The sequence below is a fragment of the Spea bombifrons genome, chromosome 5 (genome assembly GCF_027358695.1).
Source record: "Spea bombifrons isolate aSpeBom1 chromosome 5, aSpeBom1.2.pri, whole genome shotgun sequence".
NCBI lineage: Eukaryota > Metazoa > Chordata > Amphibia > Anura > Pelobatidae > Spea > Spea bombifrons.
This window is the reverse complement of record NC_071091.1, coordinates 89,972,297-90,044,385: the sequence shown is the minus strand read 5'-3', so window position 1 is coordinate 90,044,385 and position 72,089 is coordinate 89,972,297. Positions and strand designations below refer to the sequence as shown.

The following is a 72,089-nucleotide window of genomic DNA, read 5'->3' as shown; positions in this document are numbered from 1 at the left end:
CGTGCCGTAACTGACACTATCTTGCTATAATTTGTATGTGTTTAGCCTTTAAAGAGACAGGTGTATGCAATTTTGATGGCTGCTGCACAATCACCCAAAAGTACCCAGTAGAAAGGTTTAATAGGTTTCCTGTCTTGTTCTTAATTTGCTGAAATTACAAAATCAATACTTTCAAATGTAGCTTCAGTTACCCATTTTACAGCTCGAAGATAAAGTCTACCAGAGACTAACCTTCGCTTTTAATTTGTGCTGGAGATGTAAAGGTATAGTTGGCCACTACCTAACTGGTTATGTTTTCCAATCCATGTCATCAGGAATCTGACTCACTGACCTTTATATAAGTTTAAGGATGTTATTGAATTAATGCATAATGCTTTAATGACCATGGTGAGGTTTCTGAAATATCAATTTACAAAAATACTCACAATCACAGTATGTTGCTTCCGGGTCACTCCAGCTCTCCAGTGCCTATATCAGCATGAAGCCCTTGTGGTATTGGCACTTCACTTAGGTGTATTGCCCTTGGGAAGTGAACTACACTATCTTTTGCTATTGGTACATTTTTTGGCTTTTGTGCTGCCAACAAGTTTGTTGGTCCGTGCAAATGCCGTCAACTTTCAAATATTCCAAATGCAATCAAGTTAATTTAGAAAGTTTGATTGACTGTAATTTACAAAATCCCTCCACATGCCTTTTACATTGAAAATAATAAAATGGGGTCTTCAGGATACCAAATTAACCAAGAGATAGGTTAGTGTGTTGTCTTATAGTTTGCTGTCTGTGGTCACAGGTTCTGCTCACAGCTTCCCTCATCAATCTTTTTATAGTGGATACCTATGAAATGTTTTTTTTTTGTTTTTTAGCTAATTCCTTGTTTTAACCCCTTAATGACCAGGCTGTTTTTTATTTTTTTTGTACCCTTTGTGACCACGGCTATTTTAACACTTTTGCTAGGCTCATGTTAAGATGTAATTTTCTCATCTACCATTTAGTGTGCCCAAATAAATTATATATAAAAGAATTAATAAAATATAATGAAAAATTGCAAAAAGCACTTTGAAAAATATTTTACTCATCTACAAACACTGATGAAAAAACCTACTAAACAGATTCTACTATTTGTCTTTAGTTTAGAACTACTCAATGTTTTTATGTTTTTGCATTTCTTTTATAGGGTAATAAGTAGTGTTTTGTTATTTCTAAACCATTTTTTCCAAATCTGCCCCATGTGCTATTTGGGACACCTTTGAAGCCTACCAATGCAATTTACCCCCACAAACCATGTATTTTTGAAAAAAAACCTAGACATCCCAAGGCATTTCAAATCCAGGTATTTTAACCCTTTCCATGCACTAATTCTACTACCACCCTTTGTCAAACTTTGTGGTAGTAATTTATTTTTTGTGTATTTTTATGAATTCATAGCTCCGGGTAACACTGCCAAACAACACTCCAATTTGTGTTCATCATCATCTCCTGAGTACAGTGATACCCCCTATGGGTTTTTGGGGTTTGTGGGCTAAAGGACCACATTTGGGAAGTGTTTTTCATTTTGGTTTTAAAGTAGACACCCCTTGGGCATTTAAAATGCTAGTATTTTAACTCTTTCTATGTCAGGATTTTTGGAACGACACAGCGCTAATTTTATCGCTTGCTCATATTTTGTTGAAATACTATATGAATCACATTGTTATTAGAAAGCTGGGCTCCATTGACTTGCATGGTTGAATGCAGTACCTGTATTCAACCTGCAGGGAAAGTCTAGCTTTCTCAGGAGGGTCTAGAGAGACACTCTTGGAAATGTGTTTATTTTTTTTAAAGAACACCACCATCTTGCGAGAGGCAAAATCTCTCACAGTGGCGCTTGTGACAGCTCTCTGGAGGGGCCAGACGGGCCTAGTGCTAGTGTTCTTCTGGAGAGGTGGTGTTAGCTGTTCATGGGGCAGGGATAATTGGCCAAGGGATGGGGCAGGGATAAATCGGCTAGCAATGCAATGGGAGAGTATTAAGTAGGTGGTAAAGTGGACAGGGAGTGTGTCTGGCTCAATGTCGCTCCCCCTGTCCAGAGAAACGGGAAAGTGACATGGAGAAAGCAGTGTTTCACCTAGAGACTCCATGTCAAGCCCAGGTGCACTTATGGCTGACAGCAAAATAGATGTTCAACTCTATGTTAAAGATGTAAATTAGTGGTTGCATTGAAAGGCTTCAAGATTGTGGACTTACCTTGACACATAAGGACTAAGATAATTTGCATCCTACTAGAGGAGACATTATATGAAAAGTACAGTTTTAATGCAACAGCAATCATGTAAGAGCAAGAAGAGAAAATCAATTCACTGAAAACATTAACACCTGTGTTGCCATGCTTTTTTTGTTTTTTTATTGTTTTTTATAACAACATATAAACACAGTGGGAAAACGGGGAAGGAAAAAACAAATGGACAGCCAATGGATAAAAAGGTACATTGCAAAACCCTGACGCAGCAGGGTAGTCCACAATATAGCAGTGACAAGCATGAAAACAGCCCCCCCCCCTCAAGGAAAAGGTCTAGCACCAATAATCAGCCCATCAATACCAATTAGACCGGTAGAGTAGGAAGATCTGACAGGAATCGGGACCAATAGAACCAGGTCCGTCGGTGCCGTTCACCAAGATGATCAGAGCTGGCCACCAACTCCTCTATAGCTCGCACACCCTCTACTCACATTACCCATTATGCTATTTATATTAAAGGTAGTGTAGCTTCATAATTGGCAGTGCACATGTGTTAGAAGCTTCAATAAATATGCTTATATCTTTCAAGTAGGGCCATCCCAATGCATGATTTTTACATTATACTAATTCCTCACACCCACTGTAGACAGTAATGTAGGGCTTCCACAAGAATGGGTGAAATGCGTTGTGTGAGGAGTTTAGAGGCAGCTTTTTTGGGACATTTGTTTTCCGGTCCACTTGACAGCCTCGACTAGTTTGTTATTAAACACTTATATTTTATTGATCCGCTGCATCTCTACTTCTTGCTTGTTCCATGAGGATACCATTGGCTGTTTGGAGAAGCTACATCCATGTGACAAGACCCTGCTTGACCACAGGTGTTTGAAGCACGTGCATCTAAAGAGCACTCTATTGGTCTATTGTGTATATACATTAATTTTGACTGACTATACTATATATAGATATATATATATATATATATATATATATATGGTTTATTTTTTGTTTTGTTTCTTGCTTTTTTATGTTTTTTATGTTCCTGGATCAAACTGATACAACACGAAAGTATCTTCCACTCTGATTATATATCTATATAATCATATATATGTTTTTAATCATGACCTTTATTGTTTACTGTTAAAATAACAGTATTTTGTTTGTTGTAGATTTTTATTGTTATTACTGTGTTATATTATTTGTGATTATATTACTGTATTATTAGAAATTAGCAGATGTAAGTATGAATAATCTGAAATAATAGCAAGAAGTAGAAGTAGAACTCGATTATACCTTTTAAATATTTATGTCTTATCCAATAATGTTAGCTACATCTGCTTTAATTGCGTGAGTATATTCTATTGACCCCAAAGAAGGAGCATCCCTGCTTTTGCCAAAATAATTTCTTCCTATATCCCAAATGAAGTATTTTCTTAAATTACTTTCTGAAAATAATTATATTATAAAGGTATGCAAATATCATATGTAAAGATAGAAACCTAGGTAAAATCGGTATCTACAGTTAGTATAGAAGCCATACCTGCATAGACAGATAAATGAATAGATAGATAGATAGATAGATAGATAGATAGATAGATAGATAGATAGATAGATAGATCGATAGATAGTTCTACTTTTATTTCCAAAATTCTCCATTTTATTCCTTTGTGTTAAATACCAAAATCTATCTGCACTCAAGGCAGGCCTTAGGTTATTGAATCCTCTCTACTAAAATCTGGAAACATGTTACCAAGCCATCTCACATTCCTGCATTCAGATTGCAGGCACAAAAAGCTTTCTGGTAGAGCTACAGAACACTGGTCACATGACAAGAAATAAATTTACATTTCACATAAAAAATAATAGACACCATTTCGCTGCATTCCCAAAGCTGCAACAAAATGGAGGTGCGATAAAATACTTGCAATTCTAAAAAGCCCCTTTTACCAGTATTTTATTATCTAATAGTTTTTTTTCTGCTCAGGGCAAATGACAGGAACATTTTTTTTTTCCAATGGGGAGATGTTTAGGAGCTCAGGATTTTCTCAGTCTGGGTGACCAGAACCAGTAGTTTCTCTAAATGAATATTTTTTAAACAGGTGACATGTAGTATTTTTTTGTCTTTGCATGCAATTTTGGTAATATTTATGCTTTATCACATACAGGAAATAACCAGAAATTGTCGAGTTGCAGAACTAACAGTTCTTTTTAATTTTATAACATTTTGTTCAATCCAATTATTTGATAAAATGGAAAAGAATAACAGTGAATTAATGGTACTATGTCACTCTCTAAAATATTTTCATTTAAAAAAAATTTAATTAACGGAGCTATAGCTTTAAAAGTAAATTAATCTGAAAAAATACATTTTTGTTGTGTTTTATTTTTCAGTCAATGACACAACATTATTTGAAGTTCCCTAAAATGATTATTCTAATAAAAAAAAAGAAAAATGTTAAATGTGATTTTTTTAAATAGGGGTTATGACATCATATTAGTCACCTATAATTTAAGTTATTGTATTTATTGGCAGTGATGGACATATTAATGTCTGTGTAATTTATTATGTGCATAGATAATGCATTCATTTGCTTAAAAGAAGGGTGGAAGTGGTTTTGTAATAATGTCATGACAATAAAGCATGTGGCCTTGGTGTACCAGATGGGACTTCAATGTTGGTGGGGACTGGACAGTCTTTAGATCAAAGACAATGGGTCACACTCATTATCCTTTAAATGAATACATTTTCATGCAGTTTTTTCCATGTTTTATAAATATTATTTCTTTTTCTTTTTATCATTATATATTATGTTATTTTTCTAAAATGTATTATGACAAAATATTTGAATGTATATTTTTCATTTAGACAAATTTACACATAATAAATTCCCACAGACACCAATGACCTTTAAGAATGTTGAAATGTTCAGATTCTGTTTATATTTGTTTTGTCTGTTCATATTTGTCCAGCGTACTTCAAATGGTGATCTAATTGTTCATTGAATCACGTTACACACCCAGCGACACTTGAGGTGTTTTTAAAAAACAAGGATGAATGAAAAAAATGAATATTAAAATAATTACTTATTATCATCACAACAATAGTCTGTTCTGTACCATTTTAAAAGTCAGACTTTTTATATAGAGACTGGAAATGATTGTGCATTTTTAAATATATATATATATAGATCTATATATATATATATATATATATATATATATATATATAGATCTATATATATATAGATATATATATATATATATATATATATATCTATATATATATAGATCTATATATATATATATATATATATATATAGATATTATTTTGCATTTTATGAAATATATGAGACTCAAAATATTTTCCTTCCACACTTCATTCTGTGCTTAATCATTTTTATACTATAACATTTATTTTATTGAAAACTCCAATATTATTCACAACTAGTGTGGTTACTTTAAAAATAGGTTCATTATATTGTATGTGTTCAAAATAAAAGCAATGCAGGCACACCATGAATTATTACTTTATTAAATAAACAGAAATCAGTTCATGAATGTTGAAGAATGCGTAAGCTGAACTTTGTTAGGAAAAAGTTATAAAATCTACACAAGGTGCATTAATATACGTTAGTTAATGCAAGTTAAATTCAAAATGAATGTGATCCGCGATTTGAGCGTGTTTACACAGTCACACATTTTGGACAGTGTTGTTAGGTTATACTGCCACCTATTGTTCTATCGTGTTAAGGGCAATAGTTTTACTACTATCATTTTTATTGTCTTTGAGGCACTAAGGTGGTCATTGCCAGAAGCAAGGGCCACGATCTATATGTTTGTACATAAAAATAAATGTATGAATTGCGAGAGAGAGAAATAGTATATGATATGCAATATTTGATATTTTCTACATATCTATAAATTAGTATATTTGTCAATATTTATCATTTGTGTATATATATATAGATATATAGATATATATAAATAGATATATAGATAGATAGATAGATAGACTGAGATTGTTGATTTTAAAATATTAATACCCATGAGTATTGTATTTTGACATTTTAATGTTTGTGAGGGTCACAATATAAATAATGCAAACTGCACTGTGAGATATATGAGGCAATGTATTACCAAATCAAAACATATATCTTGTTGACATCTTTCAGTAGCACCAGAGACATCGACTTAACATGAATGATAAACAAATGAACATCTTTGTTTTCTAATATATTAAGCCAAACATTTAAAGCTTTAGAAGATTTTTGGGTCAATTACAATTATTATTACGTACGTGCAGAAATATAAAATACCTTAAATGCAAAAAATAATAATTGCATATCAAGTTGTAGTAATATATGTATGTGGTTGCATCAGTGTGTGTTGTGTATTCATAAAACAAAAATACAAAATGATAAACGATTAAGCTCAGTTGAATTCATCCTACAAAATAGTTGGTGTATCTTAGAATTGTGTTTTTTAAATCTACAATCGGTTAGTATTATAATATATTTCCTTCTCATTTGTCATACTAATTGTCGTTATTATAGATGTAACCAAATTATTTATTTTGTAGTTTTCCATATTTAAATAACCAATTTAGGCCATATAGCAAACACTACATATTAGAATCTTATTTTAAAAAAACATGAGTATCTAAAACAACAGTTTCTTTCTCATTTTTGTGTCTGTCTCTTTTTCTCTAGCATTATGCATTTGTATACACAAGCATATCTTGCTGAACATAATCAGAAATGTTACAGGGATCTAAAAGTAGTGTTGTTTAGCTGCTAATTAACCTCTTATAGTTAGATGGTTAATGATGTAATTGAAATCTTTATTGGGGGTTATAAACTTTGGGCCCTAAAAACCAAAGTCACTTATACCACACAAGATCTATTGAGATTATATTTATAAAATACATTTTTACAATAAATTGTACATTTATTACCAAAACTATATTTAATGGGTTTTCATAGCACTACAATAAAAAAAAACATTTTTCTAAATCATAATAATTCTGCGTTTACACAGATTACTTTACTAACAAAAAAGCAGCATTTAGTTAAAATAAGACCTATGCTTAAAATATATTTTTACAATTATTAATCAAATTGTCGTGTTCCATCTAAGAACCCTGAGCTATGTATCTATAAATGTAGATTTTTGTTTCGCATAAACAGTAACCTTTCTGAACAATACCGAAACCGATTTCTTACATGCCATTGAAGAAAGATTCTTAAATGTTGATAGCAGTCATTGTCAAATTGTTTCTCAAGCAATTTGTAAAGTATTGTCCTAGCTGCACATACAGAATTAAATTAGCTGCCAAAATAAATTTGGAGAAAGCAGATTCAAAACAACAGAAAGTCACGAGTTATTTATGTCAAATTTTCAATAAAAAAAATCCACATTCAGTAAATGTTAGCTTTAAATATTGATCTTAATTGATATTAATCTAAAACATGACACAAAAAATAATAATTATAACAGGGTGTATCGATATGGCTTATTTTGCCTTATAAATTCAATGTTTTTTGTCTATGCATCCTAAAATATTTCATTATTTTATTACAAACATGCTAAGACAATCCTAAAAAGCTAAGATCCAATATATAGTAGTTTTGTATCCTGTAGATCATTGTTTTAAATGAGCATCACAAAATCAATGAAGCTTTATCCCCTGCATTTCATCTCTACACAGTCATTTTTAATTTCCTTATATTTTGTCTGTGCCATCATCCTAATGTAAATCTTTCTTTTTCCGTAAAATTCGATGATTAATTCTACATTTTTGCATGATTAAGGATGATGGATAAGCTTGGCTGGATAAGCAGCTACTAACAGAATATCTGCACCTTGCATGTCACAGCCCGTCTTGCTTGCATGAACTAATGACAAGAAACAATTAGCATGTGTATGAACTGACATGATGAAAAACAATCGACTTTAATGATTCGGTAATTGTGACAAAAAAAAAAAAAATCACATACATGTTGCTTTGTTCCTTTAACACGTACGGAAACACAAATATGTTTTAAAAATAATGTACTTTCTTTGTTAATAGAAGTATGCCATAAAAAAAGTGCTAATAAAATCACTATACAGTGCATCAAAACAGAATGGATTCAAGTCAAAATTGCCATATAAAAAATAAGAAATGTTTTTTTATATTTACCATTGTGTTTCTTTTCTTTCAACAGAGCCCTATGTAATATGCCTTCATCCTTTTTTGACTGTGAAGTAAACTAGAAGGGGAATATTGCGATACAGCACATACATACTGTAATCGCCTCTAGACATATGACCCAAAATGATAGTAAGGAGTCTGGCTCTGACCTCCTGCTAACCAGCCTCTTGTGATTAATTCAGCATGTCCTTGAAAGTATCTGCTTGAGAGCATTGCTTTTTTTAATTTAGGAGTTCCTGCAGCCCACCTATAGTTTCACCCATGGATTTTTTTATCATACAAAAACCATTAATCTGCGAACAGAGGTCTATGATAAGTGCAAGACACCACCTGCCTAAAAACAACTCGGCAAACACCATTCATGTTCTAACATTTCCTAGCCCAATTTTAGACACGTGTATGATTATTGTTATCTTTTGTTTGTTTTTAATACAATTACACATCTTTAATTTGTTTCACCGATACAAAAAAAAAAATCATCTGGATACAAAATGTTAATTTCTAGCCAAACACCATGACAGCAGTCACAGCCATCACATGGATGGAATAAAGAGAGCAATCTAACATCCAGGGATATGAATTTCTGATCAGTGGCTGGCAGACTGCCGTGAAGGCTTACAGTAATCCCATTGGACAGCTAGGGTTGATGAAGCCTGGGAACAGGCAACCACAATGTAGGTAGTTCACAATTGCAAGCATTTGTCCATAATTTAGAGCTATATGAGAAGTGGAGAGTATTCATCTGAGCAATGAGCTGTAATTGTACTACAGTAACATTTACACAATTGTTAACCCATCACATTCCTGTGTTCCAATGCAGTCTCTGCTGGTTGCAATGGTTAAAGACTTGCTGCACTGTAAGCATAACTATGAGACGCAGTGGAGTACCGTTGCAATTAAACATTAAACCTGCCTTTTCTTAAAATATTTCCCTTGCATATGTATTTTGTAAATTAAGACCATTTAGTCAATTGACAAGTGTGTTTTTTTTTAAACTTCTTTTGTGCTTTGTTGCACTTTTCACATGATTACCTCACATGGCCTCTAAATGCTAGAACAAAATTGTAATACATTTAGCACATCAGTTCCCTTGCTTCTGAGGATTATTTGTTTTAGATACAAATCTAAAATATGGGTTGAAAATCAAAGGCTTGTTTATACTATGCTTTATTTAGATATGTTTGTATCAATGTATGTTCGCAAGGTTTTTCTGCTTACGGACGCGTGTGTTGTGCGTGTCTCTTTGCACGCAAAACAAATCCTAAAACACTTGAGAGGCTTTGTGCGTAAAATAGTGCCTTTAAATTTAACTTCTAAATGTGACAATAATATATAGAATAGCATTATATAAATTTAGTACATTTAGATGAGCAGTGAACTGAAATGCTAAGAGTTTTGTGATTTTCAGAGCCATTTTATTTGCCATAAAAACCACGTTCACCAAATGTTTCTTAACGGCATGCATTAATGTATCCCTGCCTAGGGGCAGCAGATACCGCAGACTAAAACATGATTTTGTCTCCACATCAAAGAAACAATGTCCCCAAAAGGGTACTGAGGCCTAAGCCTGAGGGGAACTGAGAAGATTCTCCTGCAAAAGGGATCAGTAGCTTCGAAGAAAAATGGGATTCAGATAGTTAGTCACATCATTAAAAACTGCGAGCCAATGTGTTGTTATTGCAAGATATTTGCATACTCTAAATGTGACTGAAAGGCAAGATTCATATTGCACTCTTTTCGTATTTAACTCTTTGAGTGCCCCCAAAGCAAAGCCATGTATTACAGACTCCTTAGGGTTAAATGATCTATAAAAAAAAACTAATGGTTTTATAAACATGAAATACCTAGAATGAGCCAAAAAAAATAAAACTCTAAAGGGTTAAACACTACTCAGACTTTAACAGTTGACAATATAATTATAAAAAGCATATCACTGCTAAAATCTCTGTATATTCAAGCTTTATAATAAAGAACAATACTCTGCTGGTTTCTTTATTTCTGCAATGCTGCGACTGACATCTTCATGCCTGTAAATATTAGGTAAATGTTAGCATTGTCCTGGGAGACAGATATGGAAGAGGCCGGAAACCTATGAATTATTTCAGTTTTGTGTCATATGATTCAACCATACAAATAATTGTTCAAGTCAGGCTGTGTAAAGATTTTTTCAGATGCAAGGGGTTCTTCCGGTATTTTAAATATGGGTATTGGCATGAGAAGGCATTTTATGGGGGGGGGGGGCTTGTCAGTAGTGATGATTACCAATCTGAATCTTAAGCTTATACGGTACAATAGGATCCCAGAAACACAATTCACCTTGCAATGAAGGAACCATATTCATTACAAAAAATCCCTGAGCATGCGTACCACGTGGTATTCCATGGCATGAAATCAGGTATGTATATTCTACATCCCGTTTGGCTTTAGCCACTATTACATACAATGCACTTTTTAGCCGTCCAGAAAAGTATATGTCAATCATGAGAGGAATGATGGAAAGAACCTTTGCTGGTTTGTCTCTCTTAGCTTCAGTACCACCTGCCACTGAAAACTGCCTGTTCACACACTGAACATCTCAGCATGGGTTCCTATTACTGCAATGATCAAAGGATATGTTCAACTTTGGTGGAATATTGCTTTAGTATCTGAAATATCAAACATCACAGAAGTGTTCTTCCAGCCAAGGCAGGGACGTAGCCAAACCATCATTTAACAAATAAAGGTTAGCATTAATCTGTTCTGGATAAATAGAGATCAGGGGTCACAGTGACCAAGCTAAGTGGATAATTAAACACACACACACACAGAAAGAAAGAAAAACAGAGAGGGAAAATGTGGTAGAATGACACTTATGTATAAGTATCAGTTTTATAGAAAACACGACTACCTTGAACTTTATGTGAATAATATCCCTGTTGTCTTAATTCCAATTGGTTTTGTCTTGATTAGATTAAAAAATTAAACAGATTACATCCACAGATTACATCCAGAAGGTGTATATGTGCGTTACATATAGCAGTTTTTTGTGCTGTTAAAATTATTTAAAATAGCTTTAGTCTGTTTAATAACAATATTTATCTTTTCACATTTTCTAATGTTTTGTTTTTCTGTAATCTCCTCAGTATACCACATGAGCTCTGTCAGTTGTGTCCTCTCAGCCTGTGTGTGTCAGATATAGCAGTGTGTGTACTGAATTGCATAGATTACCTTCAAAAGTTCCTAACGCCGGTGCTCCAATGTAAACTAAGAAAAGGCTCTGTCTCGAGGAAAGATATGCAATTTCCTTAAATCATTACAAGTATAACTAGGTAGCTCATGGCCCTTGCCACTAGCCCTATGCTTAGTTGGCTTCAAATTGGGAGGCACCCATAAGCATACCTCAAGCCCTTAGGATACCTGATAGACTTGTGCATTTGTAATCAGGAGAACATGAAAACGAACACGAATGCTACGTTTTTGTTGTCCAAACAGAATACCGAATAAACTAATATGGCGGTGGGTAAACGGACACGAAGAAGCACAACACGAAGAATCTCAGTTTCGTTTTGTTCATCTTCATAAATATCTCCTAGCTAATCTCCCTGGTCTCTTCCCCCCATACAAGTCACAGCCTCTAGCCTACCTTAAGTCTTCGTAGCATAGCAAGGGTTAATGTGAACAGGAATTCGTAGAATTGCGACAGGAGTTAAAAGGTCCATAAGAGCGACTCTGTTGGTTGCTGGCAGGGGCCTCCTCTGGCATCAACCATTGAAGAGCAGCTGTCCTTTATTGGTTGATGCCAGAATAAGGCCCCTGCGGGTGACCAATAGAGTCGCTCTTATGGCCCTTGAACTCCTGACCCCAAGCCAATGGTCTCCCCAGGCCAAGTTGCTCAGAAGTGTACCTTGCTCTGAGTTGCACTCACTGTAGTCTCTTAAATATATGTTATTGAACATAACATTTCTCTTAAAGCTGAAAGATTGTATTGAGTTTTAGAAATTAGTGACTAATAACAAAAAATATGGCTTGATTTACGTACATCCAAAAACAAGTTCACACATACATGGGCCTAATGATTTGTACTGGGAATGTACTTTAATGTAACAAAAAACCTTTAATGGAGATGCATTTACTAATGGCACAAATGTAGATAATATGTATACTTTGGTGTATGGCTTTGTGGGGAGAAGAGAGAGAGAGAGGAGGCGTGATAGAAACACTTAAATACATAAAAGGATTCAACAAAGCACACGATGGAAGTATATTTCAGAGAAGAAAAGTTCATAGTCTAAAACTATGGATCAGAAGCTAGATATAACGTAAGGAAGTCTTACTTAACTGAGAGGATGGTTAATAAGTAGGACAGCCTTTTGACAGAAGTGGTGAAGACTTATAGAGGGAGGAAATTAGAAACATCCATGGGATAGACATTGTGGGTTTACCTTTTATTTATCAGCTAAACATAAAAAAATGTTTTATATCGGTGGTGGATCCCAAGAAAACACACAAGGATCAGGGTTGGCTATATCTGCACATTGCTGGGTGTCTCTAATAGTTGTTAACATAGTGTATATCTCACTCAACATCTTTCCCTATTTGTCACACTGTAATGACAAAAAACTAAAATCATATGCTTTTGAACACAAAATAATGAATTGTTATCCTGAAGAGCTCAAGCAATGGTGACAACTCACCAAGGCATCTATTAGAACAAACACATTCTTGAGGTCCCTGATGACCTAACATGAATGATGCTTGGTTCAATAACACAGATTTCGTACCCCACAACTGTCCTTTGCCACAATCCTTATGAGAGGTCTGTCTTGTTAGTAATATATTTAACTGAATGCATTGTAGCTGTGAGCCAATAACATGCAACTAAACCTAAGGATTCTCATGCTATTGACAGGTGACGTTAGTAGAATGGACTGTACTGGACACGCAAATAGAAGGGGTGGTACGTTTAATAAATATTATTATAGAGAATCTATCATGTCAGTTTTGTAGTATGAAAAATAAATGCCTGGCTTCACCATAAAGTATACCGGTTACCTATAAGAGTTGTTACCTGTAAATTTACATCTAGAAATCCCTCATTAAAAATCAATATCAGGTTAATGAGACTCATGTTGTTTTTGCAATTCAGATCATAAGCAAGATTCTCTTTAATTTATAGATTAATTTGTCTTTGTATATTTAATTTTAGTTTGAAATGATAATATAATCTGATAATAATAATAATAATAATAATAAGAAGAAGAAGAAGAAGAAGAAGAAGAGGAAGAAGAAGAAATAACATGTTTTTTAACAATAACATATATACACAAACACCTTCTGTTTATACTGTTATTGTATAGGTATGTATTTGCATATACTTCCCTCAATCCTTACTTAAAATGGATTGATTGTGAAGGGACTAATATGATTTAAACCTTCAGAACATTTTGAACCAAAAAAGTACTGATGATTCATTTGGCTGTGTAGTAAACAAAGCATGTCATGTTATAAAAACATGGCTAAATATAAATAAAACAAAACCAAAATTACATTTTGTCAGTGTGGTATTTCGTATGAATTTTGAATTTATTGGATTTATTTTAATTCTGAAAAAATATTACTTTTTCATTCTTCTACATTATAAAAGTTAAAAGATATGTTCAAAAATAGTTTTACTTTACTTTTTGGTGTTTCATTCAAACATGTTTTCATTTTTTATGACCTTTTTGAATTACAGATCATAGCAACTTCATTGTATTTGGAGGTGGTTATATAGGTCAAATTTATTTTTCCCCAAAAAAATATATTGCAAAAACATCGAAATCCACATCCATTGTCCCTTAAAACTCTTTGATCTTTCAATATAAAAATGAACGATTTTTCACTTCCCTGTTAAAAGTGGGTAAACCTTAAAGAACAAGAAGGAAGACCATGAAGCTACACATAAATTTTACATTAGTATTTCCAGCATTGTAATGAAGTAGCAAGTACATTGGGAGTTATTTCTAGATTCACTTTCCACCAAAGATGACCCTATGCTTTGAAGCAGAGGGAAAGCAAGACTTAGAAACCACCTTCATCATTTTCATTCACTACCAAGGATAATAAATAATTTTGGGGACACGCAAACAATGACATCACTCACACATTGTGGCTGACCCTCACAGATATGTAACAAATGATAGGCCGAATTAGACAGTCATTAAATCTGAGTAGAAGCTGTGCACAGTCAGTCCATCTTACAGAAATTCCTCTTGAAGTAAAGAATAGGAGAGTTAGCACTGTTCCTATTGTGGAAATCTGCTGGGCGTCCAATTCCAAATACCAAGGGGGTGCATTATAATCATAAGGAATACTACTGGCCTGGCTAAAATTAAAAATGTAATGTTCAAGGTCTAATTTAAAGAAGAATTGGATAAACCAAACAAGCATAGTTGGTAATAGTCCTTTCCTTAAAAATGAAATATCCGTTTTCTCTTTATATTCTTTCCTCGTCTTTTACTTTTTCATCTTCTTTTTGGAGCTCTTCAGATGGATGTCTGTGCATTCCAAAAATACAAAATCATTGCATAAAATTCACACTGTGTGTCTGCTATGTAGCAAACTAATGTTTGCAGTATGCCTTGTATTAATAATCCTTATTAAGTACATTTTCAGCAATATTGTTGTACCAGTAAACAGATGCATTTATCTAATGACTTTTGCAAAGCTAGGCTCAATTTGAGGTTTGTTTTTTTAGCACACTTAGTGGCATCTCTTTATTCAAAAGTATTTTTCAAAAAGCATGTTATATTTATATAAAACATGCAAAGTGTTTATCCAATTTACATACTAGACAATGTGTAGGAGGTAAAAGAACAGGTTCAATTAATGAACAATGAGATGGGGGGTTATGTTAACTCATGCGAGTATAAAAATTGACTTGTATAATAGTTCCAAAGAGTTTCTATCAGTATAGCCACCTAGGGCAGTGCCCCAACCGCCCCCTCCACAGCCAACATCTTTGTTGTTTTAAAAGGAACACCATATCTTTTAGACACGGAGCGCCGTTATATGATATCATATACTGGTGCTTCATGTCTTAAAAGCCTCCTCTCCAAATACACATCTAACCACCCTCTACTTTCCTCTCACGACTTGCGCCTTTCTTCTACTGTCGTTACCTATTCTCACTCCCGTATTCAGGATTTCACTCGTGCCCCACCCCTCCTGTGAAATTCCCTTCCTGGTTCTGTCAGACTTTCTACCTCGTAACTTTTAAAAGCTCTTTGAAAACCCACCTTTTTCGAGAAGCGTACAACCTTTCCCAATAATCTCAGTCATCATAATCAAGCCATCCGAACTTGTAAACAGAGCAGATGGAGGAATTACCATTGGAGATGTTGAGCTTTAGATAATGGGACACCATCCATGATGCAATTCCTGAAAGACAGTTGGTGAGGCGAGTTAGAAGAGATGGTGAAAGGTCCAGAGTGGAAATATAGATTAAAGTGTCACCTGCATGCAGGTGGTACTGGAAGCAAAAAGAAGATATGAGTTATGGAAAGGAAGAAGTGTAGATGGAGAATAGTAGAAGCCTAAGGTCTAAGCCCTGAGGAACTCCAATGGATAGAGGTAGGGGAGAGGAACAAGTTTCAGTGAATAAGACACTAAGTGTACGGTTAGAGAGGTAGGATTTAAGCCATGAAAGAACTGTGTCACGGAAGCAGGAGTGGTCAACTGTGTCATAGGCTGCAGAGAGTTCCAAGAGAATAGCTAGTGCCCAGGCGCTGGGGGGTTGATGGGGAAGTGAAACAATAAGAGGACTGCTCAGATGGGAATGAGTTGATAGCCTTCGGGTGATCTGTAGAGGTTGTTGGTCATTCAAATTTAATGCAATATACATTTCTAGGTATTTATTGTGACACTGTTAGCTGAGGGTCATAGATGTCACTCTAAGTGATCTCAAGCACAGGTTATAAGGCTCAGGAACACTGATTTGTAGCAAACGTTGTGTTTTATTTACAAATGTACAAGTCAAACACAATAACACAAAATAATACAATAAAAGCCTAGTTCCCAATTGGTGCCTTGTCTGGCTTATACTTTGCTGGTCCGGGCTGGCCGGCTCAACTACTCACTGACTTCCCCACCAGACCCAGCTTAGCCATGTTCAAGAACACATCCCTTAGTGATGGTCTTCATGCTCTCTTCTTTGCCTTGGGACACTGGGGAACTTCCTCTCCCCAACAGTCTCTCTGGTTGTGAACCTTCAGAGACTTTAAATGTCCACTTCATGTAGATCCTGGGCTGGACTTTAAAATCTGATATGGACTGTTGCAGCACTGAAGCTGGGGCATTTGCTTGCCCTGCTCTCTAAATGCACCACCTCCAATGTACACATCATTCCTGTATAGAATCCACACACAACATCTCCCTGGGGCTGTACAGCGACACTATGTATATACATTCACTGGCCACTTTATTATTGTGTTTACACCTGTTCAATTTGCTTGTTAACACAAATAGCTAATCAGCCAATCACATGGCTGCAACTCAATGCATTAAGCTTGTAGATGTGGTCAAGACAACTTGCTGACGTTCAAACTGGGCATCAGAATTGGGAAGAAAGGGGATTTAAGTAAATTTTTTGAATGTGGCATGATTGTTGGCGCCAGAGGGTCTTGTCTGAGTATTTGAGAAACTGCTGATCTACTGGGATTTTCATGCACAACCATCTCTAGGGTTTATAGAGAATGATCCAAAAAAGAGAAAATGCACCATTGCACAAAGCACACATCATCTCAAACTGATTTCTTGAACATGACAATGAGTTCACTGTACGCCAATGGCCCCCACAGTCACCAGATCTCAATCCAATAGAGCATGTTTGGGATGAAGTGGAACGGGAGATTTGCATCATGGATGTGCAGCCGAGAGATCTGCAGCAACCGCGTGATGCCATCATGTCCATATTAAATCCAGCACCTTGTAGAAATTCTGCACAAAGAATGAAGGCAGTTCTGAAGGCAAAAGGGGGTCCAACCGGTACTAGCAAGGTGTACCTAATAAAGTGGCCAGTGAGTATATATATATATATATATATATATATATATTTATATATATAAATGAAATATCCAATACAGCTAAATTTTAATGAATTAATCATTTATAGAAGTGTGTTGCCCACAAAGATCTATTATGTAATAAATGCTCTATCCTATTGAAACATTTAAACATATAAAAAAACAAAAACAAAATTCCACTAAATGTGTGACCTACCAAATTTATACCAACTAGATACTAGCCTATTACCTACAGCATATGATTAACATGTGCATTGCTGTTGAAAGAACAACCATATATTACACGATTAGATCTCATATCCACCGTTCCTGTGCAAGTAGGAAGTAAATTAAGCTGTGCATAAGAGACATATTGGGTGTTTATTTAATAGAGCTTTTAGCTCCTATTGATTCCATTGTTGAGAAACACTACTATGATTGTTATTGATGCAGAACAAACCAAAACTCACTTAACAATCAATGGCACTTAGTTGATTATTGAATATTGAAGCTGTTTACTGATGGGAAAAGGCTGTATCAATTTTAATTCATTGATTTTCCAGGTAAGAATGCAAGGTTCATTCTGCACCATAACGATAATCATGGATTATTATACAAATGTGCTATTCATGGTGTATTGTCTTCATGAAACAAAGCTCATTGCTCGAGGGTGGACTGTAATGGGGACAACATAATTATTTAAAGTTTTTGAAGATGCCTTTTTTTGCAGCAGCAGCAGCCCCACATTGGAAATGTTTAATGTAGTGCATTTTTAAAGGAACAGGCTTTTCATTACTGCTTTTTTATGTTCAATCTACCATGCTCTTCTACTATTTTGGCACATTAGTCTGTGCAGAATTGGGAGAGTGTGAATGTGCACCCCCTCTGCATGTGCACACACAAACAGCATTGCACAGCTATGCACAACAAATACTTATCATGAAGCTCGCAGAAGTTGTTGGTACAAAATGAGAACCAGTAAAACATATATTATTAACATCATTTTTATATTTACTTAAAAAAATCTTCAATGATGTCTTTATTGTATGTTTTATTTTATGGATAGCATATGGGTCTGAATATCCAATAGTACCAATTACAGCATGCATTTAAATTAATTTAATTATCTGATTTAAAGAGAAATATGAGAAAAAAAGTGCTTTTCATAAAAAGTAAATCTGTAAATCAGTACAGTATCTATTACCGTATTTGCTCGATTATAAGACGACCCTGATTATAAGACGACCCCCCAAAATCTGAATATTAACTTAGGAAAAAAAGAAAAAGCCTGAATATAAGACGACCCCAAAGGAAAAAAGTTTTACCAGTAAATGTTAATTCATGTAAACTAATTTTTTTAATAAAAGCTATGATTGAGAAAAAGATTTTTTTTTGTTTTTATTTCTTGTATTTTCCAACCTGTCCCCCAGTTACGCACATCTGCCCCCAGGCTTGCCACTACAATATGGCACTGTGGCCCATGATATGCCTTTTAACCCTCTATATGCCACTGTGCCCCATGGTATGCCTTTTGATCCCCTATGTGCCACTCTGCCTCCAGAAATGCCTTTTACCCCTATATCCCATTCTGGCATTTAGGGGGTTAAAATGCATATTATGGGGCAGAGTGGCATATAGGGAGGTAAAAGGCATTTCAGGAGGCAGAGTGGCATTAAGGGAGTTAAAAGGCATTGTATAGAGCACTCTTCCTCCAGAAATGCCTTATACCCCTATATGCCACTCTGCCATTTAGGGGGTTAAAAGGCATATTATGGGGCAGAGTGGCATATAGGGAGGTATAAGGCATTTCAGGAGGCAGAGTGCTCTATTAAATGCCCCCTTAACGCCACTCCAGAAATGCCCTATGCCCCCATTTAACACACACCCTATACCCCCATTTAACTAACACACACACACACACACACACACTCTCTCTCCCCCCTCTCTCACCCCCCTTCCCCCGCTCTCCCCCCTCTCTCACCCCCCTTCCCCCCTTCCCCCGCTCTCCCCCTCTTCCCCCCCTTCCCCCGCTCTCCCCCCTCTCTTACCGGTGCTTCCAGTCGGGGCAGCGGGTTGACGTCGCCTTCTGCTGCAGCCGGAAGGAGGTGTGGCTAGCAGCGGGGGTTTGTATGCGTCCGTCGCGTATACTTTCCCCGGCTGTCAGAGAACAGAGTTCCCTGATCTCTGACAGTCGGGGAAGGTCTATGCAACGGACGCAGACAACCCCCGCTGCTAGCCACACCTCCTTCCGGCTGCAGCGGACGTTGTCTGCGCGGATCGCGTAGACGTCAACCCGCTGCCCCGGCAACACAGCAGGAAGCACCGGTAAGTGTGTGTATGATGGGGGGGGGGAGACTGGAGGATCCAGGTCCCCTGCAGCGGTGCGGGGGATCTGGATCTTAGTCTCCTAATCAGACCTCTATTTGAGGTCTGATTAGAAGACGACCCCGATTAGAAGACGAGGGGTATTTTTCAGAGCATTTGCTCTGAAAAAAACCTCGTCTTATAATCGAGCAAATACGGTATTTAGATTCAACATGCAAATATAGACATGCACACAATGTTAATCAATTCTCACACATTTGCTAACCATTATACATATGTATATTGCCTATAGATTAGTTTAATTGATGAGGTTCTCTATACACGACGACAGTCTTAACCAATTCCAAAACTTTTGTAAATCCATTTTCTTTCATTTTTGTTTACATTTAGAAGCAAAAAACCTCAACTCAGCCAAGCATCTGACGGGACAAAATATGTTTTAAATATTGTATGAAAATCAAAATATTAACGTCCAGAATCAATTGCGTATTTGATAGTAAGTGGAATATTTATAACTATATTTAAGTGACTAAAAATTAGGATTGTGTAGTGGACATGCAACATTTTTAATGGTGTTCAACAATATTTGATTAAACTATGATATGTCTTATATAATAGAATATGAAGAGTATCCACACAATAAGTCGAAGCAAATTTCAAATTAAACAAGGCATGCCTTATCCTACATGCCTTGAATTGAGTTTAAAAATATACATGTAAAATCATGTGTAGAGATCACTTTTGCTTTATATTAAATGAACAACCGTAAACAAAAAAAAAAATTGCAATGTTCCAGTCCACTGGCTTTCATCAATTATGAAGTTAATTTCTATGCGGGTTGTACATAGTGGGTTTAGGATTTTCAGTACTAAGGAAATTTCTTTTAAAGAAAATGGTTTATACAGTTCACTTCCTGCCATAATCAAGGTCTTTCTAACCTGATATCTGAAGGTTATGCTTCGGTGAATAATTCAGTAGGTTAGTGAAACTGCACCAGCAAAGAAAGTGCTAATCTTAGATAGAAGCTGCAAGGGATATTAAGAAACAATTGCAAAAAGTGACATATTTAATAGAGAAAGATTACTCTAAGCTACATCTATTTAATTTGAACTGAATACATTTTGCTGGTATTTTATGAGATGCCATCTGCAAATTATGTGAAAATTCACGGTGTCACTGAATACGGTGGCATTGAAGAAAGGGCTTTATTAACCATTTTCCCTGTGATTTCTGATGACTCTCCTTCTTTCAAAAGATATTTCACGTAAACTGAAAATTCACTTTCTATTGGACTCTTTTAATTTGGATCAGGAATGAAGACAGGTTGTTAAAGGAGATTTTACCAAGAGACAAATAACACGAAACAATAAAAGAATATCACGTAATGAGACTCCGTGATATAAAACTGAATTCCTTCTGGATTGTGACTCAGTTAAATCCGATATGTTCTCAGTCTTTCTTGGGAAATGTAGTTGATCCATCAGAGATAAGCCTAAAATTATGGGTAAATGTAAGCTTTGAAAAAAGGGGAAAATGTAGGTTTAGGACTTTAATAACTAAGTATATATAAATTTGCTATGTCCAGACAAAGATGAGATATTCTATAAATCTCTATACTACACTCCACACTATAAATTGCTGTGTAACGTTCCGTAACTGGGTATTTGAGGAAATACCACAAAATAAAACATTTTCTCTGCAATATTTAAAACCTTGTTTTTACTTAATGAGAATATCTTTAGAGAAAATTTAAAAATGTTTGCATATTACCACAATTGTTTGTATCTAAAGACAATATATATATCATTAGTAATATTACCTAGAAAAAAAAATGTAAAATGTCAAATACAATACTATATATATTTCGAGTGACATTTTTAATAGTTGTAATAAAGCTTTTTTTGTTAAATTAATTATCAAGCCTGAATAATCACAATCCGGGCAAAAAATCATAATGGAAATCAAAATAGAGGAGATAATCTTTTCCAAGATAATTTTATAGCATTGTGATAAATGTCTTAATGCCACATACTGTGTCCTTCTGATTACAAAACACATTATGCTTAATTAAACCACCTTCATTATATTTAAAAAGAGGTTTCATGTTAAATAATGATAGCAAAGGCAATTATGAAACCTTTATATGTCCTTACATTTGCAAGTAATAGTCTCCCTGCATTATCTCACGAGTATTAGAAAAACTACATAAACATAACCGTAAGTCATTGAATTTGTAAAAAAAAAATCATTTAATCTAATCCCAGACCGATTTTAGCACGCATAGCCACTTCAAAATAGCATTTTGCTTCTATTTGCATGCAACTGAGCATGGAAAAAAATCATATTGTTACATCTCCACCTAGTGGCCTATTAAAAAAAATCCCTTCCATCTAGCTCTATTTTGTACTGGTACCATAGCATAATACAATTATTATTATTATTATTATTATTATTATTATTATTATTATTATTATTATTATTATTATTATAAATATAGTGTATTAGAAGACATAAGGCCAGATGATCCAGACATACAGTTTTGAAAGATATAGGCTAGAATTAAGAGGTACACTTTATTAATGGATACTCTGATTGTTTCTTCCATATCTATTGTATTATTATTATTTATTGTTTTATATAGCGCCATCAAATTCCGTAGATACCGGCATTTATCAGTTCCACCCTCAACCAGGCTAAAGAGGCAAATCATTAAATGATCATAATGCGGGGGTATGTTTGGAGCTTCACATCCTAGGTGCTAAAAGAAGAGAAATGTTATGATAGGTACTTTGGTCAAGAATGACTGATATTTTCTCATGAGTTTTTATGTGTAATGCCTGTGTGTAGTGTATAGTACCATAAATGCTTCTGAAATTATGTAATTGTATATAGTAACAGCAAAGCACAATTGGAGGCTTGGTGTGTATGTGTGTGTCCATGCATGCATATGAAACCACAATAAAGTCAATAAAAATTGTTTAATATTTTATTTCCAAGAATCAGTTGTAATATAGAATAAAACAAAATATCGTTAAAATAATAGCAAAGGCTTCAGCAATCTATATATAAGCAATATCTTAAAGAAAATTTGATTCCTGTTTTTTTTTCTTTTTTTTTTAATATTCTACTGTTCTGTGTTTGGTAAATTGTATTTATTAAAGCTTTTTGACAATTCAAAAGACTCAGCATGAATCCATACCATAAATCAAAAACAGAACAAAGATAAAACAGAAAAAGGTAAATAACAAGATCTGGAAAGGTACCTAGCAATCGCGCGTGTAATCCTGTAACTTGGGTGAGCCACCTGGCCCGTGTGGTCTGCCACAAAGTGTGAGGTTCCGAAGAAACGTAAAAAAAGGGAGAAGGGGTAGAGGCGGAGAGTAATCGTAGTGAAAGAGATAGAAATGTATAATACGATCCAATGCTCCATCATTTTAGGAGCTCCCCAGCCTCCCTAGAAGACACAAAATCCAACCAAAATGCCCACATGCTAGTGTAAGCCTCTATTTGGTTGGAGGCCAAGTGAACTCCATCACTCTACTGGAAGTCGGGCAGGGCGAAACCTCTCCTGTCCTTTGGGCAAGTTAAGTGGGTATCCTCTCCCCGCAGTACATATAACGATCGATAATATTGGCAGAAGGAATCAGAAATGTCCGATGGGAAACATGAAACCAAACCCCTCGCTATTTAATCTTACTAATACTGACATACCCCATATACATATTTTGTTGTGTTCTAGATGGCCATTACCATCCCCTATAGGGAAGTATTTTTAATAATTATGACGTAACAGGATTGGGGGTAGTGAATATTTATTGGTGCAATATGGATAGACATCACCCTAGGCACCTCTGGAACATGTTATTATGCCAGTAATGTCCCAATGACATCATATAGCTCACTTTATTTTTTTATTTATTTTATTATTTTTATTGATTTTTAATTAAAACTTTTTATTTTTTTACTTTTTCCACATTATTTCTCACTCTCTTCTTTGCGAGCCCCCTGCACGGCACTGATCACATCTCCATAGACTTGCATTGAAAATTGCAATATGTATGATCAGCCAGTAAGGGGGAGCGATGACCTCCGATGACCTGGTTGACGTCAGCAGTTGGTGTAATGGTCAGGTATCCCAATACTTTTGTCCATATAGTGTACATCCATAGGGGACTGAAGAAGTTAACTTAGGCTTAATGTATGACCACCATTGGGTTCTGTCATAGGTACACATCTGTCTACACAGGTGATCACCCCATTTTTATATACCTGGCAAATAAAATTAGACACTTTCTTAGAAAAGATACTTAAATACCAAGATTTAACACTGAGTGTAAATAATAGGTTTAATCGTTTAAACAACTGCTATAATGATATAAAACATAGTATGAAAAACAAAAAAGTATACAAGTGCAAAATACAAAAAGACAATGATGTTTTACACAAAAAAAAGAAGTGAAATGATCATATGGTTTAAATCACCGCATTTGAAATTACCCATCACTCTAAGACAGGGAAACGGTCTTTCTGGGGTGGCAGTAGGGAGCATGCTAGGTGCCAAGATATTTCCAAGGGTCTTTACCCTGCGGCAAGAGAACCTACACCATTCTTTTATAAGGGTTTCAATTGAGAGAGATTGGTCTCATTCAAGGATCCAACTCCACTGACAATTTGCCTGCTTGAGGGATTATGTAGAGTTTTGTGAACTTTAGGTAGGTGGTAGAATACTCCAGTATATGTATATAACCAGATATTCCGCCACTAAAGACTCTTCTACTTCCTTACTGAATAATCCTTGAGTGAGGTATCATCAATTAAAGACCTGGGTTGTTCCTGACACCTTAACATAGGATTAAAATGTAACTTCCTGTATCCCTGTGGATCCTCCAACTGACTGGTTTTAAACAGTTGTAATCTCTTTTCCTTGAGTGATTGGGAGGTTGTAGTATAGTTAAAGTTATACGTCACCCTCATTTACAAATCACTATATAACTGTGTGGATGGATGTGTAGCATTTTGGACAAAACGCATCAAAAGTAACACCCATCTGAGGATTTTTTGGGATTGCGTCCTGTGTCATCTGGCGTTTAATACCATCTGGCGTTTAATTTTTTATACCAATGCATGGTCCAGCTCACTGCCTCTTTTTTCACATCAGGTACAGTGATGTTGACGCCTGATTGGGATTTTTTCTCCTTATTTATGATTGCTGAATGCACATTATACAAATGGTTTTGTACCTACGCCTTATATACATTAAATGTGTGCAATTGTAATGTAATCCATAGACATAAAAAATGTAAGTACAACATTAGTTTTTCAATTAAACATGTATTTTGTAGTGTGTACCTATGAAGTAATTTTACATTTGTGAGAATCACTCATTTTTTCAAATGTGCCTAGTGCTTAACAATATTGTAAAGGAAGTGCTCAGTTGTAATGTTATGCTTTCTCAAAAGTGAGTATAGACCGACAAGATTAAATAAAATGCATTTTGATCGGATGATGTGGTAACTGATATAAAGGAATAGTAAGTTAGTAAGTAAATTAGTGAGTCTACAAAGGTAGTTTTCATCCGCTAATGTCACACCACACACAACATTTCATGTTATAAACTTAGTCCAAAAAAGAAGGGGTTTTTTTTAACAACACTTTCCACAAGGCCAAAAGTCCATATAACTCTAAAAAAATCTAAGCAAAGAATAATACAGGATCTGAAGAGATTACTCATAGTGAGTGTCATGCCCCGCTCACCCTTCGATATATCAACAAGAGGGGCGCATGAACATGTGGAGAAAAGTATACAAAACAATAGTGTAATAAATTAAAAAAATATATTGTGTAGTGAATAATCTAATGCATCATAGGGAGGCTCATCAAAAGAAACTTTTTTTCTTAAGGTCTGCAATGCAAGTGAGAAACCACCTTTACATGCTCTCCACAGCTGCAGGCCTCCCAAAAGCTCGGTGGAGTAGGCCGAAGCCGTGGACTGTAGTAGTGGCATCTTCCCACGATCGTGAAAACCACGGCCTAAAGTTACAAAAAACCCTTGGGAAGACTTCCAGGTGTTGCCCAGACATCAGCAGAAGGATGTACACCTGTGGAGGGGAGGTGAAGCCTGCCTCCACCATCAACCAATGATGTTCACACACAGAAACAGAGAAGCAGGTGCTGTGAAATCACTCCTCTCTGGCAACCAATCCAGTGAGGACCTTGTTCAGTACAGGGGAGGAGTAGATACCTGCAGCACTATAAAAAAACCCTCAGACTGTGACCCCGGCACTCCAGTGTTCTCAAAATTTGGTTCCTGTATGTCTTTGGACTCCAGATTACTGTTCTTCTCTGCTCGCCTTGCTACAGACCCTATACTGGATTCTCCATACTTGATCTTTGCTTTTCCTATTGGACTACCTCATTTGTCTATTTCATGTCCCTAGCTTGGACTACCATTTTCTCTGATCGCCGCCGGCCCCTGACATTGTTTTGGACTATCCTCTGCTCTTATGCTCCAAACCCAATCCTGACAGTGAGGAGTAATCCCAGACTACCTGGTGGACTGGGGGCACAGCTACATTTAGTGCCACTTTTGCAGTAGGTCTGTGCAGATCAGTGTGAAGCCATTGGCTTGATACACAATGCCAAACATGACATACCTTGCTTAGGTTAAAGTATTGCATGAATAATGTAGAAGCACAGCTAAACGAGAGAAGGGGAGGTAGAGAAAAATGAGTGGAAGGTGATTGAGAGGAGAGAGGGAGACAAGAGAAAAGAGGAGATGACAAAAGAGAAAGAGAAAGAGGACAGGGGTAAAAGAAAAAAAGGAAAATGACAGAAACAAAGCATGAGAGGAGATAAATGAGAGACAAAAAAATAAAGGATAAAGATGAGAGATACACGCTTATCCACAAACATATCGCACTAACAGATACCTACTCATACTAGCACACACACACATCCTCATGCACTCACATACCCGAAGCCTCGTCTACCTGTCTTCAATGAAGCTTGTATACAAAGTGAGCTGTAGCACCACAACCATTGGGTTATGTGATATTGAGTGACCCTGCTGAACCCCATCCCTGCCGGAAAAAAAGTCATCCACCACCCCCAAACATCTGTAACTACTTAAAATATTTTTAGTATAATAAGAGTTACTTCCTACAGTATAAATATAATTTTGTCTGATATTTTGGGTTCTTAGATGAAGAAGCATCTGTTTTTGATTATATACCTTTATATACTGCAACAGCAATTCTTAAAATATTTATTTTCTATGTGTACATATTTGGTAAATATTGATAAATATCCTTCTAAAAAAACTAAAAATGTTAATAACTATTGAAAATTGCATTTATACACAATCTTATAAGAAAGGAGCCATGTTATTCAACAGAACAGCCCATAAGCCAGTTCATTATCTGATCTTTGATCTTACTATTGATTTGAAAAGGAAAGTGAATTTCAACAGATCAAGAGAGACAGATCATCGATCATGTGGATAATATGTATATCTCTCCAACTTTGTTTTGCTGAAACACTGTTAACATTAAATGTTGCTGATCTCTGCATATGACAAAAAGGTGACCAGGAGATTTTATCTTGTCTACAAAATTAAATTAAATTAAGAGTCAGACATTGGATGTTCACGATATTCTGTACTTATAGTAAAGGTAGTTAGAAAAATATTTATCTTTCTATCAGATATTTATTAGACAGTGCAAATGGGGCACCTTCACTTTCACTCACACTCTCACTTTCTCACACTGTCATTCTTGTTCACGCTTTCTATCGTGCTCTCTAAATCTTCTAGACCTTCTCTGCCGACTACTTCCACTACTGCTTCCACCTATACTTCCTGTTCTTCATCTTCTCTTTTCTAACGTTCATCTTCTCTCTTTTATCTTCTCTCTTCTATCTTCTGTCTGCATCTCCATTGACATAACCTGGCACAAACTTCCATCAGGTTATGCTCGCGGAGATGCAGATGAACATAAAAGAAGACGAAAGAGAGAAGATGAAGAATAAGAAGATGCAGAAGAGGCAGCAGAAGTGGAAGTGGTTCTCAGAGAAGCACAGCGTGAGAGAGAGACTGAACGAGAATGAGAGTTTGTGAGAGAGTGTGAATGAAAGGGCCTGCAAGATTTAGATGAAAATTCAGACGTTTTTGCTTTGTTTTCGTATGCTTTGTGGGGATCTAGTCTAGTTTACATTGCTTCATACGAATCGCCGAAAATTTGGTAAATTTGCCATTTACACAATTCCAAATGCTCATGTCTAATATTTATATAGATTCATTAATAATATTTTTTATCACAAACACCCTGTAAGCGTGAAATGGTGAAATGTGGATATTATGGTACCTTTGCTCACAAATATGATAATAAAACTTACAGCTGAAAGGTGTTAGTACCAAGAACAATCTGAAACACTATGCTAAAGGAATTGCAAAGCATCACTAGAATATATAATGGAATGAGAAAGGGCAACAGAGTGTAAAAGTCAAAGAGCACTTGGTAAAACCAAGGATACCTGTCAGCAAGCAAGGCAGACAAGCCAGGTTTTCGGTGCCCAACCAGAATAGATCTCTGCCTGTTTATGTAGAGTATAACTTAAGCAGCAGATTCCAAGAATACCAGCCAGTTATATAAAAATACAGATAAGCTCTCACACTAAATAAATGAAAACTACATTGACACCCCTTCTGTACAACATCTCTGTCGAGTATCTCTGTCACTGTTGTATGTAGTAGTAATGGCCACATTTCAAGAATTGGTAAATATTGTGCCTTATATATTAAATGTAACTTTTTTTTACAGAAAAACTTGCAAATTCCTAAATTTGATCATATGTAATTGAGCCTAAATCAACGGCCATTTTTTGTATTTGCCTAATTCTACGTTCTTTTCTAAGCCTTGACTCTTGTCTTTTCTATGATTCAAATTTATTTACATTGTTTCTGGCTCCAGAATCCAGAAAATTAAAAAGCAGATTGTCCACATTTATCAAACTGTGCCATGTTTAATGAAAACACCTAATTTCATTGAAACATCATTTTTTTTATCACTTATATTGATTTCTGTTTATTGGGACTAGAGGTGTATCCTTTATCATTTTTATAGAAGTGTTTGTTTATGAATTGTGCCCCTGCTTTCCGTTGTATTAAGTTAAGTCAGGTAATAAAGACTACATATACACAAATACTTTTATAATGCATAGTTTAGTGGGTAAAGTGACTTTCGATGTATGACATATGTATGATTTAACTAAACATTCTGCTTATTTACTGGCCATTTTCCTCTACTCTCCACCCTATTTACCCCAGTTTCCGGACCACATTTTTCCCATTATAGGCTGCTTGGGCTAGCTCTGCCTCTACATTTGGGTAGCCTCACCATATCATGAAGCCACTGATCCTGGAAAGGGAGAGCTGCAGTTAGCCTGCCTTGTAATGCATTACGAGGTCTGTGAGTTAAAACTGCAACTCTCCTTCAAACACTCCTGCAAACGCCTGATTAAGTGAATAAATCCCTAGGAGTAAGACACTACCTGTAAAATTGTTCACATCATCCAACAAGAAATGTTTAAAAATATTTTTGTGGCAAATGTAAAAAGGATAAGAATATTTAAATTATAATACTCATGAGATAATTTTAGGACTTTTTTATTAATGGGATAAATGACCTACTGTATGAAAGTAATAAATATAAAGGGTGCATTTTTAGAAAATGTTATTTCTTTTAGAAGTAGTCATATAGCGACTAGTCTGTGATAATACACATAGGTTTGAGAGATGGCTGTGTTATTACATGTCCAGAACAACCTTCATGAAACAATCAGTGTGTCAGATGTCTCTGAATATAAAGTGATTTAGATTTGTATAAGGTCAGGTATAACTCAAGCATTCACTTACTTTGACAAGTGCTTTCTTTCTGAAATTGAAGTGTAACAATAGTGACAATGGCTGAATCAGCACATGATGCAATGAACATAAAGTGACAGTCTAAATATAAGCCTGGAATCTATCATTGATCTTTTTATACACACACATTATAATTATGTCATTTTGTAATTAAGAGTTTTACAAAAAAGTACTGTACATATTTTCAATAATATTATATGGAAATCTTGCCAGCGTAATTACTGCTTAGAAGAAGCAAGATATGCAAGGTTGACTCACTATAGTTTGATTACAGAAGGAAGGAACAAAATCTAGCTTTATATCTACATAACAATGAAAAAAAACAGGTTGTCTACTTATTGATTGGCAGTCAATGTTCAATCCTTGGTACAGATAATTCATAACTCTGTTAAATCTAATCATTAGTCATATATGTAATTTCAATCAATGATGACTCTAGGTATCTCTTTAAATAGAGTTATTACTATCGTTGGTAGTTCATAAAAAGTCCCTAGTTTGTAAGTTGCTTTAAACGAATGAAGATTGAGTTTAACCTTTATTAACATTGAGTTGCCCATATTTAATATATTTCCCCTTGTCTTGAAAAATAGAGCATTTCTCTCCACTACCAAACCATTTGCTGTGATATATATAGATTGCCTTAATAGAATGATGATTATTAGGCAATGAGACCTATAACGATCTTAATTTCCTGTTATCTAATGGTTTACAAGATTTTTTCTTGTACTAGTGTGTTTATAGTGCATATTGACTGATCCTCTAAATGGTGCAAAGTAACTATTCACATGCACTTAGTTTATAGAGTTACTGTTAGGTATAGGTGCTATGACATCATGATTCAGTGATGTCGCATAGTCACTTCCAGTGGATGCCACAAGCATTGGGCAATCAGTGCAATTACTGTTGCTGGAATAATGTAGGGTGCATATCTGCTTCCCTTTGATGAACTTATTTTACTGATATGATGTAGATCGCAGTATGCGATCTCACTCATATTTCTGCAGCTATATTATTTATTTTTCTTACTCTTTTTGTAAATCATACTGTTTTCTGTATTTACGCAATAATGCAAAAAAAATCAACTGTTTTAATTATTTACGGACAGTATGTAGACAGTTAACTTGTATGTGGTCTACACAAGGGACATTATTAAAACTGAGCTTGTTTGAAACATTTACCACACCGGGGATAGGGTTGAGGCACATGGGCCTAGATAGTTCATTTTCCAGTTGGTTAAATGGAAATGGGCTATTTGCCTTCAAATTAAATTTGAAGCTATTATGGTAAAGGAGCAATCACTTGCTGTCATGTTAGTGGACAACTTAGGGCCTTCCCTACCAATAATATTGTTTTCTGCAAAAACGTACTCTCAGTTGATCAGTGCTATAACAAAATTAAAGGTGGAAATCTAACAGAGCCAGTGGTGCCTCCTGCAGCATTAGCAGTTGAGTACCCCCATTAAAATGAAAGCACTAGCACTTGATACTGTTTAGGTTTGGCATTCTTCATCTTGGTATTCTTATTTAATATTTCAACCTAGCGTATATATATATATATATATATATATATATATATACCGTATTGGCTCGAATATAGGCCGCACTTTTTTCCCCCACTTTAAGTCTTTAAAGTGGGGGTGCGGCCTATATTCAGGGTCTAGTGCCCAACGCCCGGGACATGCAGTCCCGGGCGCCGGGCAGGCAGCGGGGTTAGGATACAGATCCCCCGCAGCGGTGCAGGGGACCTGCATCCTACTCTCGGATGTCCTCAGACAGCCTCCCCTGCCAGCACTTTCCACGGGGGGGGGTGCCGGCACGGGAGGTTGTCTAAGCGCATCGTCTGGACGGTCACCGGCTGCAGCGATGCGGGTAAACAGCCTCCGGGTTGTTTACCCGCATCGCCGCAGCCGGTGACCGTCCACACGATGCGTTTCACCTCTGCCCCCAAGACTTACCGGAGCAGACTCCCGGGTGTCTTGCGGGGCGCCGGCGGGGGACATCTACGCAATACGCGTATACAACTTCCGGTTGTATACGCGTATTGCGTAGATGCCCCCGCCGGCCCCGCAAGACACCCGGGAGTCTGCTCCGGTAAGTCGGGGGGGGGAGGACAGTGGCAGCATATCTCGGGGGGGGCAGTGGCAGCATATCTCGGGGGGGCAGTGGCAGCATATCTCGGGGGGGGCAGTGGCAGCATATCTCGGGGGGAGGAGGACAGTGGCAGCATATCTCGGGGGGGAGGACAGTGGCAGCATATCTCGGGGGGGGAGACAGAGTGGCAGAATGTTTTTTGTTTTTTTTGGTGCTTTTTTAAAGAAAAAAACTTTTTCTTTAAAAAAAGCACCAAACTTTTAGGGTGCGGCCTATATACGGGGGCGCCCTATATCCGAGCCAATACGGTATATATATATATATATCGTATTTGCTCGATTATAAGACGAGGTTTTTTCCAGATCAAATGCTCTGAAAAATACCCCTCGTCTTATAATCGAGGTCGTCTTCTAATCAGACCTCATTCTGCTTCGGCCGTGCTGCTTACCAGTCTTTGATCGCGAGCAGCGTCTCTGCTATTAGCAGCAGGAAACAGGAAGCTAGCACAGTCCTCACATAACGCTACCTCCCCCCTCCTTCCTCTGGGGGCGGGGCCAGAGAAGTTGCTCGCACAGCCGGGCCCCTGCATAAGTCTTCGAGTGGGAGATCTGCAGTTCAGGTAAGGGGGTGGGGGGTTTGAGTGTGTGTGTGTATGTGTGATTAATGGAATGAATGAGTATTTAAATGTTTGTGAATGAGTGTGTGTGTGATAGCATGGATGTGTAAGGGGGGTGGGGGTGGTAGCATGGCATAGGGAGGCTGTAATCACACTTCTAACATACCCAGGTTCCAGCATGTACTGGCTGCCTTGGCTTGATAGGAGTGTGATTGCTGTTAGCAGTATATATATATATCTCCAGAAATGCATTTTAACCCCCTATATGCCACTCAGCCCCATGATATGTCTTTTAACCCCCTATATGCCAGAGTAGCATATAGGGGTATAAGGCATATCATGGGGCATATAGGGGGTTAAAAGGCACATCATGGGGCAGAGTGGCAAATAGGGGGGTATAAGGCATTTCTGGGGGCAGAGTGGCAAGCCTGGGGGCAGATGTGCATAACTGGGGGGGGCAGGTTGGCAAATAAAAGGAAATAAAAAATATATTTTTCTCAATCATAGCTTTTATTAAATATGAAAATTAGTATACATGAATTAATATTTACTAGTAAAACTTTTTTCCTATAGGGTAGTCTTATATTCAGGCTTTTTGTTTTTTTCCTAAATTAATATTTTGATTTTGGGGGGTCGTCTTATAATCGAGCAAATACGGTATATATATATATATATATATATATGTGTGTGTGTGTGTGTCTAATACACATCATACTTGTTAGCATGTTACACCTTTTATTTATACATATATATATATATATATATATATATATATATATATATATATACACATATATATATATATATACACATATGTGTGTGTGTTGGAAAATCCCAACTAGTATGATGGTCATTGGACTTGTGCATTCGGATTTGTATGAACTTTATTTTTCAGAAATATGCAATTTAAGGGCATTGTACGAATTTTTAAAAACGGGGGAGGACCACTAACAAAACCAAATGAAAATGAAATCAAACCTTTAAATATTTAATAAAAATGTATTTGTCTATCCTTTTTGGTGCCATAACAACCCCTTTGGCACTGTTTCAGCAGGGAAAGTGGGGATGGGCTGTGTCTAAGAAGCTACAGATGGATACAATTGTGGCATGAAGTGAAGGGGCAGTCTCATTGATTATGGCTTGATTACTTTTTTCTTTACTCTGGTCAATCTGCATTTACAAGGGGAAGGGACAAGCAAAGTCATACAAGCTTGCTGACACTATTTTAATTAAGAGCAGCCAGAAACAGATGAGAGTTTCTGTTAGTAACAATGTGTTAAGCTAAGCTGAGATTGAGTCTTTTCTCCCATACTTGATGTAGAGGATCTGTACTACTGGTGCAGAAAATTGACTTTATTGTCCGATTGGGACTGCAGCACAAAATAAGGGCAATCAATTTTAAATACCAAAACCATAGTAATTTACATAATATGTGACCTCACATTAGTGTAAACATTAAAGTAGACGCTCTAGTAACTAGGTCATTGGTAAATGAATTATGATCAATGGAAATGAGTTATTACGTACTGAGGTACTTTCAAAATCCAAGCACTACCAAAAAGCAGCAAGTAAAATATAAGTACACAAAATCATAGAAATGGATTGGCTGATAAGGGGACAGCACAGTAAAAATGACTCCAGCTTTCTCTATCACTCTAATTGTCTTAAATCAAAATAAGTAAAATGTTTGATAAATCTCTTAAAAACTCACCTGTCCATTTCATTGAATGAACCTCACTCACTTTTTTTACATTATTAAAGAAGATGTCCCATAAAAAAAATTTTTTTCTTAGGTAATAAAATACAGTGCTGTATATTTGATACCAGTAATTAAAATAAATAGTTGTTTCCCTTTAAGACTCAACCCAACTCATTCGAATGGCTTAGGTGGCCCTGAATAATGCAGCTAAATCAGTGAGATTTCTTGAAAGTCATCTCACAGAACATACAACATTTTTACACATGATCAGCTCAGCCATTTTTGGAGTAATACCATCCCAGAACAGTGAAATCAGTATGTTGTGGATCTCCAGCAAACTCCTGCTTTTTAATTAAACCCCACATTCTTCCTTACTTGAGTTCACTCTCTTTGTACATTCTAGCTTGGTAGACAGAAGAAAGAAGAGTCTGGCTTCTATAATAATATCATTAAAATGCAGTCACTGGGCATGTTCCCTTTAAAAGTAAAACTAACAATATAAATGTGACATAATTATAAATCTAATATAATTAGTTTTAATAAATAAAATGTTAAGATGTTTTATTTGCTTTCACTAGTTATTGAGACCCAACGTTAGCATACTGTTGTTGCTAAATGTATGGTAATAGGTAATGAACCCGATGCATGCCTAATTCACTAAAAACAGTATTTTGCAATTTAGTGTAAACTGTATATGAGTTGTTTTAATAGTATCAATGATTTTACAGAATACTAACCCCAGGTTATACTTTCTATAACATAACTGGTACATTAGACACTTCCATCAATTATAAACATAAACAAATGTATCAAAAATGAATTATTTTTGCAGAATGTAATATATTAATTATTTACTATATACATTGTGATAGTTGTATGAAATAATTAATATGACAACAATTTGTTAGCTTATTACAGACTACCGAACATATATCAGTTCTACAAGCAATAACATTCAAATTAGTGTAAAATAATGCATACGTAAAAAGTACAATAAGAATGAATATAAAATATTATCAAATTGAAAATGTTGCATGTCGGTGAGATACATTTTGTGAAATATTACATTTTTGGCTTTGTGTATCAGAAAAAAGTCTTCCATGGCAGTTTTCACGTCATCTGTAATCTTTCCCTCACAGTGGTTTTTGTTTTAACATGGATTGATGTGTGATGACTGTTGCATGATTTGTTGATACTTTATACTGTTCCTGTCCTGATCCTTGTGGTGGTGAAGGCAGGGGTGTTTCTGGAGTCGCTACAAAGACAATAAAATATGTACACTGTCACATCCGAATGAATTTGAATAAGAGTGATACCAAATCATAATTAGCATAAGCAATAAGTAAAAAATAAGTATTATTTGTAAATTATATTATCATTACTAGAAGAATCCCTGCACAAAGATGGGATGTGTTCATTTGCATAGAAAATGAATGCCTCCATTATAAACAAGTACACTACTACATTAAAATAATAAATACTTTTTTCCCTAATATTTTCTCCTTTTACCATTCTAAAAATATTTAGTGCGACCCCAATATTTCTAAATTTCCTGGACAAACAGGTTTTTTAAAATTCCATCACAATGTCAAAATCTTCTAAATTGTATGACATCATTCAAATTCACCATTTTAGTATAAAAACATGTTTAATATAGACAATCATTTAATCTTTATACCATGGAAGAGATACGGGTAAATATGTAAGTGGGAGTAGGCTTGCAGATTTTAAAGAATATTTTTTGGTAGATCATATCTTATTCCTGTTATGTGTTGTCCTGTTAATTTAACATTGCAAGCAAACAAACATTTTGTATCAAAATCACTATTTTTTTATAAAATTTCAATGTTAGATGAAAGATACCAAGCTAGTAAACTGAACCATGTCACCAAGGTAAATCCAGTAGTATCCAGTCTGTATATATTACGTAGATTTTTAGTGTCCAGATTTTATTTCTAGGTGATGATATTATCTCTCTGGAGCTATGTCCTGCCTACAAACTATACTATGCTGATTATTTTTAATTGTACAACTTGCTCAATGTGTTCTATATTAACCCTTTGTCGGTTTAATATAATGAGTTCAGATGTTCTGAAGTATCATTCAGCCGTGCGGCAGCACTTCTGAAGAAACCGCGTGGTTTTGTATGCTGTGGTTGGCGTTTCAATTGCCGGGAGTAACATATAATAATTGGAGCTATGTTTTCGAGAGATGTGGCAGGAAAGAGTTAAAATATAAGGTAAGAGAAAAATTATACAAATGGAATATCAGACACAGAACCATGTAAAAGATGGTAATAAATGCAATCTTATCGATGTTTTATTTGCCAGATTAATAATGAATAATGGCTAAAAATAAAGATAAGTGATATAAAAATAGCAATAATATAATAATTGAAATACAAAACGATATTTTGCCATTGAATAAAGCCTATATTATTATTTATTTATTAGTAATTGTGAAGCATACTGTTTAATTATTATACTATTGAAAATGTTCTTTTCATACTGAAAATAAATATTTCTAATTATCCACTTTAATCTATGTCTTTATTTAAATGCTCAAAGGACAATAAACATAAACAAAACAGTCTGTATCATCATACATAAAGAAAAGAAATATAGGCCAAAGTTACCTATTTGTTCAGAATGTAGTGAAGTAGACATGGAACTTATTAATAGAGTCTGACCTAAGAGAGGATCTTGGGCTATGTGAGGATGGGATGGATGATGAATGTGATTAGAGTCATTGGTTGAACCTAAGGTAAAGAAAAACATAAGAAAACAACATACATCATTTTTAGTAATGTAAAAGTTCATATAATATTCATTTCTAAATTGCCTTTAATCTGTGGTTTATTTTTCTGTTTATTATGTTCATCAGTGCCTAATTGTACCCATCTCGAATCATAAATGCTCCACCATTGCGTTGTATAACTAAAATAAACAGTGAATTACATCCAAGCCCCAATGTAACGTCTTTTGTTTTTGTAATAAGTGAAGGTAGTTGATCTAAATGAATAACATCCACCTATTTAAAAAGATACGTTTTATTGACCCTAACGAGTTAGCACCAGGCATGTAATATTATGTTTAAGTCATTGTACCAAGATGAATTAGAATCTAAGAGGGTTAACTTGTTTCACTGGTATTAAAGTCCATTTAACAAACACATTTGTAGTAGCCTTATTATTTCCCCCTCTGGTTCAGTGAAATATCTCACCTCCTAATAACATCTCTTGGAGTAGATTGTCAATCTTAACCATTCCAAACAGCTTCACAAATTGAACTTGTTCAATCATTTGCCAAGTAATACTCTGGAGCGTGGGTAACAGTAAAAGAAGTTCTCCAAACCTTCCTCGAGAATCGTATTGTCTGTCATTAATGTAGTCTTCTAAACTGATCTGTACTTGGTACCTCATGTTTTTTATTTTCATTGGATTACTGAGTCCTTTCGCATCTGGCAAAAAAAAAATACAAATGGTAAAAATTGAAAATGGTATAATTAATATGGCTTTTCTTTATCCCGGCATCCCGCAGTGAGAACAGTGACTGTAGAGATTGTGGGTGGGGATAGATCTATAAATATACACTTAAAATTCGTTTTTTCTTATTTGAAAATAAACCTGGTATTTATTGTTGTTAGAAAATGAAACATTTCTAATAACCCTTATGGTTATATGCTTCCTAAAAATGATTTCTTAATGTGTTTCAGATCATTTTGCAAAAATGGACGTATAGGGATTTGGCCTAATGACGAAATTAAAGAGAAAATATACTTTTGTGTAATGTATTCTAAAAAAATGGAAAAACAAATAAATAGAGGGGTTTGGAGAGTGTTAACAAAGGAAAAGAAGGATGCTGTTTTTTTATACATATTATCTACTGTAAATTTATGCAAAAAAAAAATAAACAGAAATTCAGGTGACTGAAAGGATTTACCTGGATCAAAAAATACAATGGCCTTTAGACAGGCATATTCATTGTCATCTATCTGGATGTCTTGAAATGGTTGGACTAGTTCATCTAAAATTCTATTGGCCACCCGGCTAATCTCAATTTCAGAGCTGTTGCGATGAATTACGTAGTTGTTACCTTGAGAAAAAGAATACGATTTAGAATTGCATATTTGGCAAGTCAGGTTTTCTCTCAGCAATATGTATGTTAAATGTAGAAAAAAAATCAATAATCACTTAAATCGAAGAAAGTAATAGACACTGTTGGCAACTATGATATTTAATTATTACTGAAGTCTACGTTTGTGTCCTTATTGTTATTATAGCCAAAAAGATTACAAACAACGTTTTACAACAATTATAGGCGGCATCCTTATTTATAGGAGCATTTATATGCAGAGGCGTATCTAGGGTATGGCACCTATGGCTCCTGCCATAGGCGCCATTTGAAAGGGGCACCAGCGAGCGGCTTTTAAACGCCGTCTTTTTTTTTTTGATGCGGAGGAGAGAGAGGGGCGCCTAGCAACCGCTCGGCGTCCCTCATTCTCCTCCATGAGGCCTCTGCCTCCGTCCTGGTGCCGGCACCAGTGAGCGGCTTTTAAACGCCGTCTTTTTTTTTTTTTTTGATGCGGAGGAGAGGGGCACCTAGCAACCCCTCGTTCTCCCCCGCATCAAAAAAAAAAAAAGACAGCGTTTAAAAGCCGCTCGCTGGTGCCCGCTGCTTCAGTGCTGAGCGCCGAAATATGACGTCATATTAAGGCGCTCAGCAGTGAAGCAGCGGGCACTGCAGCAGTGCAAGAAGGCAGAAGCCTCGTGCTTCCGTCGCTGGACCTCAAGGTGAGAACTACAAAGGGGGAGAGGGGTTAGGGAGTGATAAGGGAGGGAGAGGGGTTAGGGAGTGATAAGGGAGGGAGAGGGGTTAGGGAGTGATAAGGGAGGGAGAGGGATTAGATATTTGGACAGGGGCGGAATTTCAGTGCTTGCCATAGGCGCTACTTTCGGTAGAAACGCCTCTGTTTATATGTAAACATCTGATTTAATTTTAACAAAAATGGAAAGAAAATTATTTTTGTAAATTGTAAATACACATTGTTTGACCATTGCAAAAATACATTTTATGTTACATGGATTTTTTTTTTGTCATAGACAATGATTGACAGCCAAAAGTAAGTTAAACTCTAGGTTTTGTTGTTAGAGCACTTCACACATGGTGCCTTTCCTCTCCCAGACAGCTTGCCTTTCTTACGTTTAGAATAAAGATTTTCATTTTTATGTATTTTGTCAAGTCCAATTACTTGTTTAACACAATAATATTGATAGACTGAACTGACTCACTTTTGGGTTATTCTAATCTTTAATTTGTTGACACAGATATATAAGAGCCTGCAGCCAATAATTCATTTTTTGTACACGTTAATGACTACTATTTTTTGTTTGTTGTGTTCACTTAACATATCTGTTTTGCTAAAAATCATTTTTAATAAGACATGTATCCACTTTAAATTAGTGACTCTATATAAAAAATAAACAATGGTCCTCAAACTTTGTGTCTGGACACCCTCTCAGCAGTCTGCTTTTGGTTTTATCATGAATATAATGGTGCCACTTCAACGCATGTGTGGACGTGTTATTTTTACCTTGTTATTTGCACCTTGTATCATCCTATGTTGAAAGGGCCTGTGTTGCGTGGAACACAGTTGAGGGCTTATACAAAATATTAATTATTTTAAGGGGGAAATTATTCAGTGATTTTGTTATCTCAAATCAAGTGGTTCTACAGAAAATAAAGAATTTCAGTTAAAATAACTGAAATTAAAATGATTAGAGCCTTACCAAGGAGTAAAATGTCTTTGTAAACCATGGATCGTTTTGTTACCCCAAGGAGAAGATGTTCTCCAGCATGTGCCCTCAGTAGTGCAACCTTTTAAAAATGGGGAAAAATGAACAAAAATAATAACATTATACAGTATGTATTTAATCATTGGTCTTATTTAAACAAAGCTACATGTTTGAGACAAACATAAAGGAAAAATGGTACCTTGAGGTGTAAGTCTGACAAGCAGACAAGATCTAAGATCTAGTTGCTAAAATTCAAATTTAGCAAAAATGGACTACACTGCTAACTGCCATTTGCAGTGGCAATATGACATATACTCAATTACAAAAGTTGAGTAAATGCAAGTTAAACAAAAAATAAGCAAGTAAGCAGTACGTTTCTTCTAAGTTGCAAATGCAAGTCAGAAATTAGTTCCATTTAACTAAGGGGAGAATAACTTTTTCACATAGAGCCAGGTGAAAACATACAGCCAAAGTCATTAAGAACTATCTTCAGCGTAAAGAAGAAGAAGGAGCTCTGGTAATGGTAAGTGATGGCCTATAAAGAGCCCTGGTCTCAACATCATCGAGTCTGTCTGTGATTACATGAAGAGACAGAGAAGTAACTGAGGCTGCCTAAATCCACAGATGAACTGTGATTAGTTCTCCAAGGTGATTGGAAAAACTGTGTGCATGTGTACTTAGAAGATTCAATGCTGTTTTGGAGGCAAAGGGTGGTCAAACCAAATCTTGATTTAATTTAGATTTTTCTAAGTGATAAAAAACTATTTACATGTCTATTTTGGAAAGTATTCTTACTTTATATGATTTTTTTCTCACCTGCCTAAACCTTTTGCACACTAATTTTAATATTAGACAAAGATAACCCGAGCAAACACAAAGTGCCAAATTTCCTCCGAAAAGAAAATCATCAACTACTCATCCAGGAGGTCACAAAAGAACACAAACTAACATGTAAAGAACGTCAGGCCTCTTTTGCATCAGTTAAAGTCAGTGTTCATTTTGTGTTTTATGTTGTCCTAGTTTAATATTCAAATTAGTTGGATGATCTGGAACAAATATCAACTATCAAATGTGACAAATATCAAAGCAGTGTATGCAAAGGAACAGTTTGTAAATTGCAAGTTACCGAGGTTAAAGTCGGCATCATACATGCAGACCTTTCAGCCAGTTGAGATATGGGTGATGTTTTACACCATGAAATTCATTTAGTTGAAATGTAGAGTTGGGATTAGCAGTGGTTTTGATACAAATAAAAATAAATATATATATATATGTATATAAATATATGTATCTATATACCTGATCATCCAATGGTAACTCACAGAAAGCTGGGATGTATTTAGCCCACTCCACTAGGACCAATAGTTGCTGCTTAATGGATTCACAGACATCAGTAACAGTGGCAATTTTCTTCATGTTTACATCCGTAATTAGAGAACTTGAGGTTGCCACCTAACAATGTTAAAAACATAAAATAAAATTAATACACTGTTTAAAATATCATTGACATAAAAAATTATATTTAGCCCACAGAGTAAAAGTTTCAGAAGAAATAATGTAAATTAAAAAAATCTGTGTTAAGGAATTAACTATTATGTAAATGCCCATCTCCTGGAACCTTTTACATGTAGAATTGTAACATCTTTGGGATGAATTAGTACTGATTTCTCTCTCTTCATAATGTGATTTTACTGTATGCTGATCACAAGTGATCAGGAATCTAGTCTCTGCAATCTAACATTCTAAATCACACTATGTGTTCAGCTTCAGAGGCATCCTTTATGTGATCCAGAGCTTGCACGTACCAAAAATACCATACTGGAGCTGGTATCGGCCCCTGCTGAGAAAGACTGCAGCATGTTCCATGATTTTTTTTAAATAATCATATTATTAAAAACAATATTACGTATTTTGTTGTACAGAATGATTGCATTTCATTAAGAATTTGATGAAAAGCTTCACACAACAGTTATCGGGTACCTGACGAGAGAGAATTTCTGCCTGTAACAGCGTGTTAATAGAGGGAATACTGCTTCCTTCAAATGTGTTTTTTCTGGTACTTATCCTGTCTCTTTCATTTTGAACAGCTGTAAATAGAATTAGAAACACATTAAAATAACTTATTTACGTATACAGATTTAGTAAAGAATACAACTTTTAATTAATAGTCACAAAGCTATCCAAATGTACGGGCTTTGTCATTAAGGGGTTAAGTTATTTGGAAATTGTAGCCTTTACATGTATCTAAATATACTTGTATACTAATTGTTTTGTGAATATTTAGCATAAGAAGTTGTTTAAGTGCTGTCTTATCGCTTCTCCTCACCCTACTGAACAAAGCCTTCCTGGGCCCATCAACAATACGCAACATAATAACAAGTGAAAAAATAACGTAATGTGTGAATACTCATATAGATTATTAGAACAGGAATTTGAGCACCCATCATCTTCACATAAAGTGGGTTTTGTAAATGTATCAATGCCATTTTATATGTTTATCTAGATTTTGTATGAGGAGTCTTTGACATTTTGCTTCTCAGATAGTTATTTGCCACCAAATTTAACTAAATGTAAATAACTATTGTACTGAAGTAAGTCAGGTTTTGTTCTTCTATCATGAATTTATTTGAATACCAGTGCAACAAAATAAATGTACAGTCATGACTATAACTGATACACTAATGTACTAGTGATACAGTGACACAAACCATCATTATAGGTTATACAATTGTAATGCAGATGTTATTACTTATTTGACCACTAGATGGCTAACTTTTCTAATACCAAATTTCTTTATTTTAAGACTGTAAAAATAAAACATTGACAATATCAAATGAAAAAAAAAATCTGGTTAAAATACACCATATTTACAGTGCTCATTGTTATATGATACATAAACAAGATTGCATTAGAATTTCCCTTTTCGCTTTCTACAGATGTTATTTAATTAGTGACTATTCTTAAAAGTTTGGTACAGCTGTCTTCTAAATTGTAAACTGGGCCCACCTTACATCTTGTTTTTATAATTCACATTTTTATTTAATACTTGTTATGTTTACCCATTGTATAGCACTACAGAATACGTTGGTGCTATCTAAAACAATAAATAATAATAATTACTTATATTGAGCCCTGCATAACTCACTATTCATCTAGCAGGTGTATTTTATAACATACCTTTGGCACATATTTTAATTATATCATAATAGTTAATAAAATGTAAAGATTGCTGATTTAAATTTCAGATTATGGAGTAAACAAGGCAGATTATAGCAACAGATGGCAGATATAGCCAAGAACTGTACAATATGGGGAAGTACAATATGGAGAGAGAAGGAAGAGTGTTATTCTATATTTAAAAAGTATACACTGTTTTAGGGTTTATATGGGGTTATCTATAAACAGCTATTCTGTTTTCTTTTATTATATAAAATATATGGTGCATGATCTCCTATGATAACATATCAATGCTCTGATGTATACTTCTTATGTGTAAATAATACATCGGCAGTAAAATCACATTGGTTTTATGGCGATATCTTCATTTTCTAGTGTTCTTGTTCTTTATATATTGGAGGTTAAAGGAGAGGACGTCTCCAAAATGGTTGCGCTTTCTGTGACATCATCTCTCCCAATTGAAATAGAAGTCTTATTTTCTTCACCCAGTAACTAAAGAATGCATGCTTTCATTTGCATGTGGTAAAATGCATTTGAGTTCATGCAAAAAATGTTCCTTTAATTGTTTTAACACTTTCGTTTTAGAAATGTGAGCAGAAATATATTGCATTAAAAAATAACATTCAAAGGTTTAATAACATCCATTGTAAAGTATTTATAAGTTACCTTCTTTTTTCATTCCAGCTCTGAAACATTTTTTTAAACGGCAGTATCTGCACTGATTCCGCTTGTCTTTGTCAACAACACATTGTCTGCTAAACCTAATGCATAATGGAAAATAATCATAATATAGCAACATTACAAAATCAGTAATGTACATTTTTATTTGTATTTTATATTGTATTGAGGAAAAGCAATATACATTTGCAAAGAAGGTCTCCCATTTTCTGTCTTCATCCACCTTCACAAATGCAACACTACATGAGAAATAACTCATAATCATGTACATCTTGAGACATTATGATACAGTTCCCCTTAATAAAGTTCATACTGAGTTTTTTATATCTATATATTTTATTTGTAAACACAATTACATTAATATAAAATACAGAGTTTAGGAAAAATAACAGATATAATTTTGTTTGAAAGTGAAAAATAATTAAATTGATTGCAAGCTTGTGAGCAGGGCCCCTTTTACCTAAAATATCAGATAATCTTTGTTATATGTGTTATACCCTTTGAATGTACCGTTGTCGCTATATAAGTAGAAGATAATAATGGATACACAGTGTCTTGGTGGCAGGCAATAAGGCCAAGTAGTTAATGAGCATTATTGCAAGGAAGGTCAGGCTATTAAATGAGTCTCTAAGGGATCTGTACTCAAGCCCATTTTCCTTATTTTTATTAGGAATTTTTGAAGAATGAAAAAGGGTGTGGTGATGGTAATTTAACATTTAAATCGAATTGTGTACGATAATGGTACCATAAGATAACATGGTAAAAAAAACATCTTATTAGGTTGGCAAAATGTATCTAGAGTCACATATTTCCAATAAATATGTTAAGTACCTGCAAGAATAAACATGACTTTTTCGGATACTACGCCTGAAGAACCCCTTGCATCCATCACAACTTGAAGCACCATAGTGTTTACCAGTAGCTCTGTCTCCACATATGGCACATAGAATGTTGACCCCATTATCAATTGCATTCATTATGACTGTATCTCCTGAGGAGCTATCTGGTAAGAAAAAAACAGAGAAAAAAACATCTTTAGTAATAGTATGTCCTAGAGGTGATAGCCAAAAGTTACCACTGACTGAGAGAACTTGACAGTGGACCAAACGGACTTGTCACTTTATGCACTTTTCATGTAATTTCGTGTAATGTGTATACATTATAAATATGTGTCTATATTTATACTTTTATAACTTTTCATTGTATTAATTTCTCTGTTACTGTACAATAAATGCAACCAATAGTTATATTTTTATGTTTTTAGAGTAGATTGAGATTAGATATTAAGAAATTATAATGTATTTTCAATTTAAAGAATTTTCTTTATGTGAGAAAACACTCGTTAAAGGTTTTTTTTATAGTTTGTATACTCTTATCTAAATGTTTCTTGACTTTTTTTTTTACTATTCCCTATAAAAAAAGTCCATAAAATTGTTGAGTTAAAATATATTTTATGTAATTGCTTTTACAAAACTATAAAATGAAATATTTTTGTACAATGATAGAAATATAAAAAAGTAAGGTAATTATAGGTAATAATTGTATTTGTACATATTCTCCGTACAAATAATGTTTTCAACCTCACTTGCTGAAAAAATGTTCTCTGTTCACACATTTGGGGATCTCCTGTGTTTATGTGGGCTTCTGCTCTAGGTCTGGCCCAAAGCCTGAACCCCCAGCTGCCCAGAGTTTGTCCACTGGCTAAGCACAGAGCACCACAGTGTAGATGGGACAAGGTTGGTATCTGGTCTGTTCATCTGAATCATCAAGATGTAGGCCACTGGCTGGGACAATTGCGCAATACCCAAACTGCCTCAGGCATTGCAACACAGGGGCTACTGTTCATGTATCTAAAAGGATTCTAAGAAACTACCATTTGTTGCTGTACATTATGATCTGTTGTGGTGTTATCAAGGAATTATACACAGATAATACTCATTATAGTTGCTTAATGGTCACATAATACCTTATCAATCATAATATACTGGTGAGTAGGAGTGAATCGGCATTCTCCTCGTGTGCAGTACAATAAAAAAGTGACCTAACATTAATCTCTATAGGAGGAGTTGGAGAGAAACTAAACACGGAGGGATCAAAACTACAGTCTTTCATCTGCATTTCCAGATGTTAATTAATGGAATTAGTCAGTGTAATCATTTCCAAAAAATATTTGTTTAAAAATGTAGGAAGTACCTAAGTTCAGATGGGGACAAAGCCTACCTTACTAAATATTTGCACAGTTTAAATTCACCTCTTATTTCACCCTCCTAAGGCTGGATTCAGCAGCTTTTTAATGTATTTGTATAATCATGCAAATGCAGAGAGCAGGAAGATAACATTAGCAATACTAGAAAGATACACATACAGGTGAGTTTGCAAGTATCAAGGACAGGATTCATTTTTTTAATAAGTTATTCACTTTACAATACCTAAAATAGTTTTACCAGGTGAGATATTCAGTAAATAAGCAAAATTATCCTTATTAAAGCCTCTACAAATGTCAGTATCCAGGAAACAGAAAACCTATTAGGTAAGTGGTAGCCATGGTACACCCTATAGCCCATAATATCCATGGTATACAAGATCTTAGACAAATGTTTTATATTTAAACTTCAAACCACTTTTGAATGTATTATTATTATCCTACAGCTTTCATGGTACATTATAGGAAAGACAGTGAGGGTTTCATATGTTCTATATACATGTAGATAACTGAACAAGAATATAAAGTATAAAAGTATAAGAGTATAAAAAAGGTACACAAAGAAAGCAATGAAAGATTTTCTGTTTTAGAAAATACTTTTTGGATTGAAGTATTGTTTCTTAACAGTCGCAAAACAACATAATTTGTTTTAAGTATTAAGTGCAGTCAAGGGACTAGAGGCGTAATGTCAGAACATATGCTAAATGGATATATTGCTCATGTTTTGTAAATACTTTTATCATCTAACACAACCTAGAATGCACACTCTAAAATGTAGATAAAAGTTAAAATGTTACACTAGATAAATATTTAATTTATCACATAGCTAACCATTAGCCTCTAATTACATAAATGAGCCAACAATGCTCATTCATCCTTATACAATACCTATCAAATCTTGACAGTTTCTTTACATACCTAAACAAAATTAATCCCCGTATTGTGAAATGACTTAAGACACTTTGGATTCATGTCCTTGGCAACCAACAATTCTGATGTATACTATTGAGTGAAGGGATTTCCCAAACATACTTATCTGCCACTGACAAACCCAAAAACCAAGTTAGGTATATCAGTGATCAAAAGATAGTACTTCAATCAATGATGGTTTCACGACGATGAAGTTTAAATAAATTAATAAAGATGGAACCTTTAGACTGCATGTTACTAACTTTAATAAAGACAACATTAGTATCACAAGATCTAAAATAAAAACATATTAAATGCTTATATGGTTCGATAAATAAGGTTTCTTTTAACATGCATAGTCATTGCCTAACCGTAACAGAATTTAATTTAGTAAAAATGACCACTCACCATTGCCATTGAAAAGGAGCGGCATATTGTCGAACTCTAAAGATGTGTAGCTTGGATCTAAAATGTCGCTGTAGTTTGCAATTCCCATATCCATTTCTGATCGAGAAAACTTCATCACTAAATATAAAACGAATGTATCAAACTGCAATTAAAGAACTCAATCCTTCCTTAAGTGCAGTCTGCGACTGAGAAATCTCTGTAGTTAAATCTCAGTCCTAGCAGGAGCTCAGCTGGGTTGTCTGCTAGTTACTTTATGTCCTTACCTTCATTTTTATGGTACTCTGAGGTAAATCTAGTGATAGTCTTGGAATGCTTTGAGAAATATTCTTATCAGAACTTTGTTAATTACTCTGTTTTTGTAAGGAGACACCCTTAAAGGAAACCCTGGAGCCACTGTGGCTAATTTTAGTACATGTATGTAGACATTTTAATTATTTTTTTTTGGATATTTATTTTTTTTTTTATATTTTTTTAAATTAAATATCTAATACAACTATTACTTATCCTTGGAGTAATCATGTTGATTCAATGGACACAATAAATCTGGGAAATTCCCATTGTTATATTTTTATTGTTTTCTTATGTTTATTTTAGATAATGTCCAATCGATTAAGACAATTGTACAATGTGTCTTATTCCAAAAGTATATATTACATACATAAATGTAAACTAGTTTTGAATGCCTTAAGATGATTTTTGCTTTAAGTGTGTATTTTCTTTTGGCTCCTTGTGTAGCAATGGCTCATGGTTCCAAATCAGGAGCTATTATAGAATTAAATATTCACTAATTAAGAAGGTGCCATGATGCACTATTGAACTGCCCAGAACCTCTAGGATTACATGCGAAAAGTGCAAAAATAAAAGCTAATACCACTCAGAACCACTTCAATATTTAATTAGTACTTGAACATACAATACGCTTTCCTAAAAACTACCTAGAACGAACTGCTAGGATCAATTTTTTATAGTAGATGTGCATGGGCCCTGTAAAGATGATTAATCTATGCAAGGATTACAATTAGTGAGATGTGTACTTGAACATTAGTATTACATGCATACCTGGGAACTTCCCAGGACTGTCCCTATGGGCCTTTCCCTGTTTATTTAGGAGGCAGGAAGGTGTATGACTGAGTTAAGGTGAACTGTGGCTGGCCCCAATAGAGCTGAGTAGGGCAGAGGGTAGACAAAGAATGAGTGGGTAGTGAATGAAGCTTTGAACCTGAAGCAATTATGCAGGAAAGGCCTCTTCTCTAGATTCACTGGTGTTACTGGGCTTGTTATTTTTTTTTTGGGGGGGGTGCAATGCCAATGAAACCAAAACCCATTCCATGATATGTTCTGTGATATGGTTTTATTTCCTAGTGCTTACTGTGTGTGTAAATGTGTTACTGTGTCGGTATATGACTGTGTGTGTGTATGTATGTTAGTATGTTACAGTGTGTTAGTGTGTATAAGCATGTTACTGTGTGTGTGTAGAAGGAGCTTGGGACCTCCGATGTAAGTCTCATAGGGAGGCCCCAGCTATTTTTCACAGCTATAAAGTTTTCCTGCCTTCACCTTTTTTCTTTTTGCCTCTTTTCCCTTTCTTTCCTTCTGTTCCTTTCTTTCTTTTGCCCTGTTTCCCTTTTCCACCTTACTAGCTAGAAATGTCTGCAAAAAAATGGCTAAGTGACCAAAAACATTTGAACGGTAGTGTATATACATTAACATACACACACAGAGTACTTACTGTATCCTTCACTTCCCTCTCTATGTTCCTTGTGGCCTACGGCTACCTCACTAAGCAGCAATCCAATCGTGTCCCGCAATTTGCATCATCCATCCTACCTCACTGACACTGCGTGCCAAGAAGTGATGTCACTTCCGGACATGCAGTGTCAGTAAGGGAGGATGATTGCCCAATGGGATCACAGCTTTGTGGGATATGTTAAAGGTATGGACCGTCATAAAGCCGAGTCCCCAGGCTTTATCCAGAGAGTTATATTTCCGCATGACTTGAACCTAGGATGGACACATTAATACCTGCTAATGTTTTCTTAAACGTAGCCATCTTCGCCTATGTATAAAATGATAACCATGTTGCACCTGTTGAGCCAAAATAGAACTGTCTGCAACAATAGATTCTGTTGCAGACAAACGTTTTTAGATCACTTTATTGTGCTAGAAGTCTCTGCCAACCTGTCCTGGTGTTACCTGTTGCATAGTGACATAAAAAATGAATGCTTGAAAAGAATTTTTGTCACAATTTTGCCTCCTTCTGTTCTCCTGTATGAAACCCATTACATGTATGCTGTACAATGAAGACTCGAGCACGGGTAACAAATTTTGTTTACCAGTCCTTCGGCTCGGACGAAATCTGAGGGCCTTTTTTGTTTCAGAACAACATTCAGGGGCCGTTCCCAAAGGGAAATCTCACTCTTTACATGTCTTTTTAATGTCTCCTTATTTCCAAACTTCACGTTAGTCTGAATTAGTAGGTACTTAAGATAGCAAATAACCATACATACATCTTAAATATATTAACAAGAGATGTGTTTAAATATGCCTTCTGGAAATAAGTCAAATACACAGTGTTATCCCTATTACAGATTACAGCAGTTTTTCTATCTTATCTCCAAGACTATTAAACTCATACTGTTCCTTCATTAGATCTAATCATATCCAGAAATCATGTCCCAGAGCAGAAAACATGCCAACGCAAACTAATAAAATCAAGGTTACCTCTGTTAAATTATTTTATGTTAAAAAAAAATAGATTAGTTTACTACTAGGCATGCAGTCTGTTATCCCAGAACTCATGTGGGCATTATAGCTATCCGTATAAGGGTCATAGGAATTTATAGCCACACTGTATGAACTAGACTTGTGCATTCATAATCCGGCTAACATGAAAACGAACACGTAGAGTGCATTTTTGTTTTTCAGCCCGAATACCGAACATACGAACATGGCGGGGGAAAAACGTATACGAAGACGAAGACACACAAGAATCTTCGTGTTTGTCTTCCTCTTCTCCCTGGTCCCTTCCCCATCTAGCCTACCTTATATACACAGCATTGCAGGGGTTTGCGGGAGCGGAAATCCGTAGATAATGCTAGAGGAGGCCCCTGCCGGAGACCAATAAAGTTATTCTTATGGACATTTAACTCCTGGCGGCAAATCTACAGATTTCCGCTCCAGTTGACCCCTGCGATCCTGCATAGATATTGGGAGCGGAAATCCGCAGGTTCGCCGTCAGGAGTCAAAGACCTTTAACTCTTGGAGCAGAGAGACAGGCAAAGTTCCCCGTCAGGAGTTAAAGGGCTGTGCAAGCGACTCCATTGGTCGCCTGTAGGGGTCTCCTTAGGCAGAGGGAGAGACCCGGCCAAATTGCGGCACCGGGATTTTAAAAGTCGGTACGAGCGACTCTATTGGTCGCCAGCAGGGGGCTTGTCTGCCATCAACCAATGAAGTACAGGTGCACTTAATTGATTGATGGCAGAGGAGGCCCCTGCCGGCAACCAATAGAGTTGCTCGTACGGACATTTAAAATCCTGGCGCCAAAGCTGCTGCGTAGTGCATACCACGTTAACCCCGTATTAACCACTTCTACAAAAAAACAGGAAAAAACTAAGAATGTACAAGCATATTTGCCCGAACCAAACACAGGAACAGGCGAATATTTGTGGAATACACAGATTTTTCCCCCACAAAGACGAACACGAAGAGTTGGCTGGCACCCAAGTCTAGTATGAACATAGAACCCCTCCCCCCACAAAATAATTCCTGTTCCTCAACAAGGGCACTTTTCAGGGATCCTGCCTTGAAGTGATGAGTTTATGCAGAGCTTGCCATGTGTATTGCCCCTTAAACAGTGTCATGTTCTTTTTTTTCCAGTGCAATGCACTAGATCTCAGACAGTAACGAGAGGCCTTGCATCTGTACACAGAGATTGGAAAATATGTGGTAGAAAGGGCATCCTTTTCAATGTTCTCTCACCCCATATCACAAAGGCAGACAGAATATATATAAACTCACAACTCCTTGCCCTACTGTCTGACAAACACTTACACACTAACACACGCACTATAACACACTCACAAGCTTATTCATACACACTCACACTAACAAGACTCACTCTAAAACAGTTACACACATATTAGACTTATACATTTAGGTCTGTACAAATTGCAAATTTACAGCATTTTGGTAAATTCGATAAATTCATGTGAAACCCCCAAAAATGAGGCCAGACCCCCCCAAGAATCAGACAAAAACAAAGCAAAAAGCTCTGAATTTTGGTCAGATATCCGTGGGTCCACATTCAATCACACTGTCTCACACTCTTAATAACTCTCTCACACTCATTCTCGTTCACTCTCTCTCACTAAATGTTTCTCTACCTTCTCTGCCGACTACTGCTGCTCACCACTTCCGCATCTTCTTCTTCTACAGCTTCTTCTGCATCTTCTATCTATTCCCTTCTCTTCTCTCTTTTATCTTCAATCTCTAATCTTTAATCTTCTTTCTAAGTCCGGATTTCAGGGACATAACCTGACAAAATCTGCCAAAATGGCAGCGCTGCAGTGACCTCCTCTCCCCTGATTGGAGGATCTGTGAGGTGGCGGAATATTGCCGGAACTTGCTGGATTATGTCCGCAGAGATGCAAAAGAAGATTAAGGAAGAAAATAGAAGAAAATGCAGAAGAAGATGCAGTCTGTCAGGGCCCGTGTAATCAGGTTGGGTAGGAGCCTCATTGCAGGGGATACCTGGGGTTCTGCTGCACATGGCGATGCATGGTAACCGAAGGATAAGACAGACGGGCACAAAGGAATACACCACAGGTAGAATTACAGGTAATGCTATGTATCATATATATTGCAGGACAAGCAAATACAGGTTAAACAGTCTCTTAGCAAGAAACGAGACGTATAGCAGGAAGCCCACTGAAGGTAAGAAGTCCACTTGGAAGGGCACAAGGTAGGAACGATACAGGATCAGGTACCAAGGAAACCAGGAACAAGTCAGGATCAGGTACACAGGAAGCCAGGATCAGGTACAGAGCCATAGCAAAACGGTCCCATAACTTCAATGCAAAGGCACCTAACAAACAGGGGAGTGTCCAGATATAGGCCTGGTCATTAGGTCAGGTGTTTAATGATAGGCTTCAGGTGAGGGAGGCAGGGTACTAAAGCCTGTTGGTTAGGTCAGGTGTGGTAATGGCATAGGCTTCAGATATGACAGATACAGCATAAAAAACACAGCTGAACATAAATACACAGAACATGGATTAAATACATAGCAAACAAAGGGTTAAACTTGAATTATCCTGCAGTCAGGATAGAATCCTGACACAGTCAGTAGAAGCAGTAGTGGTCAGCAGAAAAGATAGGGAAACATTTAGAGAGCCATAGAGAGAATGAATAAGAATGCGTGTGAGAGAGTGAGCAACAGAGTGAGAGAGTGAATGAGGGCATGGGGCAACTAATTTACTTCCCCCAATTTTCAGCCAAGCCAAATGGGCAGGGAATGAAATTCGTTGCCCGAAAAACCAATGGGCCAAAAACTAACCAAATAAATGGTCATTTACACACTCACACATGTACATACATGCACACTTACACCAAAACATCCTGCAGGGTCACGTAATGCCGCTAGTTGTGCTTCCACCATCCAATTTGGACTTTACCTCTTGAAATAATTATGCACAGGGCAATTGTTCGTTTTCATACACTTGGCTAGAGAGAAAAATTACAATAAAATTCTACTTCTGACTATGCTTTTTGTTCTTTTACTAGTACTATATCTGGACTTCGCATGTGGTTGTAGCTATTAAATCTAATAAAATATATGGGTTGAATTCCTAAAATGCTGACAACCTGTCTTGAGAAATGTAGGGTGGAGTAAACCTGACAAAACCCACACAGGTCTGTCTACCTCAAGTATAACTGCCAACAGAGTCCACCCATCCGTCAATGAGAAAAATCATATATATATATATATATATATATATACCTCCCATTGAGCTTGGGACTTAGCCATGATGCCTTATGGTAACAAATCATCCATGCCATATGCATGTCACGGTTTTAGGCAAGTATCAAGAAGTTGCTTCTAAGCAAATATATACACATTTGTTGGGACTGAATGAAATTAAAATAATTTTACTTCAAGGCGTCATAGTATATAAACTGTTTTAGTGTTACGTGACCATGCTCAGTGCCTCGATTACTGGGTGCCTGGGTGCCATGCACCCACAACATCCGCCTTAGCACAAATGCTTCTCACTATCAACCCTCTTGGCACTCAAATGGTATTTGGGTGAACTTCATCCCCCCCACACCTGGGGCCCTTAGATATAGGGGTAAGTATTGTGTTTTAATTTTTTTTTAGTTATTTAATTTGAAGCACTACCCTCTCCGGCCCACAGTGCAGGGATTGAGGGAGTGAAAAAGGAACAGGATGAGGTCCGTGCCCCTTCAAAATATTTTTGCCAAATTTAGACCCTGAAGAGTTTTAATTATACTTTTAAGCCCGTGCCTTTTCTGGTGGGACAAGGTTGAGACTGGGGATGGTGGTTAGGGGGGTGTACAAGGGCACTATACTTGCTCAGGTTAATTTTAATATGCTCCAGCCCACTGCACACAGGGTGGGGGAAGATGGGGTGGAGATCATTGGTTCCCTTTGACTAATAGGGAAAGGTGGGGGCCTCAAAAGTTACCTCACAACACACTAGGGGATAACATGTGCAACTTACAGGTTAATAACCGCTGCAGTTTGTGTAATTATTTGCCAGTTATACTGGCATGCGTTTGCAGTCTAGTAACAAACTGCTATGTGAATTTCATGTATTAAACAAACACATTGGTTAAACGTATAAATAAGTCAGTTGTATTTGTAGCTAATCCTACATCCATTAGTAGTGCCATAAAAGAGCCTAAATTGAGCATAAAGCAATAAAATGATCATATTCCAGCTTGTTTTTTTAGCCTTGCTTCTTAATGACAGAGACCTTTGTACCTGGTATTGCCTGGAACCACAGAATAATACCTGCCAATACCTGCCAATATTTCTAACCACAGTATTCTTAGCTTTTTAATATTAAATCTGTGTTGTATCATTTATGCCACCCTCATCTTGCAATCCAAAAAATATGCACCCTACAAATTGTTGAATGCAAGAGAGTATTAGGTATTCTAAAAAAAATTTCTTTAGTGAGGGTGTTTTCTACCCCAAACCTTGAAACTTTTTCAGCATTTTTTCACTATTCTTTTCTTTATCATGATTCTCTTTTTATTACAAATTATGTATAGTTTTTTCAGACATACAGAGCTATGTTTTGAAAAAAAAATTAAATGCATTGCCTACATTCAGTATAAATAATACATTACAATAATGAATTTTTTTAAAAAAAATCATATTTTCCTCTAATATTTTACTATGATAATGGTCCCCAAACTGATTTTGTTGACCAAAATACCACAAAATATATTGATGTAAGTGTCTTCATTAACCAACATGTGTAGGTTTTATTTTTTTTATTTTTTTGGAAGTTAAGGGACACAAAATTTGAAATTTTCTAATTTTATTTTGTGAAGCCTATGTCCTGTTTGGGACTATTTAGCAGCCCACCAGCTCAAAATACTCCCGCAGAAGTATATATGTTTTTTTTTTGTTTTTTTTAAGAAAAACCCAGGGTATTTCACTAGGAGCATTTGAAAAGGACATCCCCAACCAAAACTGAAGACTAAACTGATTTATAAAAACACGTTTTAAAACTTGTTTAATATATATGCTTTCTAAAAGACTTTACTGCAATAGGAGGGAAATGTTGGCTTTTAAAATGAGTCGGGGTGTTCTGCTAAGTAATGACTTGCATACAGTTTTGTTTGGTGAGCTACGAGATCCAAAAAGCTGTTGGTTAGAAACAGCTTAAGAAAATGCTATGGCTCAAAAACATCATTAGTGTGAACTTGGGTACTTATGCCAGGTGTTGCCATATAAATCTGGTAACACCATGTTGGCAGGAATCCATGTTGAGGTGGACTGACCTCTTCCTTAGATGTGATATTAGACATGTCCTATATATGACCCATGTCTGAGGCAGTCAGAGTGTCATTAGACGGATTGTCAGATTCTGACTCTGCCAGTACAATGTAGGCCTGCTCTGCTGTATGCAATTTAGCCATTTTAAAATAAGCATAAATAAAAAATGTTCTCCCTACCTACTAAATAAATCACTCTGTATCTTCTCGCTCAGGGTTCTCTCTGCTCTACAACAAACACATTTACAACAAATGAATAGAGCATCACGAGGAGTCCATTCATAAAAGAAGGGTGATCCCGTCATCATGCAAGACTTTTGACGTGTGGAGCATTAGTAGCGGTTCCTGTGGTCGCTAGTATGCACCAATCCAGCCTGCCGCTGGATAACTTTTATTTAATTTTTCACCTATTTTAATTTTTATATTTTTTCTCATTTTACTAAAAAAAAATTTTTCAACTTCACTGAGGCTGCTGACCGAGGCATCCATTCAAAATGGAAGTGCTGTTTGATTGCAAGATATGTTCAAGACTTCCAGCCTTGGCAGGGTGAATACCAGATCCCGTATATACATAGTAGTAAAAAGAACAAAATTTCCCCAATATTATAGAAAGTACAACAAAAATGATCGCTCCCAGTAAGAACATTGACCAGCAGCAGTAGGGCACTAGGCTTGTGTAAGTTGTCCACAAATTAGAGGTTTGACTAGTAGTGTAAAGGCACAACTCTCTTACACAATTCCAAAATAATGCCCCAGCAGGGACAAGGGTAAGTTACAACTAAAACCAACCAATCCAGTTCCCGGGATCAAAAATACCCATATTATTACCCCACCCTAAAACATCACTTTTATTAACATGTTTGTTAAAAGGTATAACCAAAAAAGATGTTTTTTGGTGACCGTGTCACTGGTCATGATTCAATTATTCTTGTTGTTAGGACTGCAGCCATCAACAGTATATATGATTTGATACTATTAGTGTTATATGACCATGGGCATATGCCCTCATGTCACAGTGACGTATACCTTTTACGGTAAGACTGGTGACACTGGTGTTTTTAAATATCTTTTTTTGGTCATACCTTTTAACAAACACGTTAATAAAAGTGATGTTTTAGGGTGGGGTAATAATAAGGGTATTTTTGATCCGGGGAATGGGATTGGTTGGTTTTAACTCTCTTACACTGCTCAAGAACAGGTTTTACATTTTAAACAATTGAAACACAGTCCCAGTGGAATGCTTGTTTTGTCAATAATTTTTATCAATAAAGAATACGATATGATAATTTATAAAGATAATAAAATAAATGTTTTAGTTGTCCACAAGTTAGAGGTTTGGCTGGTCTGGTAGCATACATTGGCAACATCTTAATCAACTCTCCTCAGGAACAGTATACTTTTAATAAACTTCTAAAACACTCTGTGTGGAAGCACAATTAAATGCTGAATTTTGTCACAAATATATCTTGCCTCAGTTAACTTTATAACTATAAATGGTAAAAACAAATCTGCCACAGTCCCTGTATAAGTGTATGTAACAGATATATTTACATACACTATTACGGTACACTACAGCTTGTCTAATCCACCCCAGAACATTACATTTTCTGCACAAAAGTAAACTATTAATTAAAATGAGCATACATCTCAGCCTCTGCTTAGCAAACTGTCACTGACTGTCACCAATCATTTCAGACACATTTTTTGTTCGTTGTTGGCTCATTCGTTTTTGGACAACAAATTCAGTTTCCTGTGCTTTTTGAAACAGGGGTTTCTTTATTTGGAAAAATGTATTGCCCCAAAAAATGCCTATCCCTTAATCCTGTCTGTGCCCCCTGCACTTTCCTCCTGCCTTGTATCTGCCCCTCACCAGCCCACTTACCTACTCCAGCCATTTTCTGGTCTGCTCTGATCTCTCTTTGCAAAAGCAAAGATCATGGTGACAGGAAAGGTGGGAGAAGGGAGCAAGAAGAGAGGGGCAGTGAGATAGTGTCCTGCTGCAGAGAAAAAAAAACAGCAGGAGAAAGCTGCCCTAAATTATAAAATGACAATTGCTTGACTGCAGAGGTAAATTCTTACAGGCACTGAAATCATATACTTGTCATTTGCATATAAATTATGCTGCCCTGAGATTTTTACATTCTACTTAATGTAAGGTATTCTTAATTTATTGAGGGGTAGGTGAATACATGAAACAGCCTCTCAGCTTTAGAAGCTCGAGGTCCACAGAATCCCTGAAATGTGTACATTTATTTGCTGTATTTGTTCATATTTAATAAGCAGCACGCTACGTTTATTTGACCCACTTTGAACCTTAACCACGTTTTCTGGGAATGCTGTCAAAACTGCTATTCACGGCTTGCTTAAGCCTGCCTGACCCATCTTGGTAAAATGTGTGAGAGTTCCCACCTGCCGGCACCGACTTAAAAGCATTAATTATCAGCTGTGTCAGAAGGGACTCTCCAACCATTATGTGCTGTTTAATGCATATGATAGCTGAGTGGATACTTTACATATTTTGTGCTCCCTTTACAGTTTCCTCTCACAAGGGCCAATATTCAATCAACAACCAGATTTAACAATACGGGATGAGGATGGTTATGAGAGAGATTGTGATAAAGACTATGTTCAACAAAGTTCAAGGCTGTCTTTTTATGGGATACAGGCAATGCTAATGCATTGTGGTGCCCTCGCATATTCAGAGTACAACAAGAAGTGTTAATTAATGCTACAAGAGTATATATATGGGAAAGGTTGTTCACAAGATAGATAAATGTATTCATGTAACTAATATGCTGAATATGTTTATTGTGTGTTTAGTGTAAGCAAAACAATTGGGCCTGTTTTCTAAAGCACAAGTGCTCGTATGTTGGCAGCATAAATGCAAGTTTGCTGATGTCAATAATTATAAGAAGAAGAGATAACCATCAACTATGATTCATAAATTGAATATATTATGTGTATTGGCTATGACATAGAACTTAGGATAATATACATTTAATAATTGTTTGAACTTGTTTTCTTTTTCCATTCTGGTAGACTTCAGTGAACTACCGGTATTTTAACAATTTTCAATTAAAACCCTTAATAATCCTATTAATATCTGTTTCTGTGAAAAAACATGTGACCTTATATGTTTTAAGTACAGGTACATTTTTACTCCAACCTCGCAATATTTAATGGTCCTTGTGGGACATCAATATATCTACAACCAAAAATCTGTTTTACAGAGATCTATGACCCAATTGGAACTTAGCATCCAACAAAAAATGATCTGCATTGTAATCCGTGTGAAGTCTAAATATAGACCTTCTATGTTCTCTGTGTTTTGTTTAAACTTCCTGTGCTTGCCTACACCTTTTTATTCTCATATTTGCCAATGACTTCATTATTTGTACAGTAGTATCAATGAATGCATGTTCTGTTTCTTTCTTGCTTAGAAATTCCATCATCCTGTATTTCTCACTATACTATTCCAAGACTAAAGCAGATTCATAGATCTGTAACAATAGCGGAAATAATGTATTGCCCTCTTTTTTTAATTCTTCAGAATAGCTTTACGCACATTCTAAACTTTGTGAATCACTAGTGTTGCTGTGTTCTTCCAACTGAAGTCTACTACATCTTATACCCTTCCCAGAAACCAGACTTTTCTCTTAGTCTTTCTGATCTACATACTCTGTTGATTATTTATTATTATTATTATTATTATTATATTTTATTTATATAGCGCCAACAGTTTACGCAAGAACTTAATGATAATTTTATAACTTAATGCAGCATTAAAACATAATTCCTATACCTGTCAAATATCCAAACTCTTTCTGGAAGTTATTTTTAACCATGTAAACTTTTAGTTATCAGTCTGTTATTATTATTATCTTTTATTTATATACCGCAAACAATTTACATAGCGCTTAATACAATACATATATTCAAGGGGTCTGACAAGACAAGAATTGACAGACTAAGACAAAGCGATACATTAGGTGGAGACAGGGCCGGCCCAAGACAAAATGCCGCCTGGGGCGAAGTTTAAAATGCCGCCCACCCCCATTATCTACCCTTCCTCTTGCTGCCGCCCCCCCATTATCTACCCCCCCCGTACTTACCGTTCAGCAATCCTGCACTGAGTCTCCCTGCTCTGTCTCGGTGCCGGCTTGTAATGCAGAGCGCCGGAAATGATGTCATCTTCCGGCGCTCAACATTACAAGCCGGCACCGAGACCGAGCTAGAGGGCTCGCAGAGGAGAGAGAGAGGGGCGCCGAGCGGGTACTGACAACTTGGTAAGATAAAACCACTCGGTGCCATCTCTCTCTTCTTTAACCCCTTAAGGACAATGGGCGGTCCCAAAACCCATTGAAAACAATGCATTTTGAGCCCGTACATGTACGGGCTTTGTCATTAAGGGGTTAAAAAAAGGGCTTCAAAAGTGCCGCCTGGAGCGGTTGCCCCACTCGGCTCCATTGTCGGGCCGGCCCTGGGTGGAGAGAGCCCTGCTCGCAACCTTACAATCTTGAGGGAACCTTTAATTTAAATGTGACACAAACGCTGGCACTCATACACTGTTGCCAGAGAAACTGAAAAATGGCTTCTTCAGCAGAAACAAAAAATACAGCGTTCAAGTTTATTTGCATAACATTTTACAAAGTGCAAATCATGCTTTGAATATGTGAAAGTGTTATTTAGTATGAATGACATAGACTGAAACATTTAGTATATAAGATTATCAGGTAAAACAACCTTGCGTTCTTGCATGTAAGAAATAAATCAGATAACCTTTCTCTGATTACGCTACTAATAAAGTCCAATATAATGTTGCATCAAAAACTTTTCTGTGATCAACTTATTTATTCCTCCTTGTATATACGTTAACTTTATAGTGAATTAAGCTGAAGAAGTGCCATATACCAAAAGCTTGGGAAAATTAGAAAAGCTATCATGTAGCTATCTCGTGAGATGGTGGTAGATAAGTGGAATAGCATTCCAGAATGCATGGGATAGTCATATGATTATACTGAATATAAGACAAGACCAAGGATCACATACAATTCCAGATATTCAGAGCAGCGAATGGTTCTCATCTACTAACAAATTCAATGTTTCTGTGTTCCCCAAGTTTGAAACCTACAGGCTTTTGCAGCAGCTTGTTCTTACAATTGATTTGTTCTCCTGTGAAGTGCCAAAATGTATATTGTATTATTTGAAAGGTTGGAGCAAGTATAAAGCATAAGTCAATTCATGAACCGACTACGCAAAGGCAACAAAGGCGCACCTGAACATAAACTAGGTCACAGAATGTCGAGTGTAAAATGTGCAATCTAATAACAGAGACACAAAGAATAGTAGGTGTGTATAAACATGAAGGATATATATATATATATATAGATATATAGATATATATCTATATATATATCTATATATCTATATATATATATATATCAGGTACAGGATAAAGATAAAAATGATATGTATGTCAGTGCAACCTACAGTAGATGGTAAATGGATCTCATATAAGAAAACATGGAAGACACAAGCTTCTTCGGAATCTAACATAGGAATACAACAACTCTACAGTCCATTCCAAAAAAAAAACTTTGGCTATAACTTTCATTAAATGAACTTTCAGGCATGAGGAAAAACACACCCAAGGAGCTGATATGCAGGTATATTCATGTAATCATACACTTTTACTTATCATGCCTTCTTCCCAGTTTTTATTAATCACATCTTTGATGCAGCTACATTCCCTTAAAATTGCAAACAAAAGATCTAATATGTTTTTTTTTTACGTGTGTGTCATTCTTGGTCTAGGTACTATCTGATCGTAGTCGATATCACTGCAATGTGGTAATTCCCACTGTGTTATCACTGTAGTATTTGTAATATGTCCTAGACATCACATATTTGTTGAATTGTCCAACAAAGCAAAAACAAATTACTCGATGTTTAAAACAAATTTTGGGTTACTAATTAATGATCTGGATTTTCTCATGGAAAGCATCTAATTACCATCAGTATGATATTCAGTGGGTATAATTAACCTAATGCATTTCTGCCTGATAGAACACAGACATATGTTTAAGGAAAGATAAATGAATCTACTCAGTATGCTCATGTTTGAACCAATTTATTAATGTGTATCATAACGATAAATTAACTATCTTACATTGTACAAATCATTAATAGAAACCTGGGGGAAAACTATACAAACGTATTTTAAGCATCTCATTAAACTGGAGTATATATTAGTGGCTGCCTAATGGAAAATATAACAAAGTTTTCAGCATACACAGCTATTTAAATGCTATGTAATGATTAATGTTCTAAATGTTCACAAGTGAAAGTTGGCACAATTTGAACAGTTTACCAGTTCATTATTACTTTCACGTTTAATGAAAGCTGTTCCAAGGTAATGTACAATTGTAATACATATGGGAGATCTACTGACAGCCAAAACTTTGTGTGAGCGCTAGAACCCTTACAGTGTTTGAAGGTCTGATTAGAAGCATGGACCTGTGTAAAAGAGTATCTGATGACCTCCCTGCCCCACACACATCTTCGATTACACATATTGCTGCCAGGAAAGCAGGGCTTCAGAGGTCTGCTTGGTGACCACTGTGTGATCAGCTGCAGTGAGTTCAAAGTGTGGAAAAAATAAACATAATAAAGATAAAAAATGAATAAATCGAGGGACCCTAGTGAGGTTACAATTACATTGTCTATGGTACCCTCACATAAAAAAATAAATCTATAAAGTATTGTGGTGTAGTATGTAAGAGAGTGTTTTCACACTCCAAAATATATGTAAAAACTATATGTGGGGTGTTTCATCAATGCCACCTATCCCGAAATTCAAAGGAAAATTGTAAAATACAGATAAATATAAAATGTACATGGATATACAAAACATGGAAAATGGTAAAACTGGTCAACAATCATACAGTAAAAAAGGTCAAAAGGAAACTCTGGCTCAATCCAGACGATGATGATCATTTCATCTAACCACAATAGTTAGATACACCTAGTATTCGTTAAAAACTGAGAACTGAATAGCACAAAACAAGATCTATATTTACACAAAATTAGCACACAATGTACACCCATTGTCACAGCATAGGGGTTCATGTTGGTCCAAAAAGCCTTGATGATTACATGTACAGAGTTAGAAACGTATGATATAGCATTGGCTATACATTGGTTAAAAATGTACATTTCTCCCGTGTAACTGAGTTTCTACCTATTGTTCTCTGCAGACAGCCTTGCTAATGACATGAAAATAAGAAACCCAAAAATGTAACACATTCAAACAAGCCTCCAAATGTTAATATCACAATTTCTTCACTCATTTGTGTATTATATAAAAAAGAAATTGGTGTGAATACAAAGTTTTCTTGGTTCATATGCAAACAAGATACAATTAAATTCCAGGCAGACAGAACAGGTGGAGGAAATTCTTTTCAAGCAAACATAAGCACTACATGTATTCATATCTTGAAGACAGTTTTCAAGTGAAATATTTTTTTAAAGTATAGTCTTGCCTATTTTTCCCCAAAATAGGGAACTTGATGTTGACTGTGACTAATGTAAAATAAATGCAACAATCATAAACTGTTTTTTTCTATCCCTTGCCAGTGCACTTGCTAACTCAGTATATATTCCGCTAGAGATAGTACGGAAATCAGCTTTATCTCAGCTCTTATCAGAATCTGAAGACAAATGTTTAGACAAATTTATTGACTGTCCCTTAGTTATCTTTCCCTGTTTTTCCATATTTTCCCAGGGCCGTAGGAAGGGTGAAGCACTCACCTCGGGCGCAGCTGCGAGGGGGCGCACAGCCACCCGATCAGCAGCTGCATCCTCCAGGACTGATTGGGGAGATCACGCATCTCACTGACCAGCTCAACAGGGCCCTGCCAGCAATGTGATTCACCATGAAGCCCCTAAAAAAACAGGAGCGATTCTATAGGGGAGGTGGAGAGCAGAGAGGCCGCCTCCCCTGGGCCGGTCTTCCGGGGACTGCCGATGAAGCTGCACAATTGTGCTCTCCACAATCCCCCTCCAACCGTCCCAACATTAGGGAATTGGTCTGCCAATTCAAACCTTGGCTTCTGTTCTCCCTAACCACTACGCGCCGGCAAATGATGCAGAGCGCCGGGATATGACATCACCCCGGTGCGCTGCATCAATAGTCAGGAACATAGTGATGAGGGGGGACTAAAGCAGAGGCCAGGAGTGACAGACCTCACGCTCCCTCCACAGGATGGAAGATAGAAGATGATGGAAGATAGAAGATGATGGAAGATGATAAAAGTAAGAGAAGTAATTGTTTTGGTTTAGCTGAATGCGTTGATATCGATGCAGTAACACTAGCTGAGCAAATAGAGCGACCGTTGATTCCTTTCTAAGCTCCTTCATCCCCATCTCCTGCCAGGCACCTTAAATGTTGTTAAGGGGATGATTTTTCGTGACGTGTCTTGAACGTCAATTGTCGTTAAGGAGTTAATTACTAAAACCACACAAACCACACTTTGCCAGGGTCGCCTTTACCACAAGGCAAAAGAAGAAGTGGCCCAAGTGGGTCATGTTCTACCATAAGGTTGATTGTGCAGGTGTCACATGACACCTTGTGATTTTGACACTGCCAGTAAGTGCACAAAGCACCGCTGGACCCTTCCAAGCCCCAAACTTTAGGCACACTAGTGCATAATGGAGGATGTTATGCTTTTGTGTGATTGTTTTAATTTTTTATATAAAATATTTTAATCAAAAACATAGATTTTTGAAACGCCATAAATGACCACTTTTTTGGTGTGGAAGGCATGGTACCCCTTATCATCCACGGGGAAGGACCCAGAACTGTACTGAGAGGGTAGTAGATACATGGAACAACCTCCCATCAGAAGTGGTAGCAGCTAATACAGTAAGGGAATATAAACATGCATGGGATATGCATAAAGATATCCTGAATCTAAGACAAGATCAAGCACTGAGTCGTACATCAAGAAAATGGGCAGACTAGATAGGCTGAATTATTCTTGTCTGCCATCAGATTCTATGTTTCTATGTTAATGAACACATTTGGCCTTCTTCTTTTTCTTCACATTGAAGCACTGAACATTGGGGGCTTAAAAAAGAGGCTGTATACTTTTTGGGGTGCTCCATATGAATGTCCAAATGCCAATGAATGAGTGAGGAAAGTATACTTTGTGAATGAGGGGTCATGTGCTTAAATATTATCTCCCTCTGCCTATGATTTGCATTCCTCCGCAACTGTTATCGCTACTCATGTCTCCAGGCTTTTTGGTCCTGTACCTATTATCTGGAATTCCATTAACTGTTCTGTAACACCCCTCTACGTATTCTTCTATTAAATACTAATTATAAAACAACCTTTTCAGAGACACATACAATATAGCCCTTAAACACTTCACCTACATTCTAACCACTCTCCCCACCTTTTACTGCATTCAGAATGCAGAATGCACAGGGGGCAGCTGGGAGTCCTGCCCTGGGTCGGGCCTAGGCCAGTGACCAAGGTAAATACACCCATTTACTCCATATGACCCCTAAAATCAAATCAGCCTTATCCAAACACCTTATGTCTTAATAGATTGTAAGCTCACAGGAGCAGGGCCCTCTTCTCCATCTGTTCTAGTGTGTTTTAACATGTCTGTGTTATTGTTTTTCTGTATATTGTCTGTTCTAATGTTATCAGTAATCTTCAATTCTTTCCTTTAGTAATAAAGTCTGCTGGTGCTCTATAAATATAATGTAATGAAAATATCTACTCTGTATCAGAAGGTCACATTAAACATAAACCCTTAACTAAATCTGTAGATTCCATAACATATGAGTACATTATTTTATATAAAATATAAAAAAATACATCAGGTATATTGCTTATAGATAAGAACTATTGAGTGTTTGTGGTATATATGCAAAGGAAGGGCAAGTTCTGTTGAAACAAGTATGTGATCAAACCCCTGCTCTCACATGACTTTAGCCATAAAGCAGATGTCCAGTCTGTCTAGTAATGGTACTGATTTAAGCTTTTTTTATTTTTAAAAGAATAATAAGTAGAACTTGGCCAAAAAAATCACTCATCTTCCTCTGGTTCAGCGACATGGTTGAGTTTCCATCAATGTTTATGCCATGATTAGCGTGTCATGTATGTCACACAGTCACTTGTGATGTCACGTGGCATTTATAATTTCAGGAAACATTGTGCATGGTATGACATCAGTGGACAGAAACTGTCAGTTTCCATCCATTTCAATGATCAACAATATTTCTGTGAAAGAGTTATCTTTTCATGATAACGCCCACAGAAACATTTTTCTATTGTTATCTAACTATGTTACCATCGTATAAAATAATTCCAATCAGTTAATGGAACATGTGCAATGTATACTTGAAAACATGTTAAAAATGCCTTAAATTTAATATATAACTAAGTGCTGTATACAAAGCCATTTTATTTGAGACTTTTATGTTTATTATCACATAAACATAATTATATTGTAAAATATGTGCTGTTCTCTACCACATAATCACCAACAAACAAAACCACACTGTTGCCGATCTGTTTTATTATATAAGTATTTTATATCATTAAAATTGCAAGCAATATATACTGTACACTGCTCCGTTAAGAATTATCTTGTTAAATAGTCTCTAAAAGTAGGGGTCACGCATTTTCTTTTTTTAAACCGTTAAATATGTTACAGGCAATGTTATAATTTCACTGGCTCTGAATCATGTCAAGGAGCTCTATTTGCTAGATTACCCACCTAACAGAAAATAGGGTACAGGTGACACAAATGTTTGTCACAAATATGTAACTGGATGGCAAACGAAAACCAATATAAGTTTGTTTAAGCACTGTCGAGATCAATGAACTCAAGCACATAATAAACTGAAGTCTGCAAAGAATCAATTCATTTTGGTGGCAAAAGAAACATTATTTAAATACAAAAAAATGCTTTGCTTCTACTAAAAAGAATCTTTACTACTCGTGATAGCTAAATCACAAGACAATTTTAGGAACACTGGCAGATATAAATGTGTTTATGGATTCAATGTCTCAAAATTATTTATGATTTATGATAGTGGAAAAATAATAAGCCAACAATGCTAAAAAACTAATGTTGCTATTTATTAACTGGTGCATAAAGTAACCAAGAATAGTAAATTCATTAATTGTTGTAGGGCGCATAATACGAGGTCATTAATGTCTAAAGGTCAAGGTGAGGATGAGTGAAATATTTCTTGTCAACAGAAAACAAGGTAAATTTCAGACCTTTTGTTGAGTGACATATTTACAAAGCACAAATTTATAGAGTTTTAGCTATATTTTCTGAACAGGTTCAAAACCTGTTTTCTTCCAAATCAAATACTATGCAGTAGAGGAATATGGGGCAGGGACTTAATGGAATCTCTTTACGACTGTAACTATACATACCACTTAGTGGTGTGAAAAACTGACAGGATTTGTGCATTACTGGGTTTACTAAAAACACAATATCTGGCCCATTGGATCTAATTGCTTTTCTCTATCCCACTGCTTTTAAGTATTTCTTGGCAGGGAACTGGGAAAACCAGGCCACAATATCTGGTGGTGTAGAAGTAAGGTACAGTCAAATCTGAAGGCAACAAAATGTGCTGTTTGGTTTCTAGCTTCCTAAGCAATCCATGTCTTTTGCCTCCCAAACTTACTGTAGATAATTTTCTGTTGTCTCTTCCACCTCACTCGTGAGCTTTTGCATATACTAGTTGCAACTCTGCCTATTGGACCATCCATAACTACATAATGTTTTGACACAATGGCACAATTTTCTCCCACCATTGTTTTAAACAAGGGTGATGGGTTATGGGGTTGTTATACTCAGGACAGTCGACAAGCTGGAGCATAAGGTAAAATAATCCTGTGCTTTTTCATATTCTACTCAGTGGTGGGCACTAGACATGAGTGTTTGGGCATAGAGCTGTGAATGACCATGATGTACTAATGCATAATCTGCCAGTGTACTGCCACCAGTAGGGCTGGACTGGTGATAACAGGGCAGCCCTGGTATGCCTGTTGACATAACTGGAGCCGCAGATGGATATGCATGGCATATTCAGCTACTTGCTGCACACTGCAGTTGAGTTTGTGGCTTTGTCGGCCAGCAGCCATCCAAGCATTTGCCCAGTGTACCAAATGGCCAGACATATTCACCTCTATTAAAAAAGTAAAGGTGGGCAGAGACCCAGACCTGATATCACTAGTGGCACATCATCAGCATAAAAAGTTATTTGACAAGTCTTAATGTACGAAAGTCAAAGAAAGAGATAATAAACAATATAAAATATTTGTATACGAAAGATGTCACTTCATGAAAATCCTATCGAGAAAAACAAAGCATCAACACACCCAGGGAGGTAATAAATACTGAAAACAAACTTCTTTTTACGATAAGAGCCAGTAGTTCAGTCAACCTAATATACCATACATACATGCATGCACTACAGATAAACCAGATAAATATGGAGTCTGACTAGCTGGATTCAGTCTGCTACTGACAGCACATTTACCCTGACACTCCCTGTGCGAACTTCCTTCACAACTTCCTCCTCGCCACGCAATATTAGTGGCCAACATTGTCACCAGAATATGGGAACTGATCGTCGTGACAAGAATTCTAAAAAATTTCTTGAAAATCCACACGTATACTCATTTGATTTAAAGGTCACCAGTTGCAAGAAAACACTCCCTTCATAATCCATAAATTAAAACTGACAAGGTTTCATGTTAACTACAGTTCAATGCTTGGTAAACAAACTCCACTACTGCGCTTAAAAGGTGTATAAATGGATTTGTTTGACTACTTTTTTGTCTCGGTTGAAGCGAAGATGATCTGGGAAGTAGGCCCAGCCAAGCAGCCCAATAATATAATAGCTCATAATACTTTGAATATGTGTGAAATTATTACATTGCAGATGTTCAAATGGGACAGAAACATAGAGTTTGATGGCAGATAAGAACCATTTGACCCATTTGGTCAGCCATTTTTTATGCCTGCCGTAAAATCCTCAGACCTTATTTGGCTCATGATATTGTCTAGTCTTATGCCTATCCTATCCATGTTTGGAAATCTCTAAAGATATCAGTTATGTTAGAATGGTGTACAACTTATGTACTACCCTGTCTGTACAACGTCCTTACATTGCATATAAGCCTCTTACCTTCTAGTCTTAGACTTGCCCTAACATTTCTCCTCCTAAGAAATATACTTCCCTTTTGTACAAGTGTACAAGAAGCCATTTAGGTATTAAATATGTCTATCAACTTCCCCTTCTCCCCTCTAAGCTATACATGCCGTTATTGTTTTGTCTTTTATCCTCATAATTGTAAATCTGCATACCAATCACTATTTTAGAAGTTCTTCTCCGAACCCTCTCCAAAACCTTTATCTTCTTTGGAGGGTTTGCACACAATACTCCAATACCATTGCATTTTCTGCCTGCTTTGTTACAATGCCTATGCACCTTTAAATCTTCAGAAATAAATATTACCAAACCCCTTCTTCAGTTGTCGCCACAGCACAATATCCCAAATAATATATTTTATATGCATTATTTTATATTTATTAACAGTGAATTGCAGCTGACGCATGCAGGATCATCCTTTAGACATGGCTGTCTTTAACATGGGGCAAAAAGGGGCAGTCATTCAAGGAGCCCATGACAGGAAGTGGAGGAAGAGAGAAAGAGGAAAGGGAAGCAGCTAGAAGAAACAACTTACAAAAAATTAAAACATAAATACAATAAAAGGACAAATAAGCAGTATGGGGGTAGAAAAGTATTGGGTGGAGACTGAGAAGTCAAGGGGGTTCCAATGAATTGGAAATTGGTTCTGACCAACAATATTTTGGGGCTATGTTTTTTTTTCCAATTTAACTCAAATGTATAGAAATGTTTCACTTGTGAGAGATAAAGCCAAGCCAATACTCCTGATCTACAGTCTTATTTTATATTTTTAGTTTTCTCGTATTGCAATGCATCGAACCAATAAATATTGCATGTTGCTATATAGTGAACCACAAATTATTCTGTCCTGGAGCAACCTTAAGCAAACAAGGGGCAGTTAGAATAAACCAGCATACACATCAGTATAGTAAGATATATAATAAAATGTTAGCATTCTGTAAATATTCCCAGTATATGTGTTTTGCTATATAATGTATTCTCTATTACAGAGAACTAATTTAAATTCACCTTCCTGTTTTGTAGAGATGTACAATGGGGGGGGGTCTTTCCTGGGCACAATGCTTGTCTGGACATAAATATTAAGTGTCATAATTTTATATAATTAATGAAAGTAAAATTAACTATTTTATGTTATATTTACAGAGAGAATTACAATTAGGTTGTAATGCATTTTTACGTTATGGCTGATTCCTTAAGAAAAAAAAAAGAATTAGAGGGCACAGTGTAATTTTTTAGCTTTATTCACAATACCCACATTTTCATTGTAACTTATCACCTCACCAGTACAGCTGGTGTGCATAGCGTGTAGTATTTGACCGTGCGCCCTTTATAACCACCATATGCAAATGAAAAATTACAATGTAGCATGGTGACTGTCATAAACAGGGTGTGTAATGAACATACAGTGTACAGTATACAGAAATAAATGAAATAGAATATAAATGTCCATAAAATATAAATAAGCAATAAGTACAACATAACTAAAAGAATAAAATACATTGTTGTTGCCATTCAAAATCATAACTAAAAAAATAAAATACATTATTGAGGCTTTTCAGCATGACGTTTGAAGTGCATAAAGTGTGCAAAGACAGAGAGAAACCAAGGTTCTCTGTACTTTAACACAAATACACAGGATCATAAATAGCAACTTGGGTCTATCAATGCGTGATGAGAGAAATTTGCATATCTTTATGTAGATAGGGAGAGGAAAACCATTACAATATATAAGAAATCTCACAGAGTCAACGTAAAGGCTTGTATCAACAAAAGAAGCACGCAGCTTTGGTCTTTATCACGTACACATAGCAAATCATTTATCAAACAGTCTTTTAGCAAATGTTACTTTCACAGACCAAATCACACCCCAATGATCACTGCTATCATTTTTTTTTCTTGAAAATATGAATAATTTAATAACAATTTTTTGCTATAAGGAAATAGAGACAGACACATACTCCCAAAATTATGTAATATCAAACTATGTATTGTTTTTTGAATTTTTTTTTTTACAAAATCATGAATAACATTTTTTGTTTTGATTCTCACATAAACACATAAGCTCCTAATTTTGAACATATCTTCGGACCACATTGTGAGCCGTGGAATTAGTGATCAGTGACAGGGAAGTCACGTGACACTTTCACATGCAATAACATGAAACTGGATAAAGTACACATGGATATCACTTTTTTCCGCCCCATAGCAATTCTGTAAATCCCAGAATACAAATGGTGTTATTATATTTCTTTCCAAGTAACATTGTTTATGCGTTACTCACCACTTTCAGATTTGCTTCTATAGTCTCAGATCCCGAGTTTCATTCCTCTGATTATTCTGAATTATCAGTTATTTGCTGGTTTAATGCTGATGGCTAATGTTCCTTAGTAAAGCTGTTTTTGTCTTTTTACGTTCAGTTGATGAGACGTTACCATATGCTATAGAATATTACCTTTACTTAATGGCGACAGGGCTGCCTACCATCAGATCGATTTACTAAACAAACTTAAAACGTGGGTGGGGATGTTAAACAGTAACCACTGTAGTAAAACCGCACAGAAATCTGAAAGCTACCAGTTTACCATCTCTTTTTACAAGACTATGCTTTGTAGATCATTCAAAGGAAAAAAACTACCCGTATTTCTCAAGAGTTGAAAAAAAAGATTTGAATCGTTTAGTAGAATATATTAATTTTATTAACAATAAAGAAAAAAATATTTATCCAATAATTAAATGAATAATGACACATTTATTAAAATGAAAGTATGTAGATTGCTTTATCATTCTACAAAACATATCAGATCTTTAAAAGTATGACTAGTATAATATTTCAACTACGCATCAGTTACAAGTGTGTAGGTGAGCATTGTGCCATATGAGCTCAGTGGGAAGGGACATTGCCCAATGGCTAGGAATTGTTGTTCTGAGCAGAATTGGAATCACAGGTTGAAGTAAAAAGAAGCAAGGAAACGCTATGTGAATTTTGTTGGAAAGGCAGGGCTTTAGGGATGGGCCCATGTATAATGCTTTTAACTTGCTTCAAATATCCAGAAATACATGTGGAAAGCTAAATAAGTCATTTGTAATTTCATATAGGTTGGCTAACCAATGGTGAGCAGTATAGTATCTGTGTTTTTGAGTGTCATTTGTTTAGCTAACAATGGATAAGTTATTAAACTATGTTCCCAAAGTTCACAAAAGTTCAGGGATTGGGGGCATCCTTTAAAAATGCCTAGGTTGCTCTATAATTAGAAATATAGAATTTGCTGCCAGATAGGAACCATTCGGTCCATTTAGTTTGATCATTTTTACTTCTGTAAAGACTCAAACCTTAAACGGTTCTCTGCCTTGTTTTAGACTCAGTATAGCTCTACCACTACTGCTGGGAGACTGTGCTACTTATCTACTAATCTCTCAGTAAAGTAAAACTTTCTTACGTTATATCTAAGCCTCTAGATAATGACTTCCTGTTCTAACATTTCTCCTATGTTTAAATAAACGTACCTCTTGTACTTTGTTAAATCACTTATGTATTTAAATGTTTCTCGCTTCTCCAAGCAATACATATGG

General features: G+C 35.9%; 1 protein-coding gene and 1 long non-coding RNA gene across 3 annotated transcripts; both read right to left on the bottom strand.

Moving 5' to 3' along the window:
* Positions 1–7,158: 7,158 nt before the first annotated feature.
* On the bottom strand, positions 7,159–8,840 carry LOC128496627 (uncharacterized). The gene is made up of 2 exons (XR_008354251.1): positions 8,394–8,840; positions 7,159–7,517 (listed from the first exon to the last, which is right to left on the bottom strand). It is a non-coding gene; the product is annotated as an uncharacterized LOC128496627 (long non-coding RNA).
* A 25,778-nt stretch (positions 8,841–34,618) lies between these two features.
* Positions 34,619–71,004, bottom strand: HNF4G (hepatocyte nuclear factor 4 gamma). Of its 2 annotated transcripts, none has more exons than XM_053466345.1 (10): positions 70,801–71,004; positions 44,555–44,726; positions 43,712–43,806; positions 41,849–41,955; positions 41,168–41,320; positions 39,863–39,950; positions 38,016–38,168; positions 37,297–37,533; positions 36,710–36,832; positions 34,619–35,329 (listed from the first exon to the last, which is right to left on the bottom strand). In XM_053466345.1, the coding sequence occupies exons 2-10, from the start codon at positions 44,698–44,700 to the stop codon at positions 35,208–35,210; spliced, it is 1,224 nt and encodes a 407-aa protein (XP_053322320.1). In that variant the 5' UTR covers positions 44,701–44,726; positions 70,801–71,004; the 3' UTR covers positions 34,619–35,207. The 2 variants fall into 2 exon arrangements, with proteins under 2 accessions (XP_053322320.1, XP_053322318.1); XM_053466343.1 differs by lacking the exon at positions 70,801–71,004 and adding an exon at positions 47,244–47,470.
* Positions 71,005–72,089: the final 1,085 nt, after the last annotated feature.

What these genes read in the sequence shown, in the direction of transcription:
- HNF4G (XM_053466343.1), bottom strand. Translation starts at nt 47,358, where the DNA reads ATGAAGTTTTCTCGATCAGAAATGGATATGGGAATTGCAAACTACAGC. An exon ending in GCTCCTTTTCAATGGCAATG is followed by an intron (nt 44,727 to 47,243) that starts GTGAGTGGTCAT and finishes TTTTCTTACCAG; the next exon opens with ATAGCTCCTCAGGAGATACA. An exon ending in AGTCATGTTTATTCTTGCAG is followed by an intron (nt 43,807 to 44,554) that starts GTACTTAACATA and finishes ATTATGCATTAG; the next exon opens with GTTTAGCAGACAATGTGTTG.